General features: G+C 33.0%; 2 protein-coding genes across 2 annotated transcripts; one reads left to right on the top strand and one right to left on the bottom strand.

Moving 5' to 3' along the window:
• Nucleotides 1-47: 47 nt before the first annotated feature.
• Nucleotides 48-8,358, bottom strand: l(2)37Bb (FAD-dependent oxidoreductase domain containing lethal (2) 37Bb). The gene is made up of 4 exons (XM_088241693.1): nt 8,044-8,358; nt 3,578-3,916; nt 3,109-3,406; nt 48-394 (listed from the first exon to the last, which is right to left on the bottom strand). The coding sequence occupies exons 2-4, from the start codon at nt 3,890-3,892 to the stop codon at nt 48-50; spliced, it is 960 nt and encodes a 319-aa protein (XP_088097819.1). The 5' UTR covers nt 3,893-3,916; nt 8,044-8,358.
• A 4,254-nt stretch (nt 8,359-12,612) lies between these two features.
• Nucleotides 12,613-29,021, top strand: LOC148271218 (ATP-dependent RNA helicase DHX33-like). The gene is made up of 11 exons (XM_088241692.1): nt 12,613-13,015; nt 13,095-13,304; nt 14,331-14,553; nt 16,191-16,375; nt 16,458-16,533; nt 18,572-18,759; nt 20,329-20,621; nt 24,796-24,920; nt 25,377-25,541; nt 25,669-25,797; nt 26,706-29,021. The coding sequence occupies exons 1-11, from the start codon at nt 12,813-12,815 to the stop codon at nt 26,985-26,987; spliced, it is 2,079 nt and encodes a 692-aa protein (XP_088097818.1). The 5' UTR covers nt 12,613-12,812; the 3' UTR covers nt 26,988-29,021.
• Nucleotides 29,022-50,492: the final 21,471 nt, after the last annotated feature.

Consider the following 50,492-nt stretch of genomic DNA (forward strand, 5'->3'; position numbering starts at 1 on the left):
TATTGAACGAATTGATAGAATAACACCTACCACGCGTTGATATAATGCTATAAATACCTTCGTTCAACATGCAGTGGCAAACTCAACAAACCGCGTCCAGTGCCAATATCAGCTAGTTCTGCAACTTTAGCAGAATCTGCACCAGCCGCAATAATGCATTTACTAAATGTTATGTCTCTTACACGTTGATCACTCGTTTTGACAAATAGTGTAGTAAGCTTCTGACATGTGCCTGGTTCAACACCAGGTACTACTAAAGAGCGACATAACTCTGAACCAAAACCTACTGCTTCAGCATTTACATAAACTGTTCCTTGTTTTATAGCTTTATTTTTAAAGCCAGACAATAGGGACCAAGGATCAAACCATCCTTCATTTTCTAATCCAATGCATCCTGCAACAGCAGAAAAGTTAAACCAGCTATCACAAAAAGTTTTTAATATACAGTAGATCAAAAAATGTGGGAATTTCATTTCATTCATAAGTGTTTTTTTAAATAATTTATTGGTTTAAGCATGCTCGGTGATTTAATGATTGAACAAATAATGTATCAAAATATACACAGTTTGATAACAAAAATACACGGAATTTGTATATATTTAAAAAATTCTTATTCCTCAATATTAATATTGACCCTTTAAAATAATCACCGTCGGATAAAATACACTTATGCCAGCATCAGTGGCGATTTTGCAGGTGAGGCAAGTGACGCTATGCCTCACTAAAAAATCATGCTCTACACTACACGTTCACAATGCGGCGCGTTGAATAAAAAGCTGTAATATAAAAATACATCAACGTAAAAACAACCCTATTCCTATGCCCAAAAGTACAGTTCTTTGCAACGCACGGGCAATACACACGACATCTTCAGTCTATTAATTTAGTCACTCTCCTTCAGACAACACGTGCTGACAGCAAAAAAACATCTTTATTTTAATTTACATAAGGTTTAATTTGGAGCACATTACGAGGGTTGTCTAAAATGTTTACGACCTAACAATGAAACAAGTCTTATTCATTCAAATTTGTTTTTTATTTTCTACATAGTCTCCTTTTAAAATTCTATGCACTTCTCCCAGCGATGCTCCCATCTCTTCAACCCATCCGAATAGTAGTAAGCATCTTTCCCTGTAAAATAGTCATTTATGAAGTTGACGGCCTCCTCATTAGATGAGAATCTCTGTCCTCCGAGCGCAACTTTAAAAAAAGTCACTCGGGGCTATTTCTGGTGAGTAAGGAGGGTGGTCAAGCAGTTCAAACTGTAATTTGTGGATTTTCGCCATGGCCGTTGAGATGTGAGAAGGTGCATTGTCTTGGTGAAACAATTTTTTTTTCTTTTTCAAATGTGGGCGTTTTTCCATGATTTCTGTCTTCAACTTATCAATTAATGATTCGTAGTATGCACCCGTCTTGTCTTGTTTTGTCAGCCTCGTGGTGTAATGGTCAGTGTATTTGTCTACCATGCAAGAGGTCTCGGGTTCGATTCCCGAAATGGTTGATATGAAATATTGTTTGAAAGAGTGTTTTTACGCTAGAATATTTCATAGTCTTTGAACTGGCACCTGAAGCATAAGACTGATCATCTTACCTTCATGTAACAAAAATAATCTAGATACGCTGCGATTGGTGTACCAATGCAGTGCCATATGCACCATTAGGTGCGGAAGGGAATGATGATGATGATGATGAGTATGCACCCGTAAGTTTTTCCTTGTTTTAGGTAATCGATGACTATCCCAGAAAACAGTCGCCATCACTTTCCCAGCAATTTTGCCTTTTTTGGGGCTGATTTCCCCTTCGCAGCCCACTGTTTGGACTGATTTTTTGTTTCTGCAGTAGCATGGTGAATCTCAGTTTCATCTACCGTAATTAATCGGCGCCAAAAGTCTGATTTATTGCCCCTTAACTGCACCAACAGAGCAGTGCAAATGTTCATTCGAACACCTTTTTGGTCCAGAGTGAGCAAACACAGCACCCAGCGCACAGTCAGCTTTCTCTTGCCTAAATCTTGTTTTAATATGCAAAAAACACATCTTTGGACATGTTCATAGACTCTGGTATCTCTCTAACCTTAATCCGACGGCTGTCCAGCACCATTTGGTGAACTCGGGTGATGTTATTTTCAGTGGTTGCAGTTTTGGCTGTCCCAAACGTCCATTGTCATCCAAGCTGGTACGTCCACGTTTAAATTCAGCTGCCCAAAATTTTACCGTGGCATACGATGGAGCTGGGTCTCCATACACAGTGTCTAACTCGTCTTTAATTTGTGTAGGCGCCTTTCAAAAATAAATATTTAAAAACAGCCCGATACAAAATTTTTACCATTTTTACAAAAACACTTATAGAAACTCACTCAAATGACTGTCAAAAGATAACTGCACGTCCAAAACGGCCGAAATTTTTATGGGTACCTTTCGCATGTGCAAACACATTCTCCAATTTTTGTTGACAAGTGCTGCCATCTTCATGTTGAGTTTGGAAACATTTTAGACAACCCTCGTATATCGGTTAGAGCGGAAAGTAAAGGAGACTATATTAATTATAATCATATATACCAATCTCGGAAAAAAAAATTGGCTCATACAGTTGAAGAGTGATTTTACAAAGTGGCCTAAGTCAAAAAATATCATTTAGAGAAAAAAAGTGTTTTGCCCGTTTTTATCAGATGTGATTTTTTTAAATATGATATGCCAAAGTGATTTCAGACACGAGTTATGCAATCAGATCAATTAAATACACATTGATAATTTGCCATATTAAAATAAGAATTTTTGAAGACATTTTGAGGAAATGCGTGAAATTTTAAAGCCTTAAAGTATCGGATTTAGTGACAGATAGTGAACAATTTTTTTTGCTGGTTACGCAGCTTTTAATTGTGATAAAAATGGCATTCTTACTTTGAAATTTATAAATTATGACTTCGAACTCTTTGAAAAATCTCCCTTCAATTACATATTTGAATTGGAATTTAAAATATTCCGTGTATTTATTTATCAAACCTCGTATAAATTTGAATAATAACCACAAATATCATTTGTAATGTTGTTTTGAATGGCTTAAATTATAAATTAAAATCTATCGTAATACTTGACATATTAACTTTACCTAGAGCTATTCCATCCAAGTTGAGCCAAGGATATTTATGTTTTAGTTTGTCCACAGTCAATAGTGCATTTTTAACATTGTATGTCTTCTGTACATTATGATTTCTCTCCAAAGTAGCGGCATTTTCTTCATTCGCAAGTAATAAATAACCCCTTGGAGTAAACTGTACGTCGACGCCGATACTTTTTTTTGCTGTTCTAAGAAATTCTGCGCCATATTGAGACATTTCAATATTTTCAGGTAATGAAAATTGTTGCCGCAGTCCTCCAACAGATAATACAGTGGATGATTTACTGTACTGAAAATATAAGACGATTTTTGTGCATATACATATTTTTTAAGAAAAAAAAACTATTTTAGGATTCTACAAAGATTAGAACAAATTCCAAAACACGCTTTTTACTCACAATGACAGTTTCTAACATGACTTTTTATTTGTTTAACAAGTAAAAGTCATTTCAGTACTCACAGTTGAGTCCTTTTCTATAACAGCTACTTTCAATGCTCCTCCAGTTTTTTCGCCAAGCCAATAGGCGATGGAGGAGCCCATAACACCTCCGCCGATAATAACCACATCAACATGTGATGGAAAATCAGGAATGTCTGAATTATCATGTTTGTACACCTCAATATTTGGACTTTTATTAGAAACATTAGAATACATTTCTTTGTACTCATTTGAAAGTAATCTTAAAGTTCTTTTGAGAGGATTTTCCGAAGGCCCTTTTGTATAGTTTGAGTAACATCTCAGACAGAAACTATTCTTCAAGAGTTTTACAAACATTGACTTTGATCTACAGATTACAACCTAAAAGTAAAATCAGAGTAAAATAAAACAAGATAAAAATAATATATGTACTTGAACCAATGACACATAATTAAATAGACACATTACAAGCGCATAGCACATGGCATTTCAAATTGTGGCTAGTTGCCTTCTTTGGTTAGACAAGACGCTATGCAGAAAAATGCCACTGTGGGTGATGAGAAATTGTTTTACTTACACTACAACTGTGAAAAACAGAACAGACATATTGTTTCATTTGTCAATTTATTTATCTTATATATATATATACAGTAAACCCCCTATAACGTACACTCGTATAAGGTTTTTTCTTATAATGTTTGTGGTAGTTTTTTCCTATAACGGTGGTCCCCAGTAGGTTCGTGTCCCTTGACTTTGATAGACACATTCAGCGGAACTAACATTGATGACTCATCGGCACATCGCCGCTCTGTCCCAGGGATATTCACATGATACAGTAAGTAAATATGTTATATACTTGGAATAAATTATGATCAAGTAAATCGATGCACACTTTTTTTTATTTTATTAAAACTTAACATGTAAAAATGTGTTCTATAATTTATTAACAGTGTGTGCCAATGTTTGACAAATATTTCATCCCCATCACTTTATTTGACGAGCAAGCTATTATTATTATTAGTGCTAACTAGAACCAACTAGGTATCAACTTCTTGAAGTGGTCGTAAACTGTGATATAAAATAATGCATATTTTTGAGGAGAAAAAATCAACTGCCTGATTATGATCCTAGTGCTGCACTATGACAGTTTTGGGGTGTGGTCAACCTTACTCACTTTCAAGTACGTAAGGTAAATACGTACTTTTTACTTGACATATAACATTACACTGAGGCATCCGGACCTGGCCCAACGTTTGCACGGTAGATGTCATACGCATTCTTTCTCGATGTAGATAATACTTATTTACAAAAAAAAAGTTAAACTGTCACGTTAAACTACCCTGCCCACAAGTTCCGGGAAGATTACGTCATCCTGCGCGAGTCAAGTCCCCCCTATAACGTTCCCTCCCCGATAACGTGGTACCTATCTCAACTGTATATAAAATTAATTCAACTTTCAAACTAGGGCAAGAACCCTGTTCTAAGACAGTGAAAAATATATTATATTACTAGCCAAAAACACAATATGTAATAAATATACAAAAAAAATATTTTTAGAAAAAAGTGGTTCATCATCATCATTTTCCTTCCCGCACCCAGTTGTGCACAGGGCACATTTGTAAACCAAATGCAGCTTATCTCGATCACCTGTTACATAGAGGTTATGTCATCAGTCCCACACTTCAGATGTCAGTCCAGGAACAACGAAATACTGCAGTTTAAACAACCTTTGAAATCAATATTTCACATCCACCCTGCTAGGAATCAAACCCAGGACCTCAAGAATGGTAAGCGAACGCGCCAACCACTACGCAACGAGGCGGACTTATCTCCACTGAATTTCTTTATTAAGGACTTCAACTTAGGCTCTCAGGAGCATCCACCGAGTCGAAAAGACTTGTCCAAGTGGTTACATAATAGGAAATAAAAAAGAACTTCAAAAATCAATCAACAAAGAATAATTTAGACAAGAACATGAGTTAGCTATCTATCAGGTATCATCAACCTTTCAGGCTCTCCAGGACCAACTTCACTAAGGAAAGCAGTCAATAACCCTTTTAGCTTGAGGCTCTTACAACATTTCCACGGTTCTGGCATTATATATTTTTTGTCCTACGTAAGAGTACTATGTCTGTGCCAAAGAAGTTTTAACCATTTGCCGAGAAATCAGATCACTATTGGAACTCCGAGTCTCTTAGAGAGAGGTGTGTCTCTGTTAATATGAGTGACTACTAATGCCTTCAGTAAATATCGTCTGATATCAAGCACTGCAAATTCCTTGAAAGTGAGTCACTGATATCTGTAGGGCTTTTTTAGGATAGCTCTTATTAATGACTTTTGCTACCGGGTTCAACTCTGTGTTGGTACAACTACCCCAAGCAATTACACCATCCATCATGATAGAATTTGCCAGAGTAAAGTATAGGCATTTCAATACAGTGAAATTTATATTTTAATACAGTGAAATTTATATTTTAAGTACATTCTTCACAATGCTAAAGTATGCTGTAGCAATAGTAAAGAGTTACACAGAAATATGAATGTATCTCTTTATCATATAAATGCAATGCAATGCAAGAGCAATGCAATATTTCTTAAATCTAAAATGCAACTAGTAAAGGGAGTGAATTGAACAGTCAGGGTGTAGAATTAAGTGTAAAATATTTTAAAAATGAATATTTGAAAATAATAAATTATTCTTTACTTTCAGTTTAAGGAGCTGAAGCTGAGAGAAAATAGGAAACTGGATGGTTGAAAACAGACTAACTTAATGGTAACCCATCAAAAACGGAACCTTGAGGTGATTTTCACAAAAATAGCACTGTATAAATTATCCAACTATATATATAACTATGGGTGGCTTCAGCTAGACGACAGAATTTGATCCAAGATACGGCCCTACCCAATGTAGGGAGTACTGCTATACCCACCGTTAAACTACTGGGAGTCTTACTTAAATCTGAACTTTCTCTTGACGCTCAAATAAGTAGAACGATAAGTTCATGCTTCTACCAGCTGAGACAAATTAAATGCATACGCAAAAATTTGCCGGTTGATGCCGCCCGTCAATTAATAAATGCGTTTGTAGTGTCTAGAGTCAATTATTGTAATGATATCTATGCAGGTCTACCAATGAACAAAATGACTCGCCTACGGTCTGTATTAAATGTTGCAGCGAGACTTATTTTCGGAATCTCTAAGTTCAGTCATATCACGCCACTACTTCGGGAATTACACTGGCTAGGTTTTCCACAGAGGGTGGAATACAAACTCTGTTAGCTTATGTATAAATTAATGCACAACTCTGCTCCGGAATATCTAAGGAAACTATGCATTCCAGATGACCTAGCTGACAGGGGTCTTACGCTTAGATCAGCTGCGCCTACGGCGAGAGGAAAAGTTATTATACCTCTACACAAACAGCGCACTAAATTCAGTGAACGCGCATTTGCAGTCGCAGGCCTTATTATATGGAATGCTCTCCCAGCAGAGGTGCGAGGCTGTGAAAGTGAAGTGATGTTTCGGAAAAAACTTAGAACCCACTTATTCTCTAAATCATTTAAATAAATCCGTAGCATGTAATAACAAAATAAATTGTTTGAATTAAATTACAAATTTAAAAGCTTCAATTAGATTTATTTATCTATAGAATCACTTTGTTAAACGCCCTTGAGGTATTATATTACAAAAATGGCACTATAAAAGTTATCCATAATAATAATAATAATAATCTGACCGCCGTAGGAAATCGCAGTACTGAAAAGAAGAAGTGGTATAATGTAAACTCGGGGAGTTTATGGTTTCGAGCTAAATGTCCAACGTGTTGGTGACATTTTTTCTTTTATGAATAGCGAAAAGAACAAATAAGTTTTTTTTTATTTTTTATTAAAGGAAATATTTGCATTCTTATTATTTACCCAAATATTTTGATTTTTGGGCCATTTTCAAAGAGTTGTAAATAATTCACTATTAGAAAATGGGAATCAAGTTGGGGTAGAGTGGGGTTGAACCTCGGAACTCTGGCCTGTGAGTCCGCAACACTAGCCACGGGACCACAACCCAATTCTATACAAGTTAAATATTATACATAATAAGAAATACCTGCACAGGAATATTTTCAGACCTAAGAAAGGCTATCGATACAATATCACATAACAGACTATTGGCCAAATTATGTAAACTGGATATTGTAGATCCTTAACAAGCATGGATCAGGAGCTGTCTCCCAAATAGAACCCAAACAGTTCAAATAAAAGGAATTTAGAGTGACCCGCTACAAATCACTTTTGGGGTACCTCAAAGCAGTGTTTTAGGACCAATCCTATTTCTATTAAATATGTAAATGATCTATGAGCTAAAGAAAAAGACGATTTGAAAATAATAAGCTTTGCTGATGACACTGCTTTCCTTATTGACGAAAACATCCGGGAAGAAACTTGCCAAACAGCAGAAAAAGCATTATCGATGATATCAATTCAAAACATAAACAAATAAATAAAAGGACTTACAGACAGAGATATATATATATTAATGTTACGTTACTGTTTTGATATATTTTATTGAAAATTCCAAGTAATAGCCGTCTTCCCTCTCAGCTGTGATTAAAATTATTTTTTGAGATACTACGGATGTATATTTAAATAGTATTTATTATTTTCCGACGTAATTCAGTCGGGGTTATAGGTTATGGTTATCACAAATTTTACTCTTATGGTTATGTTATTATCAGTGATCACAGATAATATAGAAATAGGCAGAGATTATATGAACTATGGTTGTAGTTATAATCAGAGCGACTTTTTTGACTTTGACAGATAAGACACAGAATAGGGATGCACACGATACATCGTCGTTTTAAAAACATCGATACACCGCTAAAAATATCGGATAAAACATGTTAGTTTTGACAACAAAATCGATGTATCGAAACAGATATGTTTTTTTATGTATATAAAAAAATAATTTGGAAGTTTTCGTCATATTCCGAATCAAGCATTTAGTATGATATGTATTTATGGAAACCCTTACTAATAATATCGATGTTTTTTTTTATTATTATTATGTAGGTAAGTATAAAAGTTATGTTGTCAATTGTGACCTCAAGATTCAAGACGATATTCAATTTAAATTTAAAAGGTCACAAACAATGTTCAAAATTTAATCGAATCGTGAAGTTACAGGGGCGTGGCCAATGCAATTGACGTTTTCGCTGGGATCCTATTTTAATTAATTAAATATATTTTTATGCTACTAATAAGCGGTAAAAAAATGTTTTTTTTATCTACAGTATTTCATGGACCCTTATTAATTTAACATTGGAATAAAAAACTTGTATTGCCCTTTTATCTAGAAATCACGCCAAAAAAATAAGTATATGTGTGAGATTTTTTATAAATAAAAAAAAAACTTCGATTGGCTCTTTTGTAAAGTTACTACATTCATGTCCCTTAGTGACTTTTCCTTTGTATCGTCGATATATTATTTAGGGTTTTTTATATGCAACTTGCATTTATTATTTACCTTGCTTATTATGTACAAGGTTTATAACTCATAAAAGTGGATTTTTCTGTTGTTAATAACCTTATATTATATTTGAGTTTTTTGTTTTGAACAATGTTTTGAGTATGTCCAAATGCTTGCAGACAGGCTGGATTTTCTCCCTAGGGAGTTGTTCATATTAAAATTTGTTGCAACAAGCCAATGACGGGTCATAAGCCCTGTAAATGCCTAGACTCCCATATTGTCTTCTCAAAAATGTTTTCCCTCTCTTTAGCAACAAATTTTAGTTATTATCAAAGGCTAAACATCGTTGTAACATCGCCTACCAAAATATCAAAACATCGGTACGTCGATGTTTAAATAATCGAATTTGATTTCCGAAAACATCGTCAAAAAACTCTATCTTACTGTTTAAACTTAAATACTGTTTAATCTTACACAGGAACGTACTTGGGTTATTTACAAATTAATTAAAATGGCGTATAATGCCTTACATGATTTATTTATAAATATGTATAAACCACTTTTTAGTTAAAGCATTAACCCAAGCTAGTTATTTTTTACACCTACGGTTGCTGCCACCCTAGGCTGGTGTTGTGAAAGTTTTTTCAACGCGTGATGGCGCGTATTTACGTACTAAAATTACCACTAAAAAACAGCCTGTCGATGACAATCTTTTGGCTTTATTCAACGGAACTAAGGAACCCGGGATTGAGATGGGAGAAGGAGAGAGTGCAGGTTAGCGATAGGATCTCCTAGAGGCGTTTGGTGAAGTCCATATGATCCAGTTAACAATATCAATTTCCTTTTCTACTTTTCCACATTCGCTGCTATATATCAATTTCCTTTTCTACTTTTCCACATTCGCTGCTAACTGGAGCATATGGCATTGGCCACGCCCCTATAACTTCACGATTCGATTAAATTTTGAACATTGTTTGTGACCTTTTAAATTTAAATTAAATATTGTCGTGAATCTTGAGGTCACAATTGACAACATATCGCGGTTTTGTAGAAACATGTTTTTTAATAATTTGTATTTTCAAGTTATTCATGAAAACATTTCTCCACAATGTCCACATTGATTTTGAAAATACAACGAATTTTTCCAAATCCCTTACACATATTTTTATCGGTATTCGTAGTATATGTTATATTTCCCCATTAAATTAATTTAGAAAAATACAAAGTTCTTTATTAACTAAAAAAAAAACTCAAATTGGCTTTTCCGTAAAATAGCTATACATGTCGCTTGGTAACTTTTTTCTTTCCAGTGTCGAAATGTAAATGACCAGCGGATAATTTTATCGTTATTCTTCTTTTTTTATTAAAAAATATAATTTACAAACCGTAATTTACATAAATAACTGACCGTAACTTTACAATATTTTACTGCGGTCTTTGGTAATTTTAAATCCATGCTTCCAAGTTGAGGGCTAGTATCTTTTTCATCTTAAACCAATGAGGAAGTTCAGCCTTCCAGAAATTACATACACCGGGCTCTGATCTCCAGTCAATTGACATGAATTATTTGTCATCACATCATCTGACTTTCTTGGCAAAAATAGCCCGTAATTTTTATTATTTATTAAAAATAAAAATACTGAGTAATAATAACCAGATATTTTATTTAATATTAATATTTCTAAAAAGCTTCGTGTTTTTTGTTTTTTTTGGTTTGTGTTTTTTTTTGTTTCGTTTTTTTTGTTTTTTTTTCTCTTTATTTTTGTTTTTTTTGTTGTATTTTTTTGTTTTGTTTTGCTAAATAAATCCAAACTTGCATGATGTTTGTTTTTTTTTTGTAAAAAACAAACATCATAAAAATGTAAATGACCAGCGGATAATTTTATCGTTATTCTTCTTTTTTTATTAAAAAATATAATTTACAAACCGTAATTTACATAAATAACTGACCGTAACTTTACAATATTTTACTGCGGTCTTTGGTAATTTTAAATCCATGCTTCCAAGTTGAGGGCTAGTATCTTTTTCATCTTAAACCAATGAGGAAGTTCAGCCTTCCAGAAATTACATACACCGGGCTCTGATCTCCAGTCAATTGACATGAATTATTTGTCATCACATCATCTGACTTTCTTGGCAAAAATAGCCCGTAATTTTTATTATTTATTAAAAATAAAAATACTGAGTAATAATAACCAGATATTTTATTTAATATTAATATTTCTAAAAAGCTTCGTGTTTTTTGTTTTTTTTGGTTTGTGTTTTTTTTTGTTTCGTTTTTTTTGTTTTTTTTTCTCTTTATTTTTGTTTTTTTTGTTGTATTTTTTTGTTTTGTTTTGCTAAATAAATCCAAACTTGCATGATGTTTGTTTTTTTTTGTAAAAAACAAACATCATGCAAGTTTGTTGGATGGTAACTAGGAAGTTTGCTTTAAACTTGCGTCAAGTTTACAGAGTTGCAATTTCAAACTTGGGTCAAGCTTGAACTCTTGATACTTCAAACTTGATACAAACTTGAGGCAAGTTTAAATTGCTATCTGGGAATTACCTAAATGACTATTTTTAATATCAGGTAGGTACACACATTTTTCGAGATGGCAAATACTTATACCTATGTTGTGAGAAATGATAACTGTGTCAGAAATATAGTTAACGAACAACTAAGAAGGTTGAAATTAGACATCAATTTTAAAAATTAATATAAATTATTTGAAAATCAAAGTCCATAGCTACGAAAGTGAAAAATATCGTTTGAGGGTGGGTCATAATGGAGGCTGGTTAACTCCAGATATAATGAAAATGATCTAATATATAAACAAATTGTATACCATGAAAAAAATAAGAAATACTTCAAAAACTATTAAAAAGCAATAAAAGGAATATAAAAACACATTACCCAATGAATTAAGAAAGGCAAAGAAGAATTAAATTAAATTATCCACAACAATTACAATATTTAAAAATACCTAATGTGTGCAAAACCTTCAAAATAGTTTTAATTTAATTTAAACTAATTATTAAAATAAGAAAGTGACAACCCTAACACATTTTTTCGTTTGGGCAAAATTGACAACCCAGAGGCTCAACTTATGCCTTTTAATTTGCCCATCGTCATAATTCTTGATTTAAGCTGCTGACCACACATAATATATACAGAAAATGATCTGAAAACCTTTGTCTATATTATGCAACAAGAAAACTTACCTTTGTCTTTAAAAAACACAGAGTCGTAATTGGCTCGCAATAAATTACACGAGCATTTTGACCGGTTCTGACAAGCCACTGAGTAAAGTTAGAGACTAAAGCTTCTGAGGGAAGTTAGTGACATAAATTTTCTTTCGTCCTTAATGTACCAAATTTACCGAAATCAAATAAATTTTTTTTTAAGGTTGATCATAAATTAGACTTTTTGGGTAAAATATCCATCCAGGGCAATATTGCACGGTTTCGCGGTACCAGAAATGTTTGTAGGTACAAGCACAGATTATAAATATATATATATATATATTTTAAATATAAATTTTTTGCTGGCACAAAAATTAATTAATTATTATTGGGTACAAGAAACGTAATTATTTCGCACTTGTTAAAATACCCCAGTGGGAAGGTGAAGAAGAAGAATATTACGAGTTGTGATAATGAGGTTGGCAATGCTGGAATGAGAAATGTCAAAATAAAATGAAAATGACTGAAGTCAGTGAAATCACGTCTAAGTCTAAAAGTTCAGAGCACGTGCTTATATTGTTTTGTTACAGTATTTAAACGATATTTTAATGAATTTTGTGCATGTATAGTAAATAAACCTCGAAATCACAATGGATTCAAAATATGCATCCGTTGACAGTGGCCTTAAAAGGAGAATTGAAATAAAAAAGATAGATAATGTTAATCCCACTAAAAAAGTTAAGTTTAGGAAAGAGACATGCAACGTTAAATTGAAGAATACCAGTAATAATCTTTCCGCGGTATCCTTACTAGAGCACAGACGTAGTCTTCCGGTTTACAGCGTTCGGGAACGGTAAATTGATAAATTGTTATAATGATCCATTTATGTTTTGACGATTTTTATGTTAACGTGTTTATATTTTTTTTTATAGTTTGTTAGAAGAAATTAGCAAAAATGACACTCTTATTATAATTGGCGAAACAGGTAGTGGAAAAACTACACAAATTCCTCAATTAATTCACGAATCTCGCATGGAGGGGTCTGGCATGATTGGAATCACACAGCCTCGGAAAGTGGCAGCCATCACAGTAGCTATGAGAGTTTCCCAAGAGATGGACACGTCTGTTGGAGATTTTGTTGGGTATGTGCACGATATGTGGCAGGTACTGTGTATGAAGCTCATATCGCATAGGTCAGAAAATGGTGCAAGATCTTACGCATAATTTGACCCAATGAATATTGTGTTGTGTAATGAACAAATCGGGTGAAATCTGTGCTCAAATTCAGAAAAATTAGAACACATCCTATTTTCTGAGTTCCGAGATCTGCGACGCATAAAAAATGCGCACCCACATCTCAAAACCGCGATACTGTTAACTGTCAGCTTCAATTGTCAACGCCTATTTGTTGTTGCTTATGTCACATTATTTATCTTTATTATTATTATAATAGTTAAATTAAGTGAGCAGCTTAAAGCTGATATGCTTAAATCTATTTATTAAACGAAAGTTAGTTGTTGGCGCACTTTAACTTTTCCGAAACAAATCTAGTCCATTGTTTAACCCATTGAGACTACACATTGAGATCAGCTCTTGTGGCAGCTTATTCCAACCATCAACAGCCCTATTGCTTAGGAAATGCTTCCGTGGATTTAGATTGAATTTCGTTTTCTCCAGCCTGAGACTGTGGCCTCTGAAGACGAGCATCTTGTTTAAGCTTGAACACGGGATCCAAATTCGAGCGGCTATAGTGACTGTTGAATATCTTGTATGTCTCTATCAGGTCACCCCTTTCTCGCCGTTCCTGTAGCGTTGTGAGACCGAGAGTTTCCAGTCTCCACAAATGAAAGCCGTTTTAGGGTCGGCGACTACTTTGTAGCTCGTCTTTGAAATCTTTCCAACAAGTTGATATCCTTAACAAAATAGGGATTCCATATCTGAAACCCGTATTCGAGAGTAGGTCTGATTTAGGTTTTGTATATTTTTAGTAGCATATTTGGTATCGCATTTCAATCATATTCACTCTCTTTTTATAAATAAAAGACATTTTCCAGTTACGAATTTAAATAGTAAATTAATCATGGCTGAATAATTACAATTTTAATAACAAAAACTTAAATCGAATATTCTAGCTACAATTGTAAATATACACATGGTTGCACTTAAAGGTACACAGTGAGGTTTGAAGATGTGACGTCACCGAGAACTAAAGTGAAATACATGACTGATGGTATGCTACTCCGAGAAGCCATGTTGGATCCGCTTCTCATGTCCTACTCTGTATTGATATTAGATGAAGCTCACGAACGGACTGTTTCTACTGATGTTTTATTTGGCATAATCAAACAGGCTCAGAAGGACAGAAAACTGAATACTAAGAAACATTTAAAGGTAAAGGATTCTAAAAACATTGACTCTAAGGCCCTTTGCGCATGAGGAAACCGAAATCAAACTAAAACTGGTTGGCGATAGCAGTTCCAAACTAGTTGGCTACCAATCTTTTCTCACAACGCTACTCAAGTTTTACAATTTCAATCATTATCTCATCTTGCAGTGCACAGTGTTATTGTCATATCGTGTTAAAAATGTCTGCAGAATCGAGTGATGATGAAGATGCCATTTTTTATTATTATTATCAACGAAGGCAGAAACATAAAAAAAAAAGATTTTGGGTTGTATCTTTTAATTATTACTTTTATACTTTGAATCTTTTTGTGCGTAATCAGAGAGCCTATAATCATAAATACATGGGTATTTTTCAACTTCCCGAACAAATTATATGTTGCTCGGGCATGGCGTGAATTTATCTAAACACTGCAAAACTGCGGTGCAACTGGAAACTAGCAACTTGCGGGGGATTAGCACTGCGATTTGCGTTAGACTGGTTGCGTTGATGTTGAAAACTGATTTTTGAGAAGTTGCGTCGCATGCGGATCAGATTTCAATTGAAATGCACAGGAGAGCAACTTCAGTTGCCAACCTGTTTTTTTTTAGTTGCTTCGTGTGCGAAGGTGCTTTTACACAAACATGTGAAAAGGAACTATTTAAAATGTGTTTTATTTATTTGATGAACGCCCAGAGGGCTCTTACAATATTCAGTTTAAAAGTATATAATCATAGCAAATAACATGAAATAAAATTATAATTATTACACTAAACATGTAATTAATTTTAAAAAAAAGGAAATAAAGTAAAGAAGAATAGAAACGAAAAGCAAATTAAAAAGTGGATAGGATAGCTGATTTAATTGCAGCAGGAGTTTTGTGCAAATAAGACAATTTTTTATTTTATACATATTAAAAGTTGTTCCCTGTATGTGATTACACAAGCATTATCCGCGCCAACATTATAGGGGGCCTCAAGACGTTTGACTTACACACAGAAGGTTCCAGGTTCGATTCCCGGAGAAAACGCAAAAAAAAAGTGACTTTGCTCAAGCCTGGGTGTTCTGTGATGTAATTCACCACTGTAATTGGGCCTTCTGGCCTGTTGTAGTGCAAAAAAAATTAAATATATTATAGTCGGCCTTAGACTCTAAGGTAATATACTATGGCAACATTTGCTTACAACTAGCTCTAGCAGTCTGAGTAATTTGTACTACTCATCAGAGTTTGCGATGTTGACATTTCAGCTCTTTGTATCGTTTTTCAGGTTTTCAGCATGATGGTATATAATAATTGTTTTATCATGTAAAACACAGTAATTAATGATTTATCGCAAATTCAAAGTACAATTTTTGTAAACATTACACAGTATACTAAATAGTTCTTACTTACAAATCAAAGATTAGTTAGTCCACCCCATATTCAAACATACCTAGTTTTAAATATTGTTGACATTTGAGTCTTATAAACGCCTAGCCTTCCATATTTCCTTCTCAAAAAAACACATTATTTATTTCTGCTCCAAAACATTAAGCTCTGTTTTTGCGGGCTTTTCAGTTTTTCTATTATATTAATTTTAAATAAATTAATTTATTTTATACTACGAATATAAAAAATAAAGTATAATATTTATTTTTGACCTAGATTATTGTAATGTCAGCGACAATGGATGTAGATGTATTCAGCTCCTATCTTGATAATTGCCCTGTTATTTATCTTGAGGGGCGCACATTTCCAGTTACTATATTCCACACTAAAAGTCAACCAAATGATTATTTACAAGCAGCATTGTGCACCGTATTCCAACTACACAAGGAATCTCCAACGAAGTAAGCTGATAATTTTACTTCTAAACATGCCGATACTATTTTTTATAATCTTTTATAGTAAACCACGCTTTTTTATTTTCAGTGAAGATATTCTAGTGTTTTTAACTGGACAAGAGGAAATCGAAACACTTGCATATAATATAAGAAAAATTGCAAAAGTATGTATATAAATATTATCAATTACGATTTTATTTAAAAACTAGCAAGTACAGTGTGTTTGAATGTTAAATAACCCTATGTTCATAGAATTAAGAATAGTCCAGAAAACGCATACGCACATCAAACAGAAGGCGACTTAACTACTCATAAATGAGTAGGTTTACATTTTGACCCATTAGTTTCTTTGTAGACATCGCTCAGTACGCAACTCCTGATTCGAATTTAACCATGCCGTGTTGTGTCCTTTTAAAGTGTAGGAATACTGCTAGCATCTTAAAGAAACAGGATGCAATCACATTTCATGTGTAATTATTAAATGAATGTGTTGGTCACAAATGCATTACTTAAAAATTGAATTATTTTTCCATCTGACAGATTGTCGAAGAAACAAAATGGAAATTTCATAAGTGTTGCCAGGGTAGTAAAAATTTGTACCCTACTTTGCTCATATAATAAGAGAAATAATGAAAATTTAATCTCGGATTAAACAACGCCGTGGTGGACATTTGGCTGACATTATCTTTAAAACATAAAATATTGTTTAACATGATATAAAAATTTCCATTTTATGTAAAATAAAATTTATTTTTTATTTTAAGTTCAAAGTTCATCAATTCAATTACTCTTATTAAATGACCCTTTACTTATCTACTCTGTTGTGTCAATCAATGTTTTCGAGTGCACAATAAAATTTTAGAAAAAATAACAAATTGTTTTTTTTTTTTACCTTACATTTGTGTTATGGTTATATTCTTCGCGATCTGGCAATATTACTTGGTGACTTCAAGTATGCGCGCGGCGAAAGTGTGTCTAAGTGAGGGAATTATTGTACACAGTCCGATGTATTCAAATATGATTCTACGTTCCTTCTGGACTATTCTTAATTATATGCCTACGTTAATGTTTTGTCGCTAATACATTTAAAGTTTTCAAATAATATATTCTAATGTCTGTTCATTATTACTAGAATTTCCAAATAAACAAACCATCTGTGTGATATCCGACAAAGAATGTCCCATTTCACAAGTATCGTCCAAATCCATATGGCACAATAAAATTAGGGTGGATTGCCGTTTATTATGTTCTTATGTAATCTATTATGTTCTCTCAGAAAAAATCGAGTGGAGATTACTCGGCCTCAGGGCGTACTGGTTATTGCGTTTGCCTGGCATTAAATAAATAAATATAATAAAAAAATAATTATGGGTATAAATCCATCCTATGTTATTCTATTATGCCGTGGTGTGAAACGGGCCAATCACCTGATATGACATAGATGTATAAGCAGTCCAGTCTCCGTAAATGTACTCTAGTGTAATCAACAATGTTTTGAGTATGTCCAAACGTTTTTAGATAGGCTGGATTTTCTCCCTAGGGAGTTATTTAAATTTAAACTTAAAACTACATTTGTTTCAACTTATTAAGAAGAGGTATTAAAATTGTAAAATGGTTTTCAGGCGTTGCCTAGGAGGTGAAATGGTTCAGCTAGATGAATCTCACCTGCATGATAAATGATAATTTTACTTCACAAAAGTAAACAGATGGAAGAGTTGAGGAAATGTGGATGTTTAAACATAGGCGGAATGGTGAATGTTACACGTGGATAAATCAGGCTTATCTATTTCTAACTCTCACCTCTTCAAAACTTTATGCAGAGAAAAATTTCAACATTTACAGTATGTTTCTCATTGATTATATTTGGAATCTACCCATTTAAAACTGTAAAAATAAGATTATTTTATAAAATATCTTAATAATATTTTGAGTTTGTCCAAAGAACTGACAGGGACTGGATTTAAGCCCCTAGGGAGTTATTAAGATTAATATATTACAACAGAGATAGAGAATATTTTAGAGAAGGGAACATTTCGCATATACAGGGCCATTTTACGCACTGTGCAATATTGACCATTCTGCCTATATTTGAACACCCATAATTCTTTAATTTTTGTGAAATTTCAAGAGCTGAAATCTTTATTGAATGTTCACTACTCAATTAAGACATTTTATATCAACATATTCTTTCTCATATTCTAGGAAATAGGAGGTGGTGCTATCCGAGTCTGCCCTCTTTTTGCAGGTTTACCACAAGGACAGCAATTAGAGGTTTGGCGACCATCTCCTCCGACTGTCCGTAAAGTTATACTGGCGACTAATATTGCTGAAACATCTGTCACCATTCCAAATATCAAGTTTGTCATTGATACAGGCGTTGTGAAAACTAGGTAAATGTAAATAATCTGACCTATGTTTTTTTTATGTATATATAGGTTGGGATTAAATTTGATTGCCATATCGACACTGGAAAGGCTATTTACTTTAAGCGATATTTTGCAAACTTTACAGGAGAGCCATTAAAATATTTAAAAAAATTATATCTCATAAATTGTATTATTCAGAACATCGTCTATAGATGGAATAAATCATATTTCAATGTGTATTCGCCTATTTATTGAAAATATTTTACAAGTCCCGTGTCGCTTAATGTAATTAGTTCTGTCGTTATTAAAACTGCAATGTCACTTAAAGTAAATAGTCTTTCCAGCGTCAATACGTTACTTTACATGGTTTGTAAGTTTGGTAGCTGAATTTCATCTGTATCTGGCTGAAAATGATCAGTGTTAGTCTTTAGCAGCGATGGCGAACCTATGACTTGCGGGTCAGGCAGTGACCCAGGCAAGTTTTTCAAATGACCCATGTATTGATTTTTAAAAACTTTTTTCCAAGTGACGCCACTGACTTAGTGACCCACAAACTATAGCATCAATTTTAATATAAAATAATAATTTTATATTAAAACTAAAACATAGACTGATGCCTTAATTGTACGTATTTATGCAGAAAGCGTCCAACCCTCAAAATGCTAAAAATGAGTTTAATGCCAGTTTTGAGAGCATACTACGATATCTTTATGAGCTGAAAATGTCCAAGCTACAAGTGCTATACTTTTTTGCCAATCAAAGCAATTGAATGAAAATAATTAAAAAAGACCCGCAGAAAACGCCGTTAGAAATTTCTTTAATTGGCAAAAAAAGTACAGCGCTTGGAGTTTGGACGTTTTCAGCACAAAAAATTTGTTATTTTTTAACCCTTGTGTGACTATGATGTCACATGAGTCTACACGGAATACAAGACTTGATATATCTCTGTGTAAAAAAATAATGATGTCGCGTTTTATTTATTTATTTTATTTGATTTATTCGGGATTTTTTCAGCTGTTACATAAAAAAAATAAGTAGAAATATAATATTAACAATACAAGAGCGAATTGAAAAAACCTACTGTCAATCTAATAATATAAATATACATTTTGCTATAACAGGCCCAAATTATATTTTTATTTTTATAAACCATATAAAATTGATTATGAAACAGTATAAATATATTAATACATAACAACGGAGATGAAGAACATTTTATTGAAGGGAAAAAAGATATATTAATAACCCCCAAGGGGTTTGAATCCAGTTCTTGTCAACAAAAATTTGGATAGACTCAAAATATTGTTGAGTATAAATATACTTAAAATATTTGTTAATTAATAATTGTATATCGAAATATTATGTTTTTGCTTAATTCAACATGATATTACAGCACCGTCCCAAAGGTGATTTTTAGTACAGTCTTGCAAGAGTTAATGCTGTATAGGTTTTTTTTTAATGAAGTATTTGCGCTTTTATGATTTACTTATAACTTATTTAAATTTTGGGGCCATTTTCAACGAGTTGCTAATAACTCGCTAAAATGAACATTCTTGCAGAAGATTTCTAAAGTTTTATATTGGTTGTGTACAGATGGACAGTGGGCTGTACTTCTGTGTTGCGCGTGGAAAAGTGTTCTCAGGCTGCATGCTGGCAACGGGCAGGACGCGCGGGCCGGGTGGCTCCGGGGAGTTGCTACCGCCTGTATACGCTGCAAGCCCTGAACGCTCTGCCTCCGCATGCGGCGCCCCCCATACTGCGCTCTCCTCTGGCCCCCACCTTGCTGCAACTCCTCACTCTGGGGGTTGATCCCCTGACCTTTGATCTCATTGACCGTCCGCCCGAAGAAGGCGTTGCAGCGGCTCTGCGCTTGCTCAAGCAACTAGGTAGGAAAAATGTTCATCACGCTTGTTTCATAAGACTTTTATCTACCTAAGTTCTTTGAAATTTTTACTGTCAGTACTATCTTGGGTTGTGGCTTATCATAAACATTCTCATAACATAACTAATCGTCATTGTGCTGGTAATATCTGTTAAGTAAATTTTCTTTTTCGTGGTGTAATGGTTAGCGCGTTAGCTTGCCATGCAAGAAGTCTCGGGTTTGATTCCCGACATGGTTGATATGAAATATTTATTTAAAATTATGTTTTCACACCAGAATATTTCATAGTCCCTGGACTAGTACCTGAAGCGTAAGACTGATCATCTTACCTTCATGTAACAAAAATGATCAAGATACTCTGCGATTGGTGTACCAATGCAGTGCCCTATGCATTATTAGGTGCGGAAAGTGAATGATGATGCTGAAAGTATTTTTAATTTATCATTAATTTTGTATAATTTTGTTTTGGCAAAATATACTTAAATTTTTTGTCAAAATAAAATTATGTGATTTTCCTTTTTGTTGTAAACAAAGAATATGTACAAAAAATCCATCAAAAGTTACGTTATTTATAAATTTTCTGAATAATTTTCAAAATGTTAACAGATATTATCGGCGCAACGACGAGTATTAGTTAAATTTCCGAATCGACACTTTAAGAGTGCGCAAAAATGAACCGACTAATTTGTTGAGATTATGTGTTATGTGACGCTAAAAAACAAACGTGGCCATCTCCAGCCACCGTGATTTTTGAGATTTTTGGTTAAAAATAATGCTTACGATGTTTTACATAATAATATTAAGTTTAAACAACTTAGTCTCCTTTATTTTTGCTAAAAAAACAACTTGAAAACCGTATTATTTTTCAAACGTGGCCATGTCCATTGAGTGTTTTAAATGAAACGTGTCCATATCCGTTCGAGCCAATCAGATCGTAGTATTTTATTAAGATGGTTTCCATTGCCCAAAAGATTGTCGTTCTCGCAGTGTGTGCTCTTTGAGTTTTTAAGTGTATAACAATGGAAGATAATACGACCAATGTAGAAAAAGTGACTGCAGATAAAGCACGAAAGGTTACCATATCTAATTACAGCATTAAACGTACAAATACGACTGGAAAACTGTAAGGTGATTTCGAAATTCAACTGTTTTATGACATTTAGCATTTTAAATTTGCTAGGGTTGTCCCTATCTACATTTTTTTGTTATCATTGAATTGACTTTTATTTAGATAAATAAGGAAGTACGGCATTTTTTGAAAATATTTATTATAAAAACATATTCAAATCATCTATATTTTTTAATAAACTAAATAAAAATAATTTGTAAAAACCTGTTAGTAATAATTTATTGTAATAACTTTGTTCGTTCAATGAAGCTAGCCAATTAAAAAAAAATCAATTATAAAGTTTTTTTTCTTTATTTGTGCATGCCGTGTTCACATATAATTGATGAACAATATCTAAAAATAACAATTTGTGATTATTATACAATGTCATATGTATTGTTTGTGAACCATAATAAATAAAACAAATAAATGGTCTAAGAAGCTATTTTGAGTCCAAAAACAACGGGGTTTCAATTTTTGTTTTCCCTGCTTAACGTAATGATGACGTAGGCTAGGAGCGATTTTTATTTGTTGGTTTTTTAATAAAGCAATACTTAACTTTTTTATAGATATTTTAAAGAAAGTTTGACTTGCTTAAGTCTAATTTGAAAATTTAGGCTTGAAACCGAACTTCCTAATGACAAAGCTCAGCCCTACGGGAAATTGAATATAAAAGTTTCTTTAAAATGAATGAAAAAATATTTCAATAAAAACTAATTACTTTGAACGACGTCACTAGTTCTTCCGGATCAACCTGATCGGGTTGTGGTCCTGTGGCTAGTGTCTCGGACTCACGGACCAAAGGTCTGTGGTTCGAATCCCACTCTACCCCAACTTGATTCCATTTTCTAATAGTGAGTTATTTACAACTCGTTGAAAATGGCCCTCAAAATTAAATATTTGGGTAAATCATAAGAACGCAAATATTTCTTTAAAAGAAAAAAAAAAAAAAAAAAACCTATGTTAAAAAAGTTGTGATATATACTATAACTGACTAATCATCAAAACTCACTAAAGATAAGGGGAAGAGAACTTGAGACGTCACAAGCGGAGTAATTTAAAAAATACAAAACTTTGAAAAAAATCATAGCACTGATAATACGGTACATTTAAAAAATGGCTTAGTTTAAAAGTCTTAAATTAAAAATAAATAACAAAAACACTGATCTCCCTTATTATGAAATTCGGTCAATAATACAGTGCAATTTTGAAAACAGTTTCAATTAAAATCCATCTAAATTGGATATTAGGGATCTTTTTTAAAAAAAAACACAAAAGTATGTATTATTTGTCTTTTAATTAAACGGATTTGTATTTTAAGTTGTTAAACGTGCATAATAGGAATTTTGACTGTTTTTAATAAAATTATTGATTACAATATTATTAAATTAAAAAATAGCTAATTAGCGGCGTGACAACAATTTTTCCCCGTGGTTGTTTATCGTATGCGCGGTCACAATGAAACATCCGTGAAAGGTATCGATCGGGATTATTATATTTTTTTAATATTGTTATACTTCAACTTGATGCTTGGCAACACCTAATATTAAATGTCAAAATTCAAATATTTACGTTTCGAAACGCATAATCAATCACATATTTGAATTTTACCGGTGAAAATATGGAGAATATTCCTAAACTGTAAGTAAAATAATTTAGTTTTATTTTTTGTTCACAATTTATCATGCTATTTATTTGTTTTGAATCAAATTGAGAAAGCTATTAAACGAAACAATTGTTGAAGGCGTTTGGCGTTTTGCAACGCGACCGCGATAACTTCAGCGTGTTCATAATTGTTCGTTGTGATCGCTCAAATACTTAGCACGTTTTTTAGCACGTCGATAGTCATTTGTGATTGAGCCCCAGAGCTGAAGCGTTAAACTTATCATTTTGCCTTAATGTATCTTATAATCAAGTTCTCTATGCACCACTGGGTGTAGATGGGAAAATGATAATGTTGATGATGTACTGAATTGCATTTAAAAAATACCATTTATTATGTATCAGATTTAAATTATTGTTCTTTTATATGAGAATATTCCTTTTTTTTAATGTTGCGTTGTCTAGAGTGTTGTACTTTTGATTATTGCTAAAGATCTAATTTTTTTATTAATTTTAATATACATGTTTTTTTTTATAATGTGACTTTTATCTTAGCACATCCCTGTTGGTTTGTGGAGAGACACGAATGATAGAGTGCAAAACAAAACAGTCCATCTCCAATGCGATTTATTTCAAAACTGGCCAAATCCAGACAGTGCAAAACAAACATGGTCATCTCCAAAATTTAAATGCAAAATCCGAATTTTTTTACAAATTGTGACTATAACTCACTATCGAAATCGTATTTTTTGATCAAAGTGCATTTATCGAATAGCACTTTGGGAACTCTGTGGTTATATTAATCGCTCAAAGAAAAACAGTTGATTTGCTCAGTTTGACGAATGGTGGAGATGGCCACGTTTGTTTTTTAGCGTCACATATGACATAAGGCATAAGGTTAATGCCCCTTAAAGGTTAGAATGCTAGTTATTTTCAGTGTTTTTGTTTAATTTTTCTCCAAATTGATATATTACAAGAAAGATGAAGAACATTTTAGAGTAAGGAATACTAAAGTCTATGCGTTTTCAGGGCTTATGACCTGTCATTGGCTGGTTCAAGCGGCCACTTTACACGCTGTAACATTCACCATTCTACCTATGTTTGAACATTCATATTCTTTCAATTCTGCCATCTGTTGATTTCTGTGAAGTTAAAGAGTTTCACAAAATTGGTATACTTAGTAATATCTCAATATATGCATTAGTTTTGTTTATTTAATCAATTGTAGTTATTTGTAAAGATTATTCAGACGCAACAAAGACTTTTGCATCAACTTTATGTTAAATGCATTACAGACATAAAAAATGTTTTATATTTATTACAAAGGTGTCATTTGCAGACCCTTAAATAATTATAGTGTAAATTGATTAATTAGTATTTTAGATACTTAATAAAATAAAAAAATATGTATTCTGAATTCTAGTTGATGTGCTTATCATAAATAATATTGTTTATTTATTTATTTTAGGGGCAATATCTTCTACTGTGAACCCATCTCTAACTCAAATTGGAAAAAAGATGGCTGCTTTTCCTGTCGATCCTATGTTTTCTAAGGTCATATTAAGTGCTAATGAATTTGGATGCTTAAATGAAGTGAGTTTTTATTTAGTAATTTTAATTTAATATACATTATTTGTTTTATAAATATGTAATGTAACTCCTTGTATTTCGCTTTATTTTTCATTATGAATTTTTATTGTAATATCGACAATTAAAATTTATTTGTTTTTTTTTAGTTGTAAAAAAAATGTCATCAATATAAACATTATTTTGGCATGATTCATACATAATTTAAATATGGGTTTTTTTTATTAATTAAAAAAAAAAAAAACAACTTTCATTGGCTTTTCTGCAAAGTTGGCTACGTGTCGCTTAGGAACTTTTTCCTTTCCACCTTTCGATATTTCACTTTTGTTTTATCTGAGTGAAAAAACATTTTTTTACGGTTGACTTTGTTAATTCCCCATTGATGCTGGGTAACGATCTGATGTGAATAATGAGATGGTATCAGAATATTTACATACATTCAAAATTATTATTTTGTTTTAGATTTTGACGATAGTAGCTCTTTTATCTACTGACGGTATATTTTATTCCACTATCAATAAAAGGGAAGAAGCTATGAAAGCTAAGAGGAGATTTATTTCGCCCATGGGAGATCACATAACATTACTAAATGTTTATAAAGAGTTCATCAATATTCAAAACAAAAAGGCAAGTGTTCACATTTTGGAAAAAAAAGAGAAATGTTTGAAATACACGTTGAACTATGCATTTTACACAATTTCTATTATTTGTTTACATTATAATTACAAATAATGAATTTAAATTAATTTTTCAGAAATGGTGTCGTGAAAATTTTTTGAAGTCACACAATCTAGAATATGCCAAAAATGTGCGTAAACAGCTTTTAGAACTTTGTCAAAAGTTTAACTTTCAAGTTCAGAGTTGCGGTGATGCCATGGAAAAAGTGAGTTTATTAAGAATTATTTTTTTTTACAATTTTCAGTAACAAAATATCTGTCTTAGCGGAAATAAACAGTTTTTATTTTTCATAACAAGAAATACATAATGTCAGCGAAACTGCAATATATAAAAAGTATCTTATGAGGTATATGACACAATATTATTTGTTGGTTAGACGTTAAGTCCGATTTCAATATATTTTGTACAGTAATATGATATCTATATGTGTGTATGTAGTAGGGGCATTCCATTGTGACTGGTGTGACATGATAAAGAACCATTTTACTATACTGCTTTAAAGAAAAAGACAAATGGTCAGTATGTTCTGTGTAATTATTATTTGAATGAATGTGACTGGTGGGACACTGGAAAATCCTGCTCTTCTGCCTTTGTGAATTTGAAGACGAATTAATGCTAAACTACTCAACATTAATTAGAGATTTTTTTCTGTTCTAAAGAAGTCTAATAACAGTTGAAGAAAAAACAAAATTGAGACTGGTGGGATTTCTAAATGGTAAATATGTGTGAAGTAATAGTTTCCATAAATAAAAAAGGAATTATTATTTTGCAAAATATTTTTTTATAGATTTATAGAAAAAAAGCGTTAAGTTATGTTTTTATATTATTAAATTAGAGGTGATAAATGGAAATTCAAAATTTGCATCATTTTCTCACTTTACGTGGGTTGCCCCAGTATACAAAATTGGAATGAATATAAAAGCATGAGGGATACACGAGAGATTCACACAATACCATGTAAAATAGTATACTAAAAAATAACAATGGTAGATAGGGTTTCCTTGCATAAAAATTAATTTGTAAACTATTTATTGTATCTTAATTTGATTAAAAAATATAATGTGACAATAAAATACTAATTATCGTTGATCACATAATAAATATGTTTCTCAGGTTCTGAAGTGCCTTATCTCGGGGCTGTTCGTGAACACTGCGTGGGTGCGCGGTGCGGGGAATGGGCACGGACGTTACATGACGGCGTCGAGCTCTGCGGCGGCCATCCATCCGTCCTCTGTCCTCCACGGAAACACTCCTCCTCCTCACGTCGTGTTGTACTCGGAAATGATCAGAACTCAGCAGACTTACATCAGCGGGTTGTCTGTTATTCAGTCCGATTGGCTGCATGAGATAGTTCCCGATTTCGCCAGGAAGTGTAAAATAACGCATTACACTTAATATTGTATTATAATAATGTACATATTATGTCGTATAGGCAGATATCTTAAAAAATATTATTTGAGAAGAGAATATGGAAGTCTGGGCGTTTACAGGGTTTTTGACCTGTAATGGCTGAGGTTGGTTTGAATGTGTCTAACATTCATATTTGTACCTATGTTTGAACATGCATATTTCTCCATCTCTATCGATCTATCTATAAACATTAGTATATACTCAAAGTATTATCTTTGATAATGAAACAGAAACACTATTGAAAATATTTATACGGATCTATTGAAATTAAAAGTGCAAAAGTATTGACAGTGGACATTCTGATTAAAAAAAAAACAATTTACTCGGCGCATTTGTCGACCTGAAGTCCCTTATGAAACCACGTTGGCTAACCTTTACTTTCACAACCGAGAAAGGGTACAGTGATAGACTCCATCCTCTGGCTGAGAGCAAATGGGTAACAAACCTGTCTGTGGTGGTCCTCAATCTGCATCTAAGGGGCACTAGTTTCCACCACAGTACACATCACCCAAAAGTACCTTCCTGACCTCACCGCTCTGCCTATAGACCCTTCTATAAATAGTGCGCATAGTGGAGAAGCGTCCACCACATCAACTTTGCCCGGGTACCAGATTTGGTTCGTCCCAAGGAGCTGTCAGCCTTTCCAACTAGGTACCGGCATGTTGAAAAGTTGCCTAGTTCATTAGGTGTCTTGACTGCGCATGCAGTCAGTTCTTCAGTTGGATAAGTATCTCGATTGACCCGCTTTAAAGTGCAGTCCCCGGTTAGGGTTAGAAAGCCAGCGTCAAAGTAAATTCATCACAATTAATCCTTTCATGGTTGGTGGAAATATGGCCTCCCAGTTTGAAAATCTCCATAAAATGTTAATTGGCAAACATACTTTCCACTTTTAAAAGGTATAGTTTGTCAGTGTTTAGTTTTTTTTGGGTCTGCCTATTTATTGTTTTTTTGAGTTTTAACAACAGGATTATGGTCTGATTTCATACCTGCTCCAGGATAGGTTTTTACATTTTTAACCGCATTGCGGTATCGGTTGTTAACCAATATAAAGTCTATTTTATTTCTTACAATATTGTTGTAATGCCCATCTCGTGGAGATCTCCATGTATAAAGTCGTCTAGCAGGATGTTGGAAGCAGGCATTAGTTATGCAAAAATTGTGTTCATCGCAAAATTGGACAAGTCTATCACCGTGATTATTTCTTACACCTAGTTCAAAGTCACCCACTATTGTACTCTGTTGGCCTTTCCCAATTTTGGCATTAAAGCACCCATCACAATTGTTTAATTGATTTCATGACTTTATAGAATCTTTCCACTGTATCGTTATCATTAGCAAGTGTTGGGGCGTAAATCTGTATGATGTTGAGATTCATTGGTTGGGCTTTAACCCGTAGGACCCGATACCCTGCAATAGCAGTGGCAAAAAATCATGCCAACAGAACGATACCCTGCGATTGCAGTGTCCGAGTTGTGTGTACTTTTGAACATAATAATTAGCTCTCCTCGTGACTTAAAGACAAAAGTAAAAATGTCATTTTACCAAACAGGGTATTGTTCGCATGTTGGCTTAGTCAAAATATTTTTTTACTCCAGGATTTATTTTAAATATTATTTTTTCCGAGACGTGGATAATTCAGATATCCATCTGACTGAGCGCACACACACAGTCACACGCGGGAACCGGCATATCGCGGTCGATTATCGGTACGAGTCAGATTTCAATGTTTGTGTTATCTTTCGGGTACCCATACGTTTTGTTACGGGTGCGGATTGATTTGTTAGAAGAACTGTGAGATAGTTTTTGTAATTATTAGTTGTAAACATTTCGTTTTCAATAATTGACTGCACATATTAAACTCAATAAACAAAGCTGGTTTGTGAACGGCTGTAGTGTTTATTAAAAAAAGACATTTATATTTTCACACGCCATAATGAATGAAGAAGAAATTGAAAGTTTCATATTAGACGAAGATTCCGATTATTCCATGAGTGACGATGAAGATTATTTACCCAAAAATGTTGTAGATTTAGATAAAGATAATCATGATTATGGCGGAGAAATTGATGAATCCGAATTTACGGAGCTTCAATCTCTAACAGATATTTGTAATGATCCTCAAACTTCACACAGTGCAACTTTACACAGTGTTCCTCAATCTTTAGCAGAATTCCAGAGTGATCTACTATCTTTAGAAGACTTACACTGCGACATTTATTCGCCTCAGTGGGAATGTGGCAATAGATTTAATCCTATTTTATTTGATTTTGACGAACAATCGGGTTTAAAAAATTGCGAGTTGAATGAGGAAAGTTGTGAATTAGATTTTTTTGAACTTTTTTTAAGCAACGATATTATAAGTACGGTTGTTATAGAAACAAACAAATATTTTCAAAATGTGAAAGCCACTAAAGAATTTCCAGCACACTCTCCGTACCGAAAATGGAAAGATGTAAATATTAAGGAATTATATATATTCATCGCTCTCACCATGCTAATGGCTAGGCTTAAAAAAGGTAAAATAAGTGATTATTGGACAACAGACAAACTGGAGTTTACATCTATGTTTGGTGAAACGATGCCGCGCGATCGATATTTATCAATTCTCAACATGTTACACTTTTCAGATAACGAAAAACAAGTAGCGGGCGACTGGACATACAAAATAAGGGACTTTGTAAATTCTGTTTGCAATAACTATAAAAAATATTTTTACCCATACAAAAATCTGTGTATTGATGAGTCCCTAGTTTTATTCAAAGGTAGGCTTCAAATAAAGCAGTATCTTCCGATGAAAAGACATCGATTTGGTATAAAACTTTTTGTGTTGTGTGATGTTAAAACCGGATTTATTCTCCAATTTGTTATATACAGTGGTGCAAAAACTAATATAGAACTAAATAATGTAGAAGAAGCTGTGTCAACGCAATTAGGTATATCTGGGAGAGTAGTAGTTTTGTTATTGAACGATTATCTTAATAAAGGACATATACTTTATGTGGATAATTGGTACAGTAGTCCACTGCTGTTTAATTATCTTCATAGTAATAAAACAAATGCTTGCGGAACGGTGAAGAAAACACGGAAAAATATGCCGAAATTCGGAACAGTTAAAAAGGGAGACATCGAGTGGAAGCAATCAGGTTGCAATCTTGCTATGAAATGGCACGATAAAAGGGAGGTTCACATGCTGACCACTGCACATGATACGTCAATAATACCTACTGGCAAAGAGGATAGGACGACGAAGACCCCGAGATTAAAACCGTCATGCGTGATAAATTATAATAAGCATATGGGTTCAGTCGATCGATCCGATATGCTTATTACATTCATCGAATGTGTGCGAAAAACCATAAAATGGTATAAAAAAAATTGCGTTTCGGACAATTGATGTGACAGTTTTAAATGCGCATGCAATGTATAAGTTAAAAACGAATAAAAAAGTAAGTTTAACAAAATTTCATAAAGAACTCGTTAGACAACTTTTGCAAAAATACCATGACCCCGATCATAAACCGAGGACCAGCAGACCGAGCGATCATCCGCTAAGACTTACTGCTCGGCATTTTCCATCATTTATACCACTGCCTCCTGATGCTAAAAGAAAATCCGTGTTCCGTGAATGTCACGTTTGCAATAAAACCAAACTACGACCAAAACGACGTGTACAAACTAGATTTTGGTGCAGACACTGTCAAATTCCTTTATGTCCAGATACATGTTTTGAAAATTATCATACCCTCCAAAAATTTTAGATTTAATTATATTTACATTTAGTTCAACAAAACAATATAAACATGTGGTCACTGTTTTATATGCTGACACGGCGTACTATGATTGTATGTGTGCTCGCGGGAATAATATCGAATTGTTTAGTGTAAATCGTTTTTATTTATTATCGACATTAAGATTCTCGAAACAGAGGATCTATTATGCTAGAAAATAGTTTGTTCTCAGATCACACCAAAGAATTTTTACCATAATATTTTTCCTGAACTTAATGTGAGTGTTTCTTTCGCTGGATGATGTATAATAAAGGTAATTATTTTTGTTTTATAGCTCTAAAATCTTTTTTACTAAAGTAAAAACATATTTATAATAATTTATTTTAAAAGGTATGGCTTAAACGTTCAATCGATATTTTTCTCTTCAATTTCGTAACGTTTCTTTAATGCATAAAAAAATTAAAAAGAAAGTTAGCCAGATATCAAAACTTTACGTCGTTCCAGGGGGAGAGGTACCAAAATTACGGGCAGTTGCCTAGAGGTTAAACAGTAACAGCATGCATCTATCAGAATACGCGACAAAGTAAGAGACACATTTGGATATTGTATGTATGTTTATTCACCAGTATGGCATCACCATATCTATGCTTTTTATCACCCATGGGACTCCCTGAATAATATAAGGTGCCATTTTGTGTGTCTCGTCTTCCATTATCCTGTAATCTTACTTCGCTCATACCTATTCCATTGAGTTTGAGTCTACACATCTCACTATTTGCATTGTGTATCTTTCCATCTTTGTAGAGAGTTTGTATATTCCATGTAGCAACCTTCATCGCTTGCCCTTTTCCCTTATTAACCAGTCGCATATTTTCCGCGTCAGGCCTGAGTTCCACCTGTACGTGGCCGTTAGCAAATTTCACACTCCCAGACCCGGAGATCTGTAAGCGCCGGTTGCTAATCGGATCGCACGGCTTCTTACATTCTTTTTGTGCTTTGTTCATGATGGTTTTCTTGGGATAAAGTAGTGCAGTAGTTTCTCCTTGCTTTTTGCACCGCAGTAGATCTTTGAAAGTAATTGATCATATAGATTTCAGAATGGAAAAGAAAATATTGCTGCTGCCCAATATCTCTTGCTAAGCCGATCCATCCAACAATATAAGCTCTGGCATTTAGACCTGTCATTTCCTTCACAGCGTACTGTGTAGACAACAACAGGAGCCCCCGCACCCCGACAAGGTACATCCAGAACATGTCCCTCTTCGACTACCCTAATTCCACCGACCCCAAAACCGATCCATCACCCATACATAGATTCCGAGCACAGCAAGGAACATTGAGGAACAAACTGCCATCAAAGAACGCGGGGGTTTTGGTAGAGTTACTGTCAAATTATCTTCCGTGACATGGTTTATAATTGTTTTCCTTCAGTAAAACAGAGTACACAACAGATTTCCCAAATGGATAAACCACCGGATCATATGGATTTATGTACAAACAAAATGGTCAGACATAAGCCACCGGACAAAATGAGAAATCACCAGACACCCAAATGATATTCATCAGTAATGTATCCCAAATAGTAAATATGAAAGACAAAATTGTTATGGTTTACTTTAATAGCGTTAATCTATTCGACGCGATAAAAATATCCATCGCTACGTTCACACGCGGCAGTCCTTTTGCCGAATCTGATTTATGACTTTAAACAATAATAACGCTCATATTTTAACATCTTGTGATAATTAAATCATCACAAAGATTCTGAAGTACATTTCTAAATGTAAATAAACACCTCAAACGTTACTAAAACTAGATAAATCATCGAAAATAATCTCCCATACAAGGCCAGCGTCGCCATAGCTAGACTACATAAGTAGATGTGTGCATATAGTATATTATAATACGTACCGCATAACAGAGCTTGGGTACCGCAGAAGACTACGCCGCCGGGCGCCGTTATAGTTTTTATAGTTAACGCTTGAAAAGGTCTTAGATAAAAAATACTGAATACTGATAACAGTGTGGTAACTACAGCACCTGTAATACCGATACCGTGCATATTATCAATTTCAGTTTCAGCTCCGACGTATATAATAAAGTCAAGAGTAAAACCCGTTGTAACGTCGCACAAAACAAACATTTTTATGCCGAACCGGTAACGTTTCGAAGGGATGTATTGTTTAAATAACAGACGACCTTTGAACAATAATGCTTTCGTCGATACATAGATTTTTGTGAGGCATCATAGTTGCTTTAAAAATTGTTCTGGTACGGTCAAGAAGAAATCTAATTTTATGAAGTTTATCAGTCGGTGTTTGTACATTACTATCACTAAAGTGGAGCATTTGCAACAATAGTTGGTACCTGTATCTGGGCATCGTCATTCCGAAAAACGGAGTGTGAAGTACAAAGTTTGTACTCCAATACTCTTCTATTGTCAAACGCTTAGTCCTCGTCATTGCGAAAGGTATAGCCATGAAAACATAGGTTTCCGAAACTGTTGTGTCCATCTATTTATGGATTCTCGCCTTTTCCGTAAAATCGACAGTGCTCATTTTGTACTGATAAAATTTATTGGATTCATTAACTATTTGTGTCATAACTTCTCTATTCAAAAAAGTCTAGTTCAGCGGAATCTTTAGTCAACATTGCATTAGGATTAATACCTGATACGAAATCATCAAATTCGTGTATTATAGGTACAAAAGGGCCTGCAATCCACGAGGTGTCATCACCTTCCTCGACAGTAATTTCAGTTTCGGAATCATAGTTATCGGGTTCAACAGATTCAGTACTATTTTCACTCTCAGTCATTTCGAAATCTGAGTGTATTGACTCTAAATTATTCAAAATTTCATCGCTGCTAAGACCGGGACCCGACATTTCAAATTTCAGAAAATTAAAAATAACCCACTTAAAAATTAATTTCTAAAAAACACGCACCACACCTTACAAAAAATATTATTTTAATGTTCAGTTTTTTTACTATGCGACTCTAAAAACAAAAACACTATGTAATTACAAGAAATATAAATACATAAAATTAAAAAAGTTTTAAACACAATAATAGAAGTTTACTGATACATACTCAAATATCTCATTATGTAAAAGCATGTTACACTAAAAACAGGCTTCACATTATTCATGTTTGCGTATTATATTTACTATCACTTCACCAAATGAAATAAACTCACTAATAAAACGGAACCGATTAATTATATTTAGTTAATTATATTTACATATGCAAAAAAGCAGAGAATACTTAATAATATATAGAATAAAGGACGCAAGATGTCAGTAGTGTGATGATTCGAGATTTTTTAGAGACAAAGTTTCGCCTTCAGCTAGTATGTTTTCATTCAGATATCGCGGGAGAAACTCGCGACTCACCAGTGAGTTGCCCGCGTACAGGGCAAGTACGCGCCGGCTCACCGGTGAGTCGCCCGTGTGGATTGGGTTAAGCGCATGAATAATGGTTATTGAAGCTAATGATTTACTTGGTACAAATATGCAAATAAAATATACATATAGATTCTACTCTACAGATGGTGAAAGAGAACTTTGCTTACTATATTATAGAAACACTTCCATAGTATAGGAGATAATGAGAGTCACTTTCTTTAATAATATCCCAAGTTCCAGATATTGAAACAAGTTGGGGAATAACCTCAATATCAAACACGCTAAGGAGAGATAAATCTTCAGTGCTACGAAACACTAAAGTAGTTACATCATTCACTAAAGAGTGAAGATATCTTTTCATTGTAAATCCTTTACGGACACATCCACAACAATAATATTCCCGGATCTGATCAAATACAACGGACGTTAAGTTGCAAGATTGATTAGTACAATTATCAACACATTTATAAATTCTCTTTTGACTCAGTAAAGAATGAAAGCAAATTGCTGAGCAAAGAACAAAATTGTGTCAGTGACACCGTACACACTAATGTCTAAAAACTCATAGAATTATAAATATATCTTTTCGCTTCTTTCTTAAATATGTTGTATTCCTGATTGTACTTTTTATTTCCTCCATTTCATTAAATAAAAATGTTCCTCTGCAAGTATAACGATCTTGTGCTGTAGTTGTTTTTAATTTTAGAATTAAGATGTTACCAGTTGTTCTAGGTAGCGTACTTACGTTTTGTGACATAGAAACACTACTTTTTATGTTGTCTTTATGGATTTAAAGTAAACAATTATTTTTAAATAACAATTTTATATCTAAAACCCTAAATGTTTCAAATAATTGGACAGCGGGAAAAGTATTAAAATATATAAATACGTATTCCTAATAAATAAGTTACATAAAAAATTATGTTAAGATATTGATACTGGTGAGTAATTTGGAATAAAATTGAAATACGCAGTGCTAGATATTTTTTCAACCGGGCACGCTAAGAAGAAGAAGATAAGTAAATTGTTATTTTTTGTTTTAGGTATACATGCCAATAATATATTTTTATACTAAGATTTCTAAAAACTAAGGAAACATCTAATCGTACATATTTTATAAATATGTATGATACATATTGTAATATAGTATAATATAATAATATATTTTTAAATGTACATTTATTATTTATCAGCAAAGAGTTTTAATGATTTTAATTTTATGTTTTAATATTAAATACAATTTTAAAAAAATATTTATACATATTTGCATTCTTATTATTTACTTATTTCAATTTTGGAGCCATTTTCAATGAGTTGCAAATAACTATTAGAATATGAGAATCAAGTCGGGGTAAAGTGGGATTTGAACCTGGGGCCTCTGATCCGTAGGTCGTGTCACTAGCCACGGGACCACAACCCGGTTCTGGTTCATGATTCTGGCTATGTTTGTGGTATGTAATTGTATATTTCTTCTGATGTTGACAAATCAAAACCCATCTTCGCCATAGCTAAGTTCCTATTTTTAAAATATATAGTTTGGGTCAAGTGGGGAACAGAGTGACAAAAAAAGTTTTATTTAATTCTAGAAAAATAAATGTTCTTCTTGAATTAAATAAAACTTCTTAATTCATGAAAAATTAAATGAATTCTTGTAAATGGGGGGGTCTGGGTCACTGCGACCTGAGTAGATCTATTGTGACGGGTCCCTGTAAATTACCCGAAGGGCAAGTGTTGCAAGTCGTATTGCTAAATCTCCTCCAAGCCCAAGTCCTTAATTTAACCATATATTAGATAGGGGGCGAGTGCTCTCAATTTTCAGATAGACCAAGTGGTTCTATTTACAGATGCTTCGAATCCGGCTAGATGACAGAGGACCTGTTTAAGAATGGTTAGTACATTTTGGCATTACTTTAGACAGTAAACTCTCCTATTGTCAACATATTGATAATATTGTAAACAAATCTCTCTAATTTTTCGGTTTTATCAATAGAATGATTTCTAAAATATTGATGCCATCAAAACTCTTTATTGCGCACTAGTACGACCCCATCTAGAATATGCTTCTCCAATTTGATTTCCATTCTATAGGACTCATATTGACCATATCGAGTCTGTCCAACACCGTTTTCTAAGAAAAGTGGCATGGTTTCTCGGATTGCAAAGGGGTAATTATTCCTATTTTGAAATTAAGCAATTTCTTAATCTGTCTTCATTGGAGAAACGTAGAACTGAGATGGACTTTGTATGTGTTTTTAAAATATTTAATGCTACAAGTGATGTCCCATCTCCATTGCAATCAATTGCTTTTCACGTTCCCAACCATGTCACCAGAAGTCGAAATCTGCTATTTATTAAATCTTCTAAGAGCAAGTTTTTATGCTCCAATGTCCAGAATGTGTAGATTAGTCCATTCGTCACACAACTTGGAATTCTTAGGGATAGATCTTCCAGCTTTTCGTAGATCTCTTCGCCACTAAAACAGTGTGGGATGAAGATGGATTGGCATGGTTTAGCTTGAAGTCTTATGTATTTATCAAGTTTATGAATGTATTGTATACCATTATTTTGTTGCCCGTTTGTCTTTGCTACATACTTTTATGTTCTTTTTATTCAGTTTCTTGTATGCATGTTTCCTCAAGTTTCTGTTGTAATTGGCTTAGGCCGTATACATATAATAAATAAATAAATTTTAAACCATAAAAAACTGTCATCAGATGATCCTGTGCTCTTAGTCTTAGATAACCATTCGAGTCACATTTCATTAGTTATTTATGATTATACTTATTTGTTTATAAATTTGTATAAACCACTTAATTTTTTTTTTTTTTAATTACACTTCGACCGGTTTCGAGGTTACTACCTCATCGTCAGGAATTTAACTAACTTATAATTACACGAGTTGCTATTTATAAAATAAAATATTGTTTAAATAAATAAATAAAATATTGTATGAAAGAGACAGAAAATTGAAAGAAAGAGAGAGAAAGAAGATAAAATAAATCATAACGGGAATAGTTTTAAAAGAGGACTCGAAGTTAAATTTAATTGATTATTTATTATTTGAAGTTTTTGAAGTTTTTGATTAATGGCTTTACTAATTTCTAATCGTTCTAAATTATCTAAACGTAAACCATTTTTATTGACATGCAAAATTTCTACACACGTTTCTTGATTAAATTCATGGTTTTCGGATATAAGATGATTTGCGAATTCTGAAAAATTATTATTACTCAGACATCTTATATGTTCTTTGATTCTAACTTTAAATTTACGTGAAGTTTTTCCAATATAGAAATTTGGGCAATTTAAACAATTTAATTTATAAATTCCCGAATGATTTAATTTATCATCCTTATCTTTACAATTTGTTAATATTTTACCTATGTTATTAATTTATTTTATCTTCTTTCTCTCTCTTTCTTTCAATTTTCTGTCTCTTTCATACAATATTTTATTATATAAATAGCAACATGTGTAATTATAAGTTAGTTAAATTCCTGACGATGAGGTAGTAACCTCGAAACCGGTCGAAGTGTAATTAAAAGAAAAAAAATAAATTAAATGGTTTATACAAATTTATAAACAAATAAGTGTAAAATGTCATACCACAAAGTGAAAAATGTTTTTGATAACAACAATATATTTATGATTATTGCCGAGAAAATAGAGTTTTCGCTCGAAGGTTGGCATTAGACACTATGACAATACCCTTCCTTCCTCTATATTAATGTTATTTGCATTAAATGCACGATATTGTTTTTATGTCCCAAATTGGTAGAAAAAAACTATTCCAATAAATAATATTCCGAACTTGGGTTTTTGAATATTGAAAACTGTATTACTTTATTGTTATTTAGAATTTATGAATTATTCCTTTCTTTCCATTTTGTCATATTGTCTGTTTTATATTATCCTAGTTGTAATTTTACTTTGTTCTAGTATTAGTTTTATGTTAAGTGTTTACTCTGTTTATACAAAAATATGTCCATTAATGAATACATCTTGTTTATTTATTCACACGTTTAATTTTTGTAAAAAATAATAAAATCGGCGGGTTTATTGCTAAAAGCCAGAATTTCCAAATAAAAATAGAGTCTGGTAAGAAATGGCCTGAATTGTGGCTTTGTGCTGTTAAAAAAGGTAATTGAAAAAACGCATTATACTATAATACACCTAATAAAAAATATGTTTACATTAAAAAGATACATATTGTAAAAAAACGCATCAATGAAAAACAATATGAACTAAAATAAATGGACAGAAAAGAAAGGTAAGAATATAAAAACAGTTAGGATTAAACGGTTCAGACGTTTTGTAAAATTACATATAGAGGTCATTGATTGATATGAAAACATTAGATGTGGCACTAAGCACCTGTTTTGTGTTCCATTCAACTGATGTTCCGGAACTTATCTTGCACGTATAACATGAAGGTAAGATGATCAGTCTTACGCTTCAGGTACCGGTCCAGGGACTATGAAATATTCTAGTGTAAAAACACCTTTTTAATAAATATTTCATGTAACCATGTCGGGAATGTCGATCGAAGTACCGTGTACCAATGCAGTGCCCTACGCACCATTCGGTGCGGAAAGGGAATAATGATGATAAAATATGGAAGCGTAGGCATTTACAGGGCTTTGCGACTTGTCGTTGGCTGGTGTAAGCGGCTTTAACCGAATTACATACCTCTTGTCTGTCAGTCCATTTTTGAAATAGTTGAAACCGTGTCAGAGCATAATGAATCACAATAGTGAAAAGGCTAAAGGAGAAAAATATCGTAACATTGATATTGCATTTTTAAAAATAAGGGATATAGTTGATATTCAAACAAATAAAAATGAAATAATATATTTTTAGTAATGTTATTTGAATATATTTTAAAAATGAGAATTGCTCATGGCCCCGATTATAATTTTTTCCTATGAGGTACCTAGGTATGTACGAGGCAGAGTCTGGCTACGTGAGGTAGGTATTACTTAAGGCTATAGGTATAAATCAATATTCAGATCAGCCATTTGTTAATCTGAAGAATCCTGAAAACGGGGAATATAATAATACCAAAACATACGAATTTCTTAGTGGAAGGTCATTGTTGTTGGTAAGTGACAGGTTGATAATTAATATTATTTAAAAAAAATTAAAACAGCGATTTCATCGTTTTGATAATCGGATCACATAAAAAAGTGCAAAAATTAAATTGGGGATGAAAAGCCCTATATTGTCTGCTAAAACTAATGTTTTGCGTAAAGACCAAAGTTTTTCATGGTTACATATATGAAGACAGTTATTGGTAGGTACCTACTGACCCTACTGGCTCATTCGCTCACTGAAAATAACGCATTGTCAATTTATACAGCGCCGTTTTAGTCGGTGATCACTCCAAGGATTATATGGTTCAGTTCTTATCTTCACGAAAGAGGATATGCAATTGTGTTCCAGGGTGATAGCTCACCCAACTTTCAAGTGTAGACTTTCAAGAGTCAGACTATCGAAGTGACTCAAGGCTCAGTACTTGGACTACTCCTTTATCTCCTATACACTTGTGGTGATTCAGAAGTAGGTACCGCCAACCGTCGGGTATAGCCTACGAACGCGACAGGTTGGCGACCCAGAGGATCAGTGACGCGGGTAAGCTTATAAAAGTACCGACGCACTGATCGCTCGCCCTTCTTTCTACCTCTGCTGTCTGCTGCCCGCCACCTACTTCTACTACCAGGATCCACGATCGCAGTCTTCCGAAATTATTGTTAACCGCGACGCAGAAAATATTCGTATAAAACGTAAATTCAATGTTCCATTATTGTATTTAAATATTCATTAATATATCTCATTAATTTTATTGTATTTATTTTTTGCTGAAATAAATAGTGTTCAAATATCATATAAGTACGACTTCTTTTTATTTATAATATTTGAAGCAACCTTTTGAAGAGTAGCGTGAGGGCCACGCGTGAGATGTCGGATGTAGGACTTTCGCCGACTTCCTTCACCATACTTTAGCCTGCAATGCAGGTATAAAAACATCTTCGCGTAGCGTAGGCACGCTGACTGACCTACCTGCAAAGACAGAATAGAATCGACGAACTGGGTGTCCAACATAACTGTTGACCCCAACAATAGGCCCCTCAACACACTAAAGATATAGAGAGCATTATCAAAGAATGTGGATTGTGGTCTCACTGCTATGCGTATGATACACATATTTTTATTTTTTATTGTGAACCAAGCGAGAGAAGCGTGCTTACTAATTCAATTGATGGGTGTATAAAAAAAAATTGAAACTGGATGGCTGACAATATACTAACATTAAACCCATCTAAAACGGAACAACTATGGATGGCCAGACGACAGAATTTGATTTAGGATACGGTAGTACCTACCCGATATAAAGAGTACCCAGGGCTTTACCCACCGTTAAACTACTGGGAGTCTTCCTTAATTCTGACCTCTCTTTTGATGCTCAAATTAGTAGGATGATAAGTTCACGCTTTCTACCAGCTGGGAAAAATTAAATGTATACGCAAAAAATTGCCGGTTGATGCCGTCCGTCAATCAATAAATTCGATTACCTATTGCAATGGTATCTACGTAGGTCTACCAATGAATAAAATGACAAAATACAGTCTGTATTATCCGCAGCGAGAGTTATTTTTGGAATCTCTAAGTACAGTCATTTACATTTACATTTTTTTTTACATTTTACATTTTTTTTTGCACCACAACAGGCCAGGAGGCCTAATTACAGTGGTGAATTACATCACAGAGCACCCAGGCTTGAGAAAAATCACATTTTAATTTTTGTGTTCTCACCGGGAATCGAACCCGGAACCTTCCGTGCGTGAGTCAAGCGTCTTGACCACTACACCACGGAGGCCGCCGATTTATGTATAAGTTACTACCCAACTTTGCTCCGGAATATCTAAGGGAACTATGCATTCCAGATGAAATAGCTGACATACGTTTTACGCTTAGATCAGCTACATCTACGGCAAGAGGAAAAGTTTATATAATTCTACGCAATCAACGCACTGATTCGTTTAACGCGCATTTGCGGCTGCAGGCTTTATGTAGTGGAATGTTCTTCCAGCATTGAGGTTTGAGGTATAAGGTATAAGGTATAATATTGCTAAAATGGCGCTATAGAAGTGATCCAAGATAATAAAAATAACGATACATTTTAGATCTCCCGTTTTTATTTCATTCATCTCTATTTCGCTTTCATACCATGGATTTCATAATATATTCTAGATTTAGTATACACACGCGCAGGCTATGCCTATATGTTTTTTTTGTTTTAACCAATAATAATGATATACTCGATGTAATAAGAAATGTACTGAAACGTAAACAAAAAAGTGTAAATAAATATTATAGTTAAATATTTTTTATTTCTTTATTGTTTTTTGATTACCTACTTCTGACAATCTGTAAAATAACAATATTTTCCAGCTAAATTAACAACCAAATAAAAATATGATTTTGATAAAATTATAAATAAACTTATCAATGAAACTTCTTGGTTTAGTATGTAAACTTCCCTGTCAAAAAAATCTAAGTATTGTTCTAACTTTATCTGTTAAAATGTGTATTTCCTACTCTGTTGTATTTCGCCATGTGTTTTTTTCTGTTCTTTTCCCACTTTTTAAATAATAAAAGCTTAATCCCAATTTCGGTCCAAAAAACTCCCAAAAATGAACTGTTTAGCAAACTAGTTGTAAATATTTATACTTATTTGTTTATAAATTTGTATAAACCACTTAATTTTTTAAAATTACACTTCGACCGGTTTCGAGGTTACTACCTCATCGTCAGGAATTTAACTAACTTATTTTTTTTAACCTAACTCTTTACTGACATGAATGTTTCCCAACCTGAAGGGCCACTGAATTTAGTTTGGTGTACCTGCACTATGTGCATTACCACCATTACAAAACTGAAGTTAAATATTTCAAACTGAATTTATTTCAAAACTTATCACTTTCATAGGGAAAAAGACTAGAATTAAAAAACCCTATTCGTAACTAACTTATAATTACACGCGTTGCTATTTATATAATAAAATATTGTATGAAAGAGACAGAAAATTGAAAGAAAGAAGATAAAATAAATTAATAACATAGGTAAAATATTAACAAATTGTAAAGATAAGGATGATAAATTAAATCATTCGGGAATTTATAAATTAAATTGTTTAAATTGCCCAAATTTCTATATTGGAAAAACTTCACGTAAATTTAAAGTTAGAATCAAAGAACATATAAGATGTCTGAGTAATAATAATTTTTCAGAATTCGCAAATCATCTTATATCCGAAAACCATGAATTTAATCAAGAAACGTGTGTAGAAATTTTGCATGTCAATAAAAATGGTTTACGTTTAGATAATTTAGAACGATTAGAAATTAGTAAAGCCATTAATCAAAAACTTCAAAAACTTCAAATAATAAATAATCAATTAAATTCAACTTCGAGTCCTCTTTTAAAACTATTCCCGTTATGATTTATTTTATCTTCTTTCTCTCTCTTTCTTTCAATTTTCTGTCTCTTTCATACAATATTTTATTTATTTATTTAAACAATATTTTATTTTATAAATAGCAACTCGTGTAATTATAAGTTAGTTAAATTCCTGACGATGAGGTAGTAACCTCGAAACCGGTCGAAGAGTAATTAAAAAAAAAAAATTAAGTGGTTTATACAAATTTATAAACAAATAAGTGTAAAATGTCATACCACAAAGTGAAAAATGTTTTTGATAACAATAATATGTAAATATTTATGTTTTCTGTCCCCTGTTAAAATAATTATTTGATCTTATCTCCAAAATATGTTAAGAATAGTATAAAAACTGTAAACTTTGTAAACAATTCACCAGTCTGCCAAAAATGCCTACTTCGGCGAAAGCGCTTGTTGGTCAATATAATAAAAAGTATAGCTAAACCAAGAAGTTTCATCGATAAGTTTGTTTATAATTTTATCATAATCATTATCGGAGTTATCAAGAAATATCAACAAAAAACATCAATATTATCAAATAATAATAGTAAAAACTAGTCTGACAGAGGGTTTTTGACAAATTATCGGTGAATAATGATACTTATATAAGCGGTTTTAAATGGATTAATCGTTACATTCATAAACCTAAAATACCAGGTTCTTAAAAAACATACGGAATAAGTTTCGATACACTATTCGTATCTACGTGTTTACAATACCTCTAAGACGTTCTTTTATGATTCGGACGCATTGACTAAAAACATTATTTATAAGAGGTGTGAGAAGGAATGTTTCCTTTGCGGGATGGATTACACCAATATAAGTGTCACTCGAGAGTCGATAATGAAATGTTTTAGCATCGCAAGTCGCTTCCTGCCTCCTTTCCAGGACCCTCAACTGCCTCCCCCCCACCCCACGACCCCGAGACCTATAAGTATATAAATGGGTGTCTTATATCTTCCGCCTTAGTTTCCCCAAGAATCTGGCAGTTGGCAGTATTGGACTTTCTTCCGGAGTTCGATACTACAAATTAGGTATTTTAAAATGAATAGGAACTTCGTGTTCTTATTAGACGTTCATTAATATATGTGACAAATTAAATAAACTAACACGTTAGGAAACTGGAAAAAAGTAGAAGAAATGTTAAAAGAAAACAAGAGTTAGTATTCAATGGTGTAAGAACGTGTTAACATAAATTACTATAATTTAAGGCCCGATTTCGAAATATTTTTTTAATTAAAAATAAATACTTGCCTTCTTATGATTTACCCTAACAGGTTAATTCAATTATTGGGGCATTTTATTTTACACGTAAATAACCGTATTAGAAAATGGGTAGGTAGTGGTGAAACAAGTTGTGGTGGAGCGGGGTTTGAACCTAAAACCTTCTTATCCGCAGTCCGAGACACTACCCACGATACTACAACCCGTATGTTTTTTAATTAATACGGATCTTCTTTAGCTAGATGTGTACCAACTGCTAATAAAAACGAAATAAATGATAGACACTCATGTTTTAAAATAAAATTTTATTCAGCGGAAGATTATAATCGAACGTCAATGTTTTGATTTCGTTAGGTGAAACGGAACATTTATTTTTAATTTTTTTTAAAACACTATGCTTCTAACCACTTGATATTAATTTCATTATTGATCGATTTTGAAACTACTCAAGCGTCCTTCAAAAGGTTTAATTTAGTAATGAATGTTATCTTATTTTATAGTTTTAGCACTGTCAACTAAATACTAAAACAAATGCATATGGAGGTAATAAGTCAAGCCTTTGTGTCATATAGTATTTTGTGTTTGTGGTATAAAGTGAGGGGTCAGGAGGGACAAAATACACGGAGAAGTGTAATAAAAAATGTACATAATGAATAACCACAAAATTAGCGCTTCAAATATATGTTTTATGAAGAATAATATAGAATAATGCGAGATTAGGGCTAGGTAAGCCTATTCTTTATATTTTATGATTAAGTTTTATTTCTCAAGAAAGTAACAAGAAGCGTTGATTAAAAAAATCCCCGCTCCGGGAACGAGGCCTCTGGCTCGGGGATCTTCCTAGTTTTGTGCGACTATAACTCGTCCGGCCCTAAGAGGGGTATCTAGGGTCCCCCCCCTAGGAGCATATTCTTTTTTGTTAATCATCATACTCATTTCAAACTCCAACTCCTTATGTTAAGAATGTATCAAATATTTAATATTCAAATATTTTTCTGACCAATTCTTTCGATAATAATTTACAATGAGGAAGTTAAGTAGTTTTCTGTATTTTTTTATTTGTAAATATACTATAATAACTAAGCCATTTTTTATAGGATTTTTTGTGTATCGTATTATCCGCGTTATAATTTAAAAAAAATATATATTTCTGAAATTACTCCGCGTGATATGTCTCAACTTCTCTTCCACTTTTTATCGGTCAGTTCTGCCGATTGGTCCGTTGACGGCAAGTAAACCTGAAATCTTCCACAATTCTCTTATCGTTGGTTTATTCATATAAACAAGTGACGTGGCGAAAAGTAGTTCGTTATTATTAAAATATTTTTTTCGTTGATTTTTAAGAAATTTTGCCTTATAATTGAATGCTCTAATTTTTACCGCGCGCAAGAAAACATTTTTTGTATCAGATTTCCCGTAGGGCTGAAGTTCCTCTTTGTCTTTCTTTTTCCCTGTGTAAACAGCAAACATTATAATTCATTCGCTCTACAGTTTAATAACCTACGATACCTCGGTCAGTTTGCACGTGTGATTCGTGTTATTTGGTTGGTTATTTCCACCAATAACCACAGAAATCTGGATGTCATGCGTAAGATTTTTAAATGCATTCCCCTTCCCAACTTCCCGCTTAGAAATTGGGTGACTTTAGATTAGTGTTATTTAACATGTAGCAGTAAGAGGAGCAGGATGTCATTTAGCATCCTTTCGCAACAGCATTTTACGAAAAAATGTACGAATTCAGCAGAAAACTCGAAATACTATGAGCAAGTTTTATAAATACTACCGTAACTATAATGAAGAAATAATTTTTATTTTTTTAAATTTATGTTTATAGCATTTTAGCTGGTATATTTCTGGGGTGGTATTCTAAATCTTCTCTACCCCCTAGAGAGTGGTTAATTTGAGGATTTTTATTCTTTCCATGCGACTACATATTGCTTTATATACGGCCACATTGATGATTAAACGTCAAATTATATTATAAAACTGTTAAAAAAAATAACACTGTTTAGTCAATTCACCCTAATTAAGTGTCATGGGTAATGCTTAATGTCGCAATATGTTCTAAATGAAAATCATCACACTTGGTCTCACGTGTTCATATTTATTTGACGTATAATGATTATTGTGGTGACATATGATGCAAAAAGTGTAGTCGCACGCAAAAAAATGAAATCCATAAGTTAACCACTCTCTAAGGGGCAGATATGATTCAGAATAGCACTCCTGGTACCCCCCTCCGGAGCTCGCGGATTTTTTTCACGCTTAGGCTCGGAAAGGTTAATACCCCACAGAGCACCGAGTACAGGGAACAGTGTAGGCGAGTAGGGAGTAATACCACGCTCTCGCGGGCTCGCATTTATTCCTGTCTCAAATGAGACTTGCTCGTGTGTTCGGCTCCGGTCTAGATATCTTCCGTTGTCTGTTCTACACTTCGCACAGCACATGTGAATAAAAATCATCCCGCGCGGCTAAAGAGACAAATGTACATGTGTGTTCTGCGAAAACCTTTCTCGGAGAATACCGAAATTTATGTGCAGCGCTAAAGTATAACGACATACTTGGGTTGGTGAAATATAACAATTCAGGTTTCTTCTAACGTTTTATTTAAATGATAATTCCGGGGTATGGAACATTTACATGGACTAGTATGTACACACATTTTTCTCTATAAATATAAATGCCCTTTCACCACTTTTCGGAAAAGTTGTTCTTGAAAAGCTACCCGTAAATGAGAATTGCAAAATATAACGATTTTTAAGTCGACGTTTGGCTTAAAACATCATACAGAATAAATTACTATGGGGAGCAGGATATCAAAACGATATAAACAGACTACAAAGACAACAAAATAAAATATTAAAGTTAGTATATGACCTTCCCTATTTAACTGTAACTAGAGAACTTTTTAAACAAACTAAGCAATCAAATATAACTGAACTCTTTCAACTAGAATCATAAAAATGTATCCATAAATTAGCCACTAATGTAATTGTAGACGAAGAACTAAAACTTGTATAAAATTGTAGTCAACATGGACATAATACGAGAATATCAGACAAATACCATATACAACCTTCTAAAACAAGACAAGGACCATCAAGACTAATGAACCAGGGACTGAAATTATACAATAAACTACCAGACAAAACTAAACAAAAGACTCAGACAAACTTTTCAAAAGACATAAAAAATATTTTTTTGAACAACAGAGTATGAATGAAAAATATATATATTATTCTATGTAAAATGAATGTAATAATCCGTAAGGGTTTATAAATAAATTTTCAAATAAAAAAAAAACATTCAAATACGTTAGTGAAATTTATTTATAATATTATATAGGCTGTGAAATGTGGGAAACACATATTCAATTTCCATAGCATATACAGGTGTTTATTAAACCCTGTCACATCCGAAACCACGATGATCTGTATGAGTAAGAAGACATTTTGGCACATTAAAATAAATGTTTAGAACGAATAAATTAAAAAAAAATAAAATATCAAAAAAAGCAAATGGTTTCTTACTTCTGCAGGGGAGAAACGAGGAGGGGGAGGGGGGAGTCTGATACACTCCCTACCGCGCGGCCACGCTCCCCTCGCTTCTCCCCTGCAGAAGTAAGCAACCATTTGTTAATTTAAATATTTGATTTAAAAAAATAAATCTAAAATTTTTTAATATGCTAATATGTCTTCTTGCCCATACTGATCATCGTGGTTTCGGATGTGACAGGGTTTAAAGAACACCCTGTATATAGTTTAATATTTTTAAAACCATATGAATATGGTTATTGCCTTATCAAACTTAAGTGTCAACCACGTCATTCATTAAAAAAGTATTTTATAAATAACTTATAAAAAAGAACAAATCTATTCATAACTTTGCGACTTTGGTTTTATATTTAACCCATTATGATGCATTCCCTGAAAAATGATTTTTTTTTCATGAAAAACAAAACGCATTAAAAAATGTACACAAGTATTTACAATATATCTATGAGTATCTGAGGGTAAGTATTCATTTTGTGAGTATGTAGTGAATATAAACGGACTTATTGAAAAGTTGTAAAATTACACGAACATGTTTTTTTCTTTAATCTCAACGAGGTAACATATCAACCACTTTATCAATCAATGTAAAATTGTAAAGTACCTACTTAAAACCCAAATCATAAGTGTAAAAGAAAAAAGGTATGTAAAGCAAGTCTTATATTCCTATATGTATACATACATGCAAATACACATATACACACATAAATATAATATGGTGATGAGAATTATAAAATAAAATTAATTAGCTGCTAAGCAAAAGAATATACATAAAATACATATAATCAAAAAATATTTTTGTAATTTTTAAATGAAACATTGAAATATTACTTATGTTAAAAAAGTACGTTTGATTAAGGTGATTCTAAACGAAAATATGAAACTTATTATTCATAGATAACGCTTTTATATTTTTTTATGGAAAAATGCCATTTTCACGTTTATTTTCAATGGAAATTTTACAAAACTTGGTTTACAGTAACTTTATTTATTTTGACACTTTATATACATATACAATAAATATACATATAAGGGCGGGCATATTGCCTTAAGGCAATTTCTTCCTACCTACCCAAACCGTTCAGTTTGAGAAAATTATAAATACACGGGCATATTGAATCTTACAATTTTATACAAAAATTAAAAGCAAAGATTAACAAAAATAAATATATATTTAAAAAAAAACATTATACTATGAAGAGAGGAGAGGGGATGGGAAGGAAAGAAGGAGGATAAAGGAACAATTTAAATATTTAGATAGTGACATTTCAATATTGACTTAAATGTAAATAAAGTAGGGGCGTCTCTAACATTAGTGGGTAGATTATTCCACAATCGAGCGGCTACTACTGTGAAAGAGGAGGCAAAAAATTAGACGTATTAGGGTATTAAAAGGGTTCTCTCGTTACTAGAACGAAGAGATAGTCCGTGTTGTGAAAGAGGTTAGATGAGCTCTCTCAGATAAACAGGCGATGTGGGATTATATAAAATATTGTGAAGAAGTGATAGAATGTGAATGTTTCTTCTATGCCAGATACTGAGCCAGTGTAGTTGCTACTCTACACTATACCATAACAATATAATTTAGGTCCTTTTCACAAAATGGTGTACAAAACAAAAAATAACTCATCTTACTTCTTTACTCCGAGGGAATATCACTCCGTTTTCAATTGGTCAATTATAAGGATATTTCTAGTCTATAAGTCTTATAAAAAGGTAGTATTCTAGGACCAATCTTATTCTTTCTACATAAATGATCTGTGCCATTTAAACATCGATGGTTCTGTTATAAGTTTTGATGATGACACTGTTCTATTATTCAAAGATAAGACATGAAAGGGAACACATGAAAACTCCGAAAAATATCTGAATAAAATAATGATATAAAGGCATGGTTAGATACTAATTACTTAACTCTTAATAAATCTAACACTAACTTCATTCCATTTCAAATCAGTTTTAGAAACTATTCACAAAATGCTTATCTTAACATCAAACTACATAATAATAATTGTCTTCAGAGTGCTCATTGTATTTGCCCAATATTGGATAGGACAGACAATGTCAAATACTTAGGAGTTATTATGGGAGATATAAATTTAAAGTGGAAACAGCAGATTGAAAATAATAGCACAGTAAATTACGTCTATTAATTTATTTCACATTTTTTTTCGGCCTCGTGGTGTAGTAGTCAGCGCGTTTGTCTACCACGCAAGAGGTCTCGGGTTCGATTCGAATATTTATTCAAAAACAAAAATAGTCAAGCTACGCTGCGATTCGTGTATCAATGCAGTGCTCTATGCTCCATTAAGTGCGGAAAGGGGATAATGAATGAATATCTCGATGGTGCTTTTGGCAATAGTCTAAGTGATTCGAGGAGAATACACTGGAGGTTGTAGTGAGTGGACTAACAACTTTGGATGTGGAGGCAACAGGTTCTATATTATAATATTCAGGTTCCTTATTGGACTCGTTGATGATATTGCTCAAAATAGGTTTACTAGTAGCAAATGTTGTCTTCTGCTATTCGATGTCGGAAAAGTTCCCAATATTAGATACATCAACATAAATATTTGGAGAAGCAGATCTTGTTTCTGGACTGGTTTAAGCTTTTGTAACACTTAAAGCTTGCTCGGGCACTGATTAGTCAAACACTATCAGTAACTTGACTAGGCAGGAAATCGTTTTCTCCAAAACTATCTCTATTGACAGGAAGTTCTCGTTCCAGCAAAACCAGCACTGATGTTTTTCGCCATGATCGCCACATCAAATGCAGATTTTTTATCGACATGATATCATAAAATACATGACAGTTTTCATCAGCATTTGAGCGCATCCAATAATCAGATAATAATGTTTAATTTGAAATAAATCGAAAGAGTGAATTATAGTTAAGATTGTATGATGATGTGACATTTCTGAGATTCGGCTCCCTTAATGTTACCTCCTTATAGGCTAGTTCATAGATTGGGTGTTGTGAAACAAGAACAATTAACAATTCGGTGTTCAAATTCACACGACGAAACATTATGGTATTAAAATAAATAAAAAAGGAGAGTTAAAACAAACTCTTTCAACTCTCA

This window comes from Micrasema longulum, unplaced genomic scaffold (genome assembly GCF_059751315.1).
Source record: "Micrasema longulum isolate JH-2025_06_02 unplaced genomic scaffold, ASM5975131v1 h1tg003021l, whole genome shotgun sequence".
In the NCBI taxonomy this organism is placed as follows: Eukaryota; Metazoa; Arthropoda; class Insecta; order Trichoptera; family Brachycentridae; genus Micrasema; species Micrasema longulum.

Coding starts and splice junctions, on each gene's coding strand:
- LOC148271218 (XM_088241692.1), top strand. CDS start 12,813: ATGGATTCAAAATATGCATCCGTTGACAGTGGCCTTAAAAGGAGAATT. Junction 20,622..24,795: donor GCGCTTGCTCAAGCAACTAG/GTAGGAAAAATG, acceptor TATTTATTTTAG/GGGCAATATCTTCTACTGTG. Junction 24,921..25,376: donor AATTTGGATGCTTAAATGAA/GTGAGTTTTTAT, acceptor ATTTTGTTTTAG/ATTTTGACGATAGTAGCTCT.